The sequence below is a fragment of the Trichosurus vulpecula genome, chromosome 9 (genome assembly GCF_011100635.1).
Source record: "Trichosurus vulpecula isolate mTriVul1 chromosome 9, mTriVul1.pri, whole genome shotgun sequence".
NCBI classification, from domain to species: domain Eukaryota; kingdom Metazoa; phylum Chordata; class Mammalia; order Diprotodontia; family Phalangeridae; genus Trichosurus; species Trichosurus vulpecula.
This window is the reverse complement of record NC_050581.1, coordinates 148,419,980-148,492,068: the sequence shown is the minus strand read 5'-3', so window position 1 is coordinate 148,492,068 and position 72,089 is coordinate 148,419,980.

Below are 72,089 nucleotides of genomic sequence, written 5' to 3'. Positions count from 1 at the left end.
ACAGAGGAAACGTTGGATAAAGGAAGACTATGGGGTCCTTAAGATTTTTTCCAGCTCTTCCCATGTTCAATTCAACAAGCATTAATTCAGCAGTTATAATAGAGGGCTATGCTACTACTACAAACATGAAAAACTATACACTTCCTAACCCCAAGGAGGTTACATTCTGGGGACTGGGTGAAGATGTTTAAAGAAAAACAAAATAAAATGAAGATAATTTGAGGGAAGAGAGCTCACTGATAACAGGTATTTTTTTAAAAATGGGATCAAGGAAGGCTTCCTAAAGAAGGTGGCACCTAAACTGAGCTTTGGAGCAGCTAGCTGGCACAGTGGGTAGAGAGCCAGGCCTGGAGTCAGGATGACTTGAGTTCAAATCCAGCCTCAGAACCTTACTAGCTATGTGACCTTGGGTGAATCACTTAACATCCGATTGTCTCAGTTTCCTCAGATGTAAAATGAGCTGGAGAAGGAAATGGCAAACGACTCCAGTATCTTTGCCAAGAAAACCCCAAATAGGGTTATGAAGAATCAGACATGACTGAAAAACGACTGACCAACAAAAGCTGAGCTTTGAAGGAAGCTAGGCATATGCAGAGGCAGAGGTGAGAAGGATGTGCATTTTAGGCAGGTGGGGTGGCCTGTGCAAAGACATGGGGGCTGGAAAAGGAAGGCTAACCTCAGGCAAAAAGCAAGTAAGCCACTTCAGCCAAAATGGAAGACTTATGAAGGGTTATAATATAATTCAGGAGAGGCAGTATGGACCCAGGCTATTTAGAGTTTCTATCTTGTCCTAGAAGCAGCAGGAAGACATTAAATAAAGATGCTTGATTTAGGCAGTAACACAGGCAAGCCTTTGCTTTTAGGAAGATTATTTTTAAAAGTTATATGGAAGATAAAGAAATTTGCAAAAAAAAAATGTAAAATCACTTCTCACTAAGATTTGTTGTTTTGAAAAAGTTACTTTTCATTCAAAATATTAGTTAACATGTAATTTCTGTTATTTTCAAATGAGTTAATATTTTACAAATTTGTTTTAATTACTAGTATAGTAAATATGAAAAGAAACAAACAAAAGCTCTTTGGAGTCCTTAATAATTTTTAGTCATGTGTAGGAATTTTTAGACCAAAAAGTTTGAGAACTGCTGAGCTAGGGAGAAGACTATCTGATTCCCTGCTGTCCAGGGGTTCTTTACACCTGCAGGCCTCACTCAGCCCAGTGAGCCTCAGGCACCATAAGAGGTCTATGAACCCATATGACCACCAAGCATTGACAATCTTCTCTTTCTCTAGCCCCAATAAAGCATGCAGTGTTAGAGTAGGCAAACTCTGCATCTACAATTTCATATTAATTATGAAGTTATTAATTAACTATGAATTTGGATTGACAAACTCAGTTTACTTAACATTGTTACTGAATTCATGGCAGTTGTTTGTCATTGAGTATTTTTTCCCATCAATGCATATCCACCACCCTATGCAGGTCCTCAAAACTTTTTTATGTTCAAAAGGTCTTCATACTCAAAATATTTGGGGATACTGCTCTAATCACTGCCCCACCCCACACACCCTTCCTTGCCTGGCAGATGAGGAAACTGAGATCTAGGGAATGAAACAGACTTGCTCATATTTACAGAGCAAGCTGGTAACAAAGCTAATATTGTCTAAAGTCTCCTGACTCCTAGTCCAGTTCTTTCCCCTGTATCCTAACGTTAATATTTTATTTTAATTGTAGGGGAAACTGAGATAACTTTCTTCTATCTCCCTGGCAGAGGGAAAGGAGCAAACTCAGTGGGCTGGGGAGGCAGGGGTTCTAATCTGGAGAGAGGGAGGGTGGGCTGTTGTCATCCATGAATGGAGAGCCCACACCAGGAACATCATGGATCTTTGGGAGAAAAAAAAAAGTAGAATTGTCTGTGTATTTAACACAGAAGACCAGAGTTCAAATTCCAACTCTACCTTTTATCACCTATGGGACTTTGAATAACTTGTTTAACTTCTTGGGCTGATCAAATCTACAAAAAGAGGGGGTTAGATTAGAGGTCCTTTCAGCTCTAAATCTATCAACCGGTGAACAAGCATTATTAAAGAGGGAAAGGAAAGTGAATAAGAACTTATATAGTGTGCTGGGCACTGCGCTAAGTGCTTTATAAAAATCTCATTTGATCATCACAACCATCATGAGCGGTAGGTACTACTACTGTCCCTATTTTACAGTTGAGGAAACTGAGGCAGATAGTGTGAAATGACTTTACCCAGGGTGACATAACTAAGTCTGAGGCAAAGCAAAACAGTCCATGACCACCAGAAGCTTACATTCTAGAGAGCGGAGACAACGTGGAGACAGAGAGAGAGAGAGAGAGAGAGAGAGAGAGAGAGAGAAAGACTGGATTTTATAATTCTATGTCCTCCCCTACGTTTTAGGTTCCTCAAAGAACATGGATTAGTTTTTATTTTCTCAGTGTATAAACAACACCAAGAATAGGGCTTCATACAAGGTAGGAATGACAAGATAGGTAGATACATAGATAGATACAGATAGATACACAGATACACAGATCAATATACAGATAATACATGGATACACAGATACATAGATTGATACATAGACACATGGATACATAGATACACGGATACATAGATCGATACACTAATACATGGATACACAGATAGATACATAGATTGATACATAGACACATGGATACATAGATACATGGATACATAGATACACGGATACATAGATCGATACACTAATACATGGATACACAGATAGATACATAGATTGATACATAGATACATGGATACATAGATACATGGATACATAGATACACGGATACATAGATCGATACACTACTACACGGATACACAGATAGATACATAGATTGATACATGGATACATAGATACATGGATACATAGATACATGGATACATAGATCGATACACTAATACATGGATACACAGATAGATACATAGATTGATACATAGACACATGGATACATAGATACATGGATACATAGATACACGGATACATAGATCGATACACTAATACATGGATACACAGATAGATACATAGATTGATACATAGACACATGGATACATAGATACATGGATACATAGATACACGGATACATAGATCGATACACTACTACACGGATACACAGATAGATACATAGATTGATACATGGATACATAGATACATGGATACATAGATACATGGATACATAGATACATGGATACATAGATCGATACACTAATACATGGATACACAGATAGATACATAGATTGATACATGGATACATAGATACATGGATACATAGATACATGGATACATAGATACATGGATACATAGATACACGGATACATAGATCGATACACTACTACACGGATACACAGATAAGTAGGTGAGAAATATACAGAAAAATTGAATTGAAATTAATAGCTCTATGGCCTGCTTAGACAATTCTCTTTCTGCGCACTGGTCTTTAGCTTTCTCTCCTGTAAAATGGAGTTGGATGAGGCCTCTGCAGCCTCTCCCAGCTCCAAGATGGAGCAGAGTATACGTGTTCAGTAAATGTAGCTCACTTATTGATTATTCGGGGGCTAACAGGAGGTATGGCTAGGGCAGAGGAGGGGATGACCCATCCAGCTATGCATTGCTTGAGCACAAGGCCTGGGAGCAATGTGCTCAACAGCTGCCTGGCTGGACACATCTAGACTGTTCCCAAGGCCAATAAATACAAGTCGTTTACTCACTACTAACAAGTCCCTCAGGACATCTCTTCCCAATGCCAAGGGCCATTCCCTTCCTCATTAAGTTGCCGTCAGTGAAACCTGTTCCCCAACAGGTAGACACTGCCCCCAGCGGGAAGTTCCCAGTTACAGGCCCTTGAGTCTTAGGCTAACTGGTCAGCCAGCTTCTCTTCTCCCTCTCCCCACCCCCTCAACCATAGAAAGCCTCACTGGGTGACCTTCATACCCTCTGGGCTCAGCTCAGAACTGAGCCCCATAAAACTCAAGGCTCTCATAATTACAGAAAAGAATATCAGTACTAGATAGGGCATGAGTACATTTTATGTCAAGAGCTAGAAACTTAGGACTTAAAATGCCAGGGGTGGGAAGAATTTCAGAAAACAGAATGTCGTAGCTAAAAGAGCCTGAAAACCCAGCCTGTCAAAGATAGAGGGGACCTTGGAACAAAGAGGCTTAGAACCAAAAGGGCACTTAGACTATGGAATGCTAGAACTGGAAGGACTTAGAAAATGGGCTGCCCTTCAAATGATCATCTGGTTCAACTTTATCATTTGAGAGAGGAGGAAAGGAAGGTGTGAAGGCAGAGGCATGACAACTAGTCTCAGGATCACTGAGGCAGGGCTAGCATTCCCAGGTCAGTGTTCTTTCCACTATACTAGGTTGCCCTCCTCCTCATCCAAGGACATCCACTCTGGAACACAGTAGGTCCTTAATAATTGCTTATTGAATTGAAAAGCAGTCTACCCCTTCCCAGGGGTGCCCAGGACTTGGAAAGAGACCTCAGAGCCCATCTAGGCCAACTGTTTCATTTTAGTGTTGAGGTAACTGAAGCCTAGGGAGATGAAATGATGACTTCCTAAGGTCATGCTCATCTTAAGCACAGAAGTAGGTTCTCGGTCTATATAACCAATGGCCTTTCCACCCTAATACTCATCAGCCACAGGGAGCAATGTGGTATATTGGGAAAACCATAGTCAGGGATTCAGAAACTCTGAGTTCCAGGTTCAGTTACACCTCTGTCTTGTTGTATGTGACTTGAAGGAAGTCATCTTTTCCTGAGTGAGTCTTAGTTCTTTGTTGGGATGATGGCTACAACCCGAGAGCTGGGAAAAGTAGCCCCACATGGAGCTGCAGACAGAACACTGAATTTAGCACAGTATCTGACATATAGTAGGTGCTTAACAAATGTTGCTTGTATTGAATTTAGAGTCAGAGGACTTGGATTCTAATCCTAGCCCTATAGCTCCCAATGGGCAGCATGATGTAGAGCCCAGAGCACTGAACTTAGCCGGGAAGACTTTAGTTTCAAATCCTGCTTCAGACTTGAGCTGTGTTACCCTAGGGAAGTAACTTAACCTCTCTGTGCTTCAAGTTTCCTCATTTGTAAAATGAGGGGAGATGGATTTTAAGGTCTCCCCCAGCTCCAAACCTGTGATGCTATGACCTCATTGATCCCTTTAGTGTCCTCACCTGTGAAATGACCGCTGAGGGCCCCTTCCAAATCTAGATGCCATTGACAGGGGATGGCAAAGCTCTCTACAGGTGAAGATTTGTAGCCCAGCCTCCCTTCCCCTTTAATAGAAAAAAAAGGCAATTAGGCAACAGCAAGCAGGCACCTGGAAATTCCCAAAACTCAGGACCATAGAAAAGGCATCACAAAATGTCCTTTGTGTAGGCCATAGGTGATGCCCCATGGCTCCAAAGGAGGTGCCTTCAAGAGCTAACCAGAAACCATAGAGCAGCCCCAGAAAAAGGGAAAGCACCTGGTGAGAGTCTGTTTGCATAAAAACTTTCCAAAAGCACTTTCACAGCTCAGTCTGGTCTCCACTAAAAAGGGAGGTGAGCAAGGCAGCTGTTACACTAGCCCAAGTACTAACACCCACACTTTGCAGGGAAGGAGACTGAGACCAGAGAGGTCACCCAATTACAGTGTTTGAGCTGGAAGGAATAGTGGGAATTATCCATTTTACCTCCATTTTACAGATGAGAAAATGGAGACCCAGAGAAGGGAAAGGACTTGGCTAGCCCCCTGGCCCTTTTGTGATCCTTTTTTAGCCCTGCCAAGGTTTTTTTTTCTAACTGCAGGGAATGAGAGAATCCTATATCCCCTACCAGTTAAAATAAGGTTGTCCCCTGATTCTGGTGAGCTGAGAGAGCCAGAGGCCCTGGGTTCTAGTCCTGCCTAAAAGTGTGACCTCAGGCAAGCCACGTCCTAACTCTGGGCTTAATTTCTTCCTCTTTAAAATGAAAACCTAATGAATTTGAGGGCAGAAAGAAGGGTTCCCACAAACCCCAAAGTACCCTTTTCTTATGGTCATCGAGAACTTGAACAAAATGGATGCCCATCAGTTGGGAAATGGCCAAATGTGTCGTACCACAAGATCGTAACAGAATAGAACAGTGTAGTACGAAAAGGTGTACGGGAAAAATTGGGGGAAAAGATGGGAAAGCTTTGAGGAACTAATGAAGAGTGAAGTAAGCAGAACTAGGAACACAGCAGATACAATCATTAGAAATGACAATTAGACAATGACAAAAGAAATTGAATTCATCTACAGGATTGCAATGACCAGTCAGTACCTCCGTCACTTCCCAGCAGAAGTGAGGGACCATGGGTACAGAACACTGCAGATGCTGGCAAACTGAGTTGGTATGTTCATTTTTGCTGAAATGCAGACTTTGTTATAGGGGTCAGCTCTCTGAGCAGGGGGAGAAAGGGCTGTATGAATCATGAAATAAAGGTCATGGAAAAACTAAAGGTCACAGTTTTTTTTTAAAGCTAATGAGAGGTTATACTTCTGCACAATGCTTGACACTTAATAAATGCTTGTTGACCAATTTAATTCTTCTTAGCACTACTGTCCTAGATGCCAAGGTCTGGGTGCTAGGCCTAGCTTTGCCACTTACCATCTGAGTGGCCTTACATAAGTGCCCCTCCTGACCTCCCCTCCCCCCCAGTAAAGCAGAAATTACCCTGCCATTGCCACAGAGTTAACCTTTGGAGCAGAATCCTTCTGTTCAGGTTTTGTTACCTGTCCTCAGCTTTTCAGAGGAAACTGCATGCCCCTAAGGGGTTGGGTCTCTCCACCACACTTGCTGTTCCTGTTGAAAATACCAGGCCTTGATGGCCAGGAGCTCAGATGCTCTTCTCACTGGATCTGCTGGCTATACTTAGTCTTTCTCTACTCAAGGAAATCTTTGAAATTTGGGGGCCCAAGTTAAATTTATACCTGCATACATATATATTATAATATGTGTGTGTAAGATTACATATTACAGAATATATATATATATACTATGTGCCATATATCCTATGTGTAATATGCATATATATACATGTGTATATAAATGTTTACATGTAAATAATTTATGTATAAATAGAAATTTAACTCAGGCCCCCCCAAACCAAAAAGATACATGTGTAGTATGGATATAGCTGTATAGATTTATGTATATGTATGCATATGTGTGTATATATATATATATATATACATATATTATATTTGCTAATCTCTTGAGCCACACCAAAAGCCTCTAAATTCCTTGGCTTATTTCAGGCAGGAAATGAAAGTCAAGACTGATTACTGATATGAAAACTAAAGAAAACCAGGAAATGTCCACCAAGCATCTGAAAAGCAGAAACTGATAAAAGCCTTAGAAGCTGGTGGTTGGTGCTGGTTAAAGGCCACTCCTCCCTCACCATCTGTTCTACTTTGAATTGCAAAGGAGGAGAAAGAAAGGAGAAAACTAGGTCTAAATGGCCAGGATCTCATTCAGTTCAAAAGCAAGTCAAAGTTGTGACTTTCCTCTAGCAACTGGGAGGGGAGAGATTTCCAAAAGCCTCAGTTCAAGTTATACTAACTATTGCTAACAGTTATACAGAGCCCACCGTGTGCCAAGCACATCTCATGTTGTCCACAACCTTGGGAGGTAGGTGCTATTATTATCCTCATTTTACAGATGGGGAAACTGCGGCAGAGAGGTTAAAGTGACTTGCCCAGGGTCATACAGCTATTAAGTATCTGAAGCCAGATTTGAATTTAGGTCTTTTTCACTCCAGACCTAGTGATGTATCCACTGTGCCAGCTTCATTAGCTTAATAAGGGAGGGAGGGAGGGAAGGAGGGAAGGAAGGAAGGGAGGGAGGAAGGAAGGGAGGGAGGAAGGGAGGGAGGGAGGGAGGAAGGAAGGGAGGGAGGAAGGAAGGGAGGGAGGAAGGGAGGGAGGGAGGGAAGGAGGGAAGGGGGAAGGGGGAAAGGGAAGGAAGGTAGGGAAGGAAAGGAAGAAGGGAGGGAGGGACTTGTTAAGCTTTAATACCTTAAAACTGCACTGCACTGAGACTTTTGGACTGGTATGTAATTAATAGGAATTTCCATGAAGAGCTTGATTGATACTTAACAAAGAAATGTGCTAGGCCTCTAAGGGAGATATAGATAAGCTAGCTCCTGCCCTCAGTAAGTTTACATTCTAAGCCCCATACTCCAAGATACTTCCCAATTTTAACATTCCACGATTTTCCCAATTTGTAAAATGAGCATTATTATACTAGAGCTGCCTACCAAAGACAGTCATAGTAGGAATCAAAATAAAAAAGGTATTCAAAGCACTTGGGCTATATAAATATAAATGAGCTATTATTAGGCTAAGATACCTTCAGGCCTTGCTAGTCTTCCCTTGCCTAGCCCAAAGGGTAGTGGTAACTAGAGGCTGAAGGGGAATAATCACTGAGATCCTGAGATGTAGAAAAAAGACCTTAAGTCTTTCACCAATCTCCCCCCACCCCCCACCTGATGAGTGGGCTCAGCCCCCTGGGGTGACTGAATGGGAACATTCTTCTGGAGCCCACTCTCTCTGTGGGTGCAGATATTTCTGGCCTGCTACAGACTGACCCTGGGGTTCAATCTTATTTATAATCCCAACTTTTTGTGGCAGCCTCCACAAGACACATTGTACTGTCACAGTGGGGAATCAGAGGCTGCTGTTCCTGCAAGGACTAAGTAGGGGGACCAGTACTAGGCTTTAAAAATCTTGGCTGGGCTTTTTGAGATCTAGGTACAGGCTACATGCAGCTAAAATAAGGGAAAAGGGGTGGGGGTGGGGGACAGGATGATGTCATTTCTGCCGGGGCATTCTTTGTAAATGCATGAACCTATAAAACTAACATTTTTATAGAAATTTAAATTTTGCAAAGGTCTTGACACATAATTACCTCATCTGCGCCACATAAAAACCCTAAGGTAGGTACCACAGGTATTTTTATTGTCCTCATTTTATAGGTCAGGAAACTGAGACCTGGAGAAGGCTTATCTGGGATTTGACCTCTGACTCCTCTTTCCACTCCACCACACTTTCTCCATTTTCTGTTAGCCTGCATGCTCATCAGCCCCCAAGACCCCAGAAGGAAATAGTAGTAAAATGAGAGAAGGTTAAGCCTCAAAGAGGCCTGACCTAATTATTCCAAACTCAGCTCTTTTTGTGGTAGCAAAGAATTGGAAATTGAGGGAATGCTCTTCAACTGGGGAATGACTGAATAAGTTGTGGTATATGAATGTAATGGAATACTATTGCGCTATGAGAAATGACGAGCAAGTGGATTTCAGAAAAACTGGACTTACATGAAGTGATGCTGAGTGAAGTGAGCAGAACCAGGAGAACACTGTAGATAGTAATGGCAACATTTTACAATGATCAACTATGAATGGCTTAGCTCTTCTCAGCAGCATAAAGATCCAAGGAAATTCCAAAAGACTCATGATGGAAAATGCTATCCATATCCAGAGAAAGAACTATGGTGTCTGAATGTAGATCGAAGCAGACTATTTTCACTTTTTTGTTGTTGTTTTGTCACTATTCGCTTTTGTTCTGTTTCTTCTTTCACAATGTGACTAATGCGCAAATATGTTTACATGATTGCACATGCAAAACCTATTTCAGATTGTCATGGAGAGGGGGGAAGGAGAAAAATTTGGAACTCAAAACCTTATAAAAATGAATGTTGAAAACAATCTCTACATGTAATTGGAAAAAATAAAGCACTATTTATAAAAGACGAAGATGAAAAAGAAGAAGAAGAAGAAGAAGAAGAAGAAGAAGAAGAAGAAGAAGAAGAAGAAGAAGAAGAAGAAGAAGAAGAAGAAAAAGAAGAAGAAGAAGAAGAAGAAAAGAAAGAAGGTGAAGGAGGAGAAGGAGAAGGAGAAGGAGAAGGAGAAGGAGAAGGAGAAGGAGAAGGAGAAGGAGAAGGAGAAGGAGAAGGAGAAGGAGAAGGAGAAGGAGAAGGAGAAGGAGAAGGAGAAGGAGAAGGAGGAAAAGAACCTTTTTTAAATACTTCCAAGATCTGTTAGTGGAACCTGTGGCCTCAAGGCATCTGTGTCCCTCTGGGTTCTCAAGTGCAGCCCTTTGATTGAATACAAACCTCACAAGACAAATCCCCTTAATAAAAGGATTTGTTCTATAAAATTTGGCCTCAGTCAAAAGGCTGCACCCAAGGACCTAGAAGGCCACATGTGGCCTCAAGGCCACAGTTTCCCCACCCCTGTTCTAGTCCAACAGTTATCTTACAGGTAAGGGAACTGAGTCATTTGTCTTATGTCATCATAGAAGCAGGCCTAAGTCTCCAGCAGAATCTTAGCCCCAGGACTTTTCTTCACAAAGGCCAAAGAGTTTGGATATTGGAATGTCATGTATGTTGATTAAATTTATAGTATTTTTTAAATGAAGGACAAAGAAGGACTGTCTATAAAGCAATGCAATTTTTTTTTACAAAATTCAGAAATTTACAAGGTAACTGGAGATTGGCCAAGTGTTTATCTAGTAGAAATATATAAAGGACCTGCTTCAACAGACCCAGAAGAACGATTTGTCACTAGCTTCTCAAATGCACAGAAACAGGTGCTTCTAAAGTGCTCCAAGGATCTTTGTTCAAATAATTCAGGCCTTCCTCTCTCATACTATGACAGGTCTTAGCCAATAGCCCTCTCTTTACAGAGAGCGGAAAGGGCTCACCTCTAACCTGACCCAGAACGAGTGCAAGCAGAATCAGTAAGTCTTCAGTATAGTGAAAATCTTTCAGTTCCCCTCTTTCTACCAGTCCCGTGGTGTAAGCATTGCCAGAGTTAAGCAGCTTGGGAAATGGTGGCACTCAGAAGCCTCAGAAGCTGATGGCGAATCAGCAGCCACTGGGCTCTACCCTTGCCTCTTACTGACTCAGAGCAAAACTCTGGGTAAGTCATATTTTCTAGATTGACTTGGTTCCCCTTTTGTGAAATGAGGCCTGAGCCACTTACAGTGTACAGTGTAGGGGAAGAAGAGGGGGAGGGGAAAGGGAAGATGGGAGATGGGGGCAGGGCACAAAACCTATCGCAAGGGATGCCAAAACATTTGGGTTCAGGGATAAAGTGGAATATTTTAGGAAGAACTAAATGAATAAACACAGAACCCAGATTTGGGAGATTTGGGTTCAAGTTCCAGCTGTGTAACTTCACTTATTCCCTCCTCTGTGGAAAAAAAAACTTGAGGGTTCACCTTCTCTAGGTCATCTCCCTAAAGTTCCCTCCCAGCCTTTACACTGTATAAAGCCTCGGCATCTAAATAGAATTATAGTTCCGTTTCTGGCAACTTCCCCTTTAAGAAACCAAGGGTTATGTCTCACTCAGTTCTAGAAAACAAACACTCTGATTCTCTATGTAGAAACTGGAAGTATAAAGGGCTCCACTGAACCCTTGACTTTGGATGCCTGGAACGCCTTGCAAACGTCCACCATCCAAAAGAACAATTCCATATATTTCCAAATTTCTTCTCTCTTTTCCCCCCACCCAATGAGGAAATATTCAGTGAAGGAAATTTAGGTAAGAGGAATTGGTTGGGCTGATTGGACTAGATATATCTCCATGGTTCCTCCCATACTGTTCTCAAGTTCTAGGTTTCTAGGGTTGGGAGAAAATAGCAAGTATTGGGACACCACAGATAATCATTCTATATCAGGGCATCAACCTTCTTGTCATGGTTAGGGAGGGTGTGTTTGGTTTATTACTACAGCTATGCCCCACTTCTTCAGCTGTCAGACTTGTGGTAACCTTCATCTGGAATAGGGATTCCAGATGGAATTCCAAAAACCTGGAAGCAGGGAAGCCTCAGAACGTCTGAAATAGTCCCAAAGTTCATCAGTTGTGGCAGATTCCCTGAGGCCTTCACTGAGCTAATTTATTCTTACTTCATACGCAATTCACACAAGTCAAATCAGTTTGGTAATGTATGGTGCCTTTTTCCATTTGAATGTAAACTCCTTGATGGCAGGGAATGTAATGCTTGCTTATATTGGTATTTCTCAGAGTTTAGCACGTCTATACAGTGAATTGAAAAATTCTCAAAGGAGGATGGGGGAAGATGCATCCCAGAAGAGAAATAGGGGACAATCTTTCATGGAATGAAGAGGAAAAAGAATTATAAAAATTGGTCTGGGGCATTTTGTATAGGGGCAAATTGCTTCCCATCTACACCCCAACAGGCACTGAAGGAATTATTCATTGTATTTTGGCCCAGTGCATTCCTTAATTTTCCTAATGAAGTTCCCTAGACATGAAGAAAAGATTCCATAATGTTTGGTATCCTGTATTTGTTGTCGTCGTTTGTCCTTCATTCTTAAAGAGAACCATGATATCAGGAAGGCCATATTGTAACTTGCAAGTGAATTGGATTTAAGTGAGGGAGGGCCGTGCAAAGTCAGCAGCCTCACTCTTTCCTCCAGAGCCATCTGGGTCCAGTGGCCAGATATAGATCAGCATGACTGGAGATGGTCCCGAATGCAGTGGGAGACCTTGGCCTTTTTAAGCTAGTCTTTCTCAGGTCTTATTTTGTCTGAGGCAACACCCATTCAGTGATTAAAGTCAGACAAGAATGAGGCAAAGAGTGGACTCTTTGACCTAGTGCAAAAAAAAATCAATCTTGATGTTATATTTAAGAAGTCAGGGAAGTGAGTAATTCATTAGAAAGAACTCTTATTCGAAATGGTTAAAATTTAAACAATGCTGGCATTTGAGGGAGAATTCACTTCTGTGGGCCAGCTCCCTCTGGAGCAATGTCAGATAAATGAGATGCCCCTGGATATGCTTTGATTTCCAAAATGAGTTTTTGGCCAAGAGATCTTGGATCTCATTGGTCAGCTCCCCCTCCGCCCGTCTTACCTTATCTTTTCCATTTCCATTTCCAAAAGTCTAGAAATAAATGGCACTTTCCTCAATGATGGTAAGTCTGATCCCCCCCAATCCACTGAGAGGGAGAAACAGGCCCAGAAAGGAAAAGTGACTTGTCCCCCACTTTCTAATGCTGGGTGACATAGGAGTATCATAAGCTAAGCAGTTAAACTAAGAAGAGCTCAATATAGTCCAAACCTGGGTAAACTGGACTCATAGCTAATTTTGTCAGGTGACAGCTGCTCTAGAGGGATGGTGTTCAGCATGCTAAGCCCACATAGATGGTAGCTCCAGCTAGGTAGAAAGAGAAAATCTCACCTTTAAAATCAATGGCAGGCAGTGCATGAATCTCAAACTCCACATGCCCAAATGGAGTTTCTTACCCCCACCTTCTCCACTGCCATTAAACCTGCTCTTCCTCCTCCCTCTGTTCCTCACTTTGGAGATGCCTTTGGCTCTCCCTCTCCCTCCCCTCCCACATGGCATCCAATCCCTAAACCTGGACATCATCTTTTGCTCTCATCACTGGCTGCATTCCTGCCAAGCCTTACGGGACTGAACCTGACACAGGGAACTCTTTATACCAACACAGGTTGGCACCATTGCTACACTTTATAAATTGGTTGCCTAGAGCACCAAGAAGTGACTTGCTCTGGACCACAGAGCCAATATGCATCAAAAGGTGGGGTGGGTCTTGGTGCAGAGGCTAACTAGCTCATATCCATTTTATACTGCAAACATCTTCCCAAAGAACCCTTAAAGTCCAATTTGAATGTTGTTTGATTGAACCTCCATGATGCCATCCTCCTTCCTCTACATTCCTATTGCTACCACCCTAGTACAGGGCTTCATCAGTATCCCCTCCCCTGGACAATATGGTACCATAACCTTCAAACAGCTCTTTCCTCCCACCTCAAGTCTGTCTCTTGCCTTTCATGATATTACCAGAATAATCTTCCATGGCTCCCCATTGCTGGCTGAGTAAAGTTCAAGCTCTCCTGCCTAGCACTCAAGGCCCTCTGCCAACTGAGACCATCCCAACTTTCTATACTACTCTGCCTTTACTCCTCCATTCCTGTTTTTTTGGTCTGTCTTTTCATTTCTCATCTCCACACTTGTTGTGTCAGCTGCTCCTTATGCCTGGAGTTAGCCAGCTGTCCTTCCTCTTGACCTGCTGAATTCCTATCTAACTTTGAGAGTTCAACTTAAAATTCCACCTTCTCCAGGAAGCCTTCTCTGATCTTCTCCCCACCAAGTGTCATAGCTTTTCTCCCCACAAAGAACTTTTGGGGCACCTCTATATTTATCATATAATACCGGATATTCTAATTATCTTTATTTTGGTCTGATCCTCCCCTACTAGCCCAGGAGGTTACAGTCCCTGTCTTACCAGTGGCCTGCTCCAGTACCCAGGACGGTAGTAGCTTAATACATGTTTGCCAATTAGATTTGAATTACAACGGTGCCCTCAGATTTGGAGACCTCCCAGGGGCCACTTTTCAATAAGTATTTATTGTACCCCTTTGTTGGCCTCCTCTGGGTAGGGATGGGAAGGGGCACAAAAGCAGATCAAGAAGGCCCAGGAAGTTAGTTGTGAGGAAGATGTGTCACTGACGCCCTGCCCTCAAGACCAAATGCCACACTTCTTGTTGCCCTTAACTTCACCATCATATACAAAAACCACAAAAATGCAGCCTGATTAATCTCTCATGAATGATGTTTTTCACAGATGGGGCACCATTGCCCAAAGGGTAAAATCTAAACTCCCTTCACTTGACACCCAAGGCATTCCTTTTGGAATCTGGTGGCCCCACTCCCCCCCTCTCACCTCATCTCTCAATTCTCCCCTGTACTCCAAAGCCTAGACTCCACCCTTGACTAACCTCATTTGCCCCTCAAACACACCTTGTATCTTCCTATATCCCTGCTTCTTCTCACAATGGTCCCTTCTGCCCAGGAGATTCTTACCACCCCTGAAACCCAAGCTCATGGCCGCTTCCCCTGTGATGCCTTTTTATGACCAACAAAGCCCATATCAATCTCTTTTCAAGAGCCCAAGTTGGAATTCTTGAGGCCCAGTTTCTACTTTTCCCTCTGTAACTACCTGATGTGCAGGCTTGGGTTAAGTCACTTCCCACATGGAGATTTAGTTATTTAGGGTCACACGCAGCTGGTATCTATGACAAGATTTGAATCCAGGTCTTCCTGATCTGAACTAGAATTCTTATCCACTGCACCATCTAGAGCCTTTGAATATAGGACATTGCTGGAAGGGGACTTGGAAACTACCTAATCCAACCCCCTTATTTCATAGAGAGAGCATCTGAGGCTCCAGAATGAAGAAATGACTTACCAAGGGCACAAAACAGCTGAAAGAATCACTTTGGAAGACCTGACTGATCAAATCCTGCCTCAGGAGACCACTTAAAGATGTGACACCCTCAGTAAACTTTAGCCTCTTTGTGAGCCTCAGTTTCTTCATCTGTAAAGTGGGAATAATAGCACCTACCTTTAGACTTAAGTAAGATTATGTTTACAAACCTGAAAGTACAATATTAATGATAGCTATTATATTATCATTATTTTCATAAGGTCCTTTATAGCTCTGACATTTTATATTTTAACATTCTATATTCTAAGGTTCTGTTGACATCTAATGGTCTACATTATGAAGTCCCTTCCCACTCTAGCCTATTCAGTTCTAAGGTCCCTTCCAGCTCTCATAATAATACATGCTCCTAGGACCCCCTCCCCCCAGCTCCCACACTTGCCCAGGTCTAAGGTCCCTTCCTGCTCACATGTCCTATTCTAAGGTCCCTTATCAATCTCATATAATACATACCCCAAGGGCCTCTCCAGTTTCCACACTGTCCCTGTTCTAAGGTCTCTTCTAGCTCTCATATTCTAGGATTCTATGACTAAAGCTGAAGATGTTGGCTAGCTGAGAGATACATGCCTCTGAGGACGCTGGCTCCTCGTTCCTGTGGACCTTGAGAAGCCAATCTCCTGGTCCCTTCCTTATATGGACTCCTGTGGGGAGGTGTGACTTCTCAAACAGCTTGACTCAGGAAAGGGGGACCTGGGGCGGGGAGAGAAGGGAGAGGAGGAGGGGAGTAGAAGGCCAGGAGAGAGGCCCTGGCCAGAAGCCTGCAATGTCACTAACACGGGGATTAAGCAACCCCTTGGCACTCAGGGCATTGACTGGCTGAGCCAGAGAGGGGAGAGGCAAGTTACAAAGCCCTGTCAAGGCCCAAACTTTGAAGAAGAAAAATTGATTTGGGTTTAAACGCTGCCCTGATTAACAAATGGGGCAGACTGGCACCATAGTTGCCAACATTGTCCTGGCTTATTTTTTCCACTCCAGACACCGACATGTGGAACCAAACACTGGAGGGAGGCTGTTCTCAATGGAATTTTCCTCATGTCCCTCTTACCTGGTGCCTCAATGACTTAAATGTGGGTGGGTTTTGCCGGTTGTTGGTGTGTGTGTGTGTGTGTGTGTGTGTGTGTGTGTGTGTGAGTAAGAATACCTCACTGGGAATAAACACCTAATTCAGAAGCCCTACAGTCCTCTGAGCCCACAGGAGACAGTTACGTCTCTGGGATTTTCCCAATGTGGCTACTGCATAAGTTATACACAAGTAAATTCCAGGTGGGAACCCTATGAGGTCTGTTCAGCATAAGACCCAGAGAAACTCCAAAGCCCCCACCCCATGGAACCAGAGCGTCAGAGCAGAACAAATCCTTCCCAACTTATAGCATCTACTATGTGCTGGGCACTTTACTTATATTATCTCATTAATTCACACAACAACCCTGGGATGGAGGAGCTGTTATTTCCCCATTTTACAGTTGAGAAACTCAGGCAGACAGAGGTTAAGTGACTTGCCCAGGGTCACACAGCTGAAAGTGTCAGAAGGCAGATTTGAACTCCAGTGTTCCTTGATTCCAGGCTCAGTGCTCTATACATTGTGCCACCTAGCTGCCTCAAGCAAAATTAATGAACTCCAACCAGGAGCTAGATGGCACGGTGGATAAGTGCTGGGCCTTGGAGTCAGAAGACCTGAAAAGTGCCTGGCACATAGTAGGTACTATAAAAATGTTAGCTATTATGACCACATGTAGAAAGATCATTTGGTGTGGGTGGGGGTGGTGGGGGTGGCGATAGGGGTAATCCGCCCTGTCATTGCATTGGTACAGGGGATTTCCAGTGTGGAAGCTCCCTCTACCGATGTAGATCAACAATTGCTCTGCAAGTTATTAGGGTTTGAGAGAGTTAGCTGGGGCACTGGGTAATTGACTTGCCCAGGGTCATACATATATCAGCATGGCTCAAACCCAGGGCTTCCTGACTGAGGGCAGCTCTCTATCCACTAACTACACTAAAGAAGGGACTTTAGAGATTATTTAATCCTATCCCCCCATTACACAGATGAGAAAACTGAGGCTAGAATGACTTGCCTCCTCTGTAACACAGACTATAACAACACTTGTCCTACCTCACAATTGTTATACGGAATGTACCCTACAAATCACTACATAAATGTGAATTTTTGATCACCACTATCAGGATAATCATCATCAAACAAAGGTGACAAGAATGAAAGACTAATAATAAATCAGTAGCTAACATTTGCATATAAACTTTGAAGGTCTCCCAAGTACTTTGTGAACATTATGAGACTTGATCCTCCTAACAGTCCTGTGAGACAGAAGGGCTATTCTATACCCATTTTACAGACAAGGAAACTGAGGCTGAGTGATTAAATGGCTCGCATGGTAGAAGTCAAATTCACTTATTCTCATTTCAAAGCGACAAGAGATCTTAGGGATCACCTCATCTGATTTCTCTATTTTTCATACGAGGAAACGGAAGCCTGAATAAATTAGATGTTTTGTCCGAGGGCACACGGGCAATAAATAACAGAGCTGGGATCTGAACCCAGGTCGTCTGGACAGAAATGGAACACTATCCACTAAACCATGCTGCCCTCTTGCCAACATTCTTTCCAGTCTTCAAATTGGTACAGAACATAGTAGGATATGGAGAAAAAAAGGAGTCTCCAACTTGCCAATCTTCAATCCCCAACCACTACAGGGAAACAGTGAATCTCAAGCTCTTTCAAGGGAGAAGGGATTCCTCATTCTGCCCCCATGCTTCTAGAACCTCATTTGACAGACCATCCCCCACCCCAAGTGGCTGGTCCAAGGTCACACAGCTAACTCTAAAAAAAGCATAATTTAGTAGCAACAGCCTAATGACAATGAGGTGATCCAGCAAGAGCTGGAAAAGAACCTAAAGGTCATCAAATCCATCTTCCTCATTTTACAGATGAAGAAACTGAGGCCCGGAGTCACACAGGTACTGAGTCTCTAAAGGAGGATTCAAACTTGGTCTTTCTGAACCCCCCAGTTTAGCACTCTAACCCCTTATACCATGGAGTCTCTAAAAGCCAAGATCATGAATGAGACTTAAAACCACTAGATTTAGAAATGGGAGACAGCCCCCCGCCCCCTTTTGGATCTTACTCTGCTCCTTCTCATCCTTTCTACTAACCAGAATGTAGGACCTCTGACTCCTGGTTGAGTGTTTCCCTCACAAACACTGTTAGGCTTCAAGGAGAAAGAAAAGGGAGAACCTTAGATCCCCTACTCCAAGCCCATTGCTTTACAGAAGAAACTGTGGACCAAATCAGAAAAGTTACTTAACATCACTCAGGTAAATAAGGAAGAGAATTTGAACCCAGGACCTTAACATCAAGCTTAACCCTATTTTCCAAACTACTGGTGTTAGCCAGCATGTCTCCCCATACCAACCCAAAGGCCCCTCTCCCTGACCTCATAGGAAAAAAAAACATACCCAACCTGAGAAACTGTAAGATCCTCTCTCCTGAAATTCACCAGCCTAGATCTACCTACCTATAATGGGCACATAGTAGGTACTATAAAAATGTTAGCTATTATGATCATATGTACAAAGATCATTTGGAGTGGGTGAGTGTGGTGGGGGTGGGAGTAATCCTCCCTGTCATTGCATTGCTACAGGGGATTCCCAGTGTGGAAGCTCCCTTTTTCCTCCTCCTTTTTCCTTTCTTCACTTCCATTCTCCCTTCCATTCCCTCTCACTTCCAATCAAGACAACAATCTTGAATGACTAACATGTTGGTGCTCACTCACCCGACCTCCCTTCTGGAATGCTCTCCTGGAGGTAGGGAAGCACAAACCAGCAGATTCCGGGGCATTTCTTAATCAAAAGCTCAACGCAGCTTGACACCAGCCCTGTCTTCACTGCACTCAAGGAATGAACCAATTACTTCCCAGTGACTCACCTTCCCTCAACTCAGAACTTCCTTGGGGCTCTGTCTAGTAGAGGGCTTGACTTTGGAGAGGCGAAATCAGAAACATACCTGCTATGGGCTCTCCAAGGTTGGAATGCAGGCTGACTCAGTTTTCTTGGAGGAAAGTCTCAGAATGTCTCCTAAATTTTAATCACCTGAAGGGAGAATTAATTCCCAATTGGCCATCAACAAGAGCTGGAAGCCTGATTTTATTAGACCCAGAGAAAGTGAACTCAATGAGAAGGGGGAATAATGTCTCTATAGAATCACTTCAAGAGTACAAGCCATGGTTTCCAAGGTAACACTGAGGCCTATGATTTCACAGGGGTCAGAGGTCAGTTCCATAGGCAGCCAAGAGTGTTATTCATTAAGGGTACCAATCTCCAGGTTGTTTCAACATTAGCCATAGTTAAAGCATAGAGAAACTGAGGAGTAGGTGTTAAAGAACTTTACTCCAAGCCACAGGGCATAAGGAGTCTGTGAGGCTCTAACCCTTAAAAGAGTTCAAACCATGGAATCATAAAGCACCTTATTAATAGACTTTTATGAGGTCTGTGTGACTCTTCTGTGTATAAAAGGAGCTGGATACTGGGTGTCCTGGAGAACCCTCACTAACTGGGAACTGGTCCTGAGGGATCTGACCAGGGCCAGGACTTCATCTTCATAGGTAATAAAGGCTGGGTTTCCAGGGTAAAATTGCTTACAGAATCAGCATATATATTATAGAACAGCTTGCTATGGGCTAGGGCCCAGGCTGTGGATGATACAGAAGGAGATCAATGGTCCCTGCCATCAGCAAGCTTACACTTCGAGATTGGAAGACAAGACTCACATTGGTGAAAAGTAGAGATGTTCCAGGTCCTTGAGAACATTAATGGCCCTGTGTGAACTTGGTCAGATCACTGAGCCTCTGGAAGCTTCTGTATTTTTTACCTACAAAATGAATCTCTATTGTCCTTTCCACAGCTAAACCAATAATCCTGATAAGAAATTAAATTAAATGGTATAGGCTAAGGCATTAAAGAAACAGTGAGGGGAGTTAGTGAAGGTTAGAACGGTCTAGCGATCATGTATGAATTCCTGGTTTTATAAACGAGAAAATGACTTGTCTCCCCCACCCCAGTCAAAGAACAGTTCAAATCTGAACTGAGGTCCTTGGGGCTCAGTTCTGTGGCCCATCTCGTCACAAAAGCCTCCACAGAGGAGACAAGATCTGAACTGAGTCTTGAGATTCCATACTGGATAAGGAGACATACAAAGAGTAAAGACACCCAGGAGGAACCAGTGGGAAAATGGATACCCTGATTACCGGAGGGGAGGCTGGACCAGGAAACTGCATTTAAAGAGCAGAGAGAGAAAAGGTTAGAGAGAAAAAGTGAAGTCAGACCCTGGGAGGCCTTTCAAGAAAGGCAGGAGTTTATATTTGATACAGAGAAAAAACTGTTTTCCATCACTTTCGAACCTCCATCTACATGTAAACATTTGAACTTGCAGTATAAGCAGAAGCCGGCCCAGCTGAGAGGAAGGCTTTGAGATGCTCATGAAAAATCACCTCTTCTATTCATCAGAACATAACTTCTCCCAGGCAACATCTTTTTAGCCTCATACCAATTACAATAATATGTGCATGGATACTCACGAGAGCCGGAAGGACCTTGGAGAGTCAAGGCCAATCCCCACATACTGGGGTAAACTGAGGCTGAGAGATTGGAAGTGACTTTTCCAAGGTCAGAGAACAGCCTTCTGGCATGACCTGGGCCTAGAACTCAGGTTGAATGACTGACTTCCCCTCCTGGGATCTTTTTGCGTGCTACGACATGGATTAATGAAAGGGTCTTGTCTATGATTCCCCAAATAATGGGCAAGATGCAACTGACCATGTGAACGTAACCATAAGATTATAGGATTTAGAGAAGAAGGGGCTCTTGGAGCTAATGATAATAATATTAATAACCACAACAATAACTAACATTTATATAGGCCTTACTGTGTATCAGGCTCTATACTAAACACCTGCCAGGTATAATCTCGTCTGATGCTCACAACAACCCTGGGAGGTGAGTATTATTATCATCTCCATTTTACAGATGAGCAAACTGAAGCAAACGGATATTAAGTGGTTTTAATAAGCGTCTAAGATGGGATCTGAACTTGGGTCTTCGTGTCTCTATACACACCCAATGAACTCATTCCACTATCCCAACATTTTTATGACCTTTAAAATGACCTGTATCATTGTTATGACCTTTAAAAAATCTTCAGGGCAGCTAAGTGGTACAGTGGATAGAGTACCAGCCCTGAAGTCAGAAGGACCTGAATTCAAATCTAGCCTTACTTACTAGCTGCAAGATCCTGGGCAAGTCACTTAACCCTGATTGCCTCAACAACAACAACAAAAAATCTCTACAAGCAAGGCAGAGATCACTTCAGGGTCTTATTCTCAATTGCATAGTTTTTCTAACTAGAATATCTGCCCCTTCCTAGTTGGGACTCCAAAGCTGCCTGTCTACGAGTGAAAAAGGAACCAAGGAACCATCAGTGGTCCCTTTCTGCCTCCCTTTGCCTCATCTCTCATGGTGAGATTCAGTCCCAGGGTCACTTTCCTCCCTCTTGTTGTGACCTTTCAATAAAGTGACAAGTCTCTGTGAAGCCCAGAAAATAATCAGATTACTTGTCTGCGTCACATGTTGTCATAAGGAGCTCTGTCTGGCAGTCTCAAAATTCTCTCACTCCTTATGGACAAAGGAGACAAACAGGATTTAGGCCATTACTATAAATGGCTACCAAATCTGTAATATTTTTTCTATCATTCTGGGGAGGGTGAAAATAGGGAGGGCATTCATTGAAACAATTTCTATCTTTGCCAGACTGGTTTCCTTTTAGCTATTTAAATGGCCCAAGTACCATGTCAACTATTTGTTTATGAATCACATTTCCTGTCAAATAATTATAGTAAGGATGTCAGTTGACAGTGTCAACAAATATTTAGTTAAGTACCCACAATTTGTGAGGTTCTGGGAATGCAGAGATAAAAATGAAATTGATCTGGCCCTCAAGGAACTTGCTCCTCCATACTGGGAGGACATACATTGAGAACAAAAGTTAATCAAATACAAAGCATGTGGCACTTCCAAAGCTTTCAGAATGCTCTACAGGCAAGACTTTGAAAACTGGGTGGGCTGTTCTCTTTCCTCCATTCTCAACATTTTAGTTATTCTCCAGGTGAGTCTGTGCAAAGAGGATGAAATCACATTAAGGACAAGTTTCCTCACAGATTCACAGATTTAGAGCTGGGAGGGATGCTTTGAGAGAGCATCTAGCCCAACTGCCTAATTTTACAGATATGGAAAATGAGACCTAGGGAGGTTAAGTGATTGATCTAAGGTCATAAAGTCAGCAAGGTTGGATTTGAACACAAGTCCTCTTTTCTTGAAAAAATACTGTACCCCTCTCACTTAGTCTCCATCGAGAATTCTCCAACTACTATACTTTGAGAGTGGTTGCTTAGTTCATATGCTTCTTCTGGTCCTGAGCAGAAACCAATCTAGAGAGTACTTTCTCCAAGCTCCCTAAATCCCCCAAGGGAGGTGGGTTCCTCTTCAGGACTTAGGTTTCCCCCAGGAAGATCATTAACCTCCTATGGAATAATATAATTTATAGAGTACTTTGAAATTTACAAAGTGCTTTACACAGATCATCTCACTTGACCTATTAGAAAAAAAGAGCTATTGATGAAAGGAACCATGTTTTGGCCTTTCATTGTATTCCTAGCACTTCCTGGTACATAGTGAATCCTTAATAAATGCTTATTGACTAACTGATCATCACAACCGTCCTGTGAAGTAGGTGCTATTATTCGTGCCCATTTTACAGATAAGGAAGCTAAGGCTGACAGAGGTCAAGCCCACAATGCCATTTAGCTGCCTCACAGAACACATCCTTCCTTTACAGGGGAGCAAGAGCATAAATATAGCTTAAGTTGTTGTGGTCAGGAAAGAGGCTGTTTAATTCTCAACTCTCAGATGTTCAGGGGTACTTTTTTTAAATCCCCTTTGTGATGAAGAACCCCAGTGAGGGATCTCCAAACCATCATGACTTGAAAGACTGGAAAACTTTTTTAAACTTTACAAATGGTTAAAGACTCTACTAAAAAGAATCCTTCCCATACAGCAGAACCCTAAGAATGGAAGCTCCCATCCCAACTCCACACTCCACAAAACCATGCCCCAGAGATCAGCTGTGTCCTGGTCAGACCATCTGCTTGCTGAGATGACTAATAAACTTTTGCAAAACAGTAGCTAATCCAGGGCTTCTCTCTGTTGCATTGGAAACAAGCAGGCTGGAAGAACTTAACAGCATCGGGAAGCAACAGAAAATTCCAAGAAAGATTATGAGATAAAGAACATTTGGGTCCGAATTTAACATCTATCTGTGAACAACAGGATCTGTTCAAGCATAGACCAATCTCTGATTTTCCAAAGAATTCTACGCTCTTCCATTTGACTGTGAATTTAAGTGTTAAAGACCTCACTGAATACCTGTGACCAGTGGTGTCAACCAAGAACAATTCACTCTTGGGAGACATTTCTCACCCAAGAATCATGAACCTCAGAGGTCATTCTGTCCAAACACCTCATTTCACAGATGGGGAAAAGGAGGCCCAAAGAGGGAGACTTATCACTTAGGTAGCAAAAGATGCCAAGCCAGATCCTCCTATTTGAAATCTGGTGCTCTTTCCAGGACCACACAAGGCTCATCCTCCTGTCTTCTCAGAGAAGTTAAAGTGAAGTCATTTATTCGTCTAAGTTCCAAAGTGCCTCAGAACTGATCCTGAGAACCAGCATCGATATAATCCAAAATGTCACCCAACACAAGGCAGCAAAGAGTGATGGGAAGAATACTGGGCTAGGAGTTAGAACTGGATCCTTCTAGCTTTGACACCAACTAGCAATGTGTGACTTGGGGTTAGTTGCCCACTTTCTCTACAGCCTTGGTTTCCACTTCTTCCTGGGGTACCCTAGCTGCTGCTTAACCCCCACGTCACTTGGTATTTCTCAACTGCTGAATGAACTAACCATTTCTACCTAGAGTCAATTGTGTCCCCCATGGCACTCTGGGACCACTTTGCTCTTCCCCAACCCAGATGAGCAAAGGTCAGAATGCCCCCTCTACCAGCACACAAATGTATTCAAGGCTGGAGTTTCCTCTGCACTTCTAATGCCCACTACCCTACCCTCTACTGCTTATATCATAGCTGCATATATTCTTCATTATAGGTGTTTGAGAGACCAAGACCTCCACAGTTTCCACAGACTCCAAGAACCCTCTGTCGCCAAGGGAGGTGTTGACTACTCATTCGTCCCTCAGAGGGTATCAGGCACATGGAAATTCCTTCTTCTTTATGTCTTACCTCTAGCATTCTGATAGATTCCTCCAATGTAACCAGGAGGCATCTGATATTTGTGGGAATAACATCCAAGGGCCATGGCAGTTCAGTCCCTAAGGATCCCAAGCCCACTTGGGTCACTGCAATAAAGTGCACGAGCAGAACAGAGACATGGTGGAAAGAGGGACTCAATTGGTGAATGACCACTGACCTAGCAATTTTCCAGGTAAGGAAATGGGGTTTGAGGTTCAAATGTTTCAGCCACACTTTGCTTGAGGAAAAGTGTAGTGTGGGGAAGGAAAAGTCGCTACATTGTTTAAACAAAGATTTCTTCTTCCACAAAGCCCTCCTGAAGCATACCTAACCAGTGGGCTCTTTCCTTCCCATAAAATCCTATAGCTCTTCTTGTCTGTATCCCTCGATGGACAGTCCCTCACACACTGCCTTAAGATATCTCCAGCATTCTCAACTCATTTCCCAACCTCCTCGCCAGCACTAAGGACAGCACTTTGTACAAAGTAGAAGTGTAATGTGCTTGTCAGTTAGAACTGAAATCCTTTCTTCTGTTAGTCTGTCAGCTCTCAAATAGGCAAAGGCCAAATGATCCAAGTCCTACTGAATCATAGGCCAACATAAGGCCATGCACACACAGAGAGGAGCCAGTTCTGGTCAGGAAGGGTCAGTCTCTAGAATGGGTTCAAGACCTTCCCCACCACAGCTTCCTACCCTTCAGAGAAGCCTCAGATGGCAGAGCTGGAAGGATTCCTCCCAGGGGTTCTTAAATTTTGTTGTGGCACAGACCCTTTCAGCAGGCTGGTGAAGCTTCAGTAACCCCTTCTCAGAAGAACATTTTTAAATGCATAAAACACATTCGATTACAAAAGAAATCAACTCTATCCAAATGCAGTTATCGAAACGGAAGAAAAGGTCACAGAGCTCCCCCATTAAGAACCCCTGCTCTAATTCAACTTCTCATTTTACAAAGGAGGAAACAGAGGATCCCAAAACAGATGTTACCAACTCAAAGCTACTCACTAAGTAGATAGGTAGAGCCAAGATTTGAAGCCTCTTGCCCTGAATCCCAGTTGAGGGCTCCTCTGCAATTGTACCACAGTATACCCTCCTCCCCAAATTGGGGGAATCAATGCGCACTTATTAATAATATTCAGAGCTTTAAGCATGAGGAGCAACACAATTACAGAGTTCAAGAAACACAGTATATTGTTTGCGAGTATATACTTTTTTAAAAATGATTTTTCCTGAAACACATTTACATATCTATCTATCTATCTATATATATATATATATATATATATATATATATATACACACACACAGAAAATATGAGTGATATCTGACAGGTAGGTGGTACGGCAGATAGAGTTCTGAGCCTAGAGTCAGCAAGGATTGAGTTCAAATCTGGCCTCAGACACTTAAAGCTGTGTGGTCCTGAGCAAGTCATTTAACTTGTTTGACCAGATTCCTCATCTGTAAAAGGGGTTAATAATAGCACTTACCTCCCAGGGTTGTTGTGAGGATAACATGAGATAAAATTTGTAAAGTGTTTTGCAGAATTTAAAGCACTACATAAATATTGTTGTAGCATTATTATAATCAAGATATTTTTATATTCATATAGGATTATTATTACTAAGATAATGAAGATAAGATTATTAAGATGTGAAGCCCTTAGCCTAGTGGCTCCTGGCACAGCTGTATATAAATGCTCTCCACCACCCCCCATTCCTGAATGTTCTTGATTTCATGAAGAAAGAAGATCCTCACCTACCAAAGGCCTGTGGGGAATCCCTGGTATGGGGCAGGGGGGCAGGTGTAACCTGTGAGGGGAAGCCCCTTCACACTGGCACTTAGAACCGGACTCTCCAGTAACTAAAATTCCTGCCAAGGTCGTATCATTCTCTAGTACATTCACTGAAGTCTATTCTATGATAAATAGCCCAAGATGGCAGCATGTTTCAGCTGAGGAGGCTGTGGGGTCTGGTGCGATGTGGTGTGGTGTGGTGTAATATGGTGAGAAAAGCAGGTAGGATCCCTAGGCTCTTAGCTCTAGAGTTGGAAGAGAACTCAGAGAATGTCGAGTCCAGGGATTTTAAGCCTTATTTTTGTCATGGACTCCTTGGGCAGTTTCTGGGGAAGCCTATGGACTCCTCAGAATTATGTTTTTAAATGTATAAAACAAAATACAAAGAATTACAAAGGAAACCAATTATATTGAAACAGTTATTGGAAGGAGGAAGAAAGGAAGGAAGGAAGGAAGGGAGAGAGACAGAGAGACAGAAAGAGAGAGAATGAATGCTCAAGCACCCCAGGTTAAAAAGCCTTTATCTAGTCCATTTCCCTCATTTTACGTCAGAGGAAACTGAGGCCCAGAGTGTTTAAATGACTTCACTAGGATCACACAGCTATTAAATGTCTAAGACAGGATTTGAAGCTAGGTCTTCTTGACTCTCAGTCAGCAGTCTTCCACTAGGCCTGGCCCCAACATAGTGTGACCTTAGGCAAGTCATTTCCCTCAGTTTCTTCAGCTATAAAGATGGAGAGAATGACTTTCACTGCCTACCTCATAGTCATTAGGGCAGCAATTACAAACTGCAGTTCAGTTAGATAGATGAAAACTATTTGTTTATTATTAACTATTTGGAGTCTGCCAGGGGGCTTTTAAGTGATGAGCATTCTTTTTAAAAAAAATAATAAAAATGCATTACACACAGGATGCTTTTTATTCACAGGCATTAAGAAGCAGGTCTTCTTTGGCAGATGGACAAAAGAGATGGAGGACAGGAAAGCACTGAGTTCTCCCTCAGGCAGGAGGAACTTTTGCATGGCGGAGGCCCCTCACACCCCATGCCTCGGGAAGAGATCAGAGCCCCACCTCTTTTAGTCACCATAGCAACCCTAAAGACAAATCATGAGATGCGGGGATGGAGATGAAGAACCAAGAAGAAAAGAAAAGGTTAAGTGCATCAAGTTTTGACTTCAGTCCAAGGAGTTCCACCAGGGAACCGTTCCATATCCCATTTCCTACCAAGTCTAGCCTCACGGGGCCACTCTGTTGCTCTGGGGCCAGACTTAGAAAGGTTTTCACCCATTTACAGAGTCCTCAATGATTTACAATGTGCTTAACATACCTTGTCTCATATGAGCCTCACAACAAACCCTGTGAGATAGGGTGTCTAGGCATTATTATCCCCATTTCACAGTTGGAGACCCAGAGGCTTTGAGAAATTGTTTACTTGCCCTAATGACACACAGTTAATAAGTGACAAAGCCACAAAGTCTTTGAAGGCATAAGCATCGATTTTAGGGAAAATTCACTTAAGTCAAGCAGCTCTTGACAGAGCCAAGATTTGAACCCGGATAAGAGCTAAGCAACAATTACTGGGAAAACTGACAGCTCCCACCTATCTCCTGGTCACTGCTCCTAACGTGCAACCCAGGCAATAGAGAAGAGTATAGGTATGCACAGAAAGACCACCAATAGGCTACCTTTTGCCATGGCACAAAATACGGACTGCAGGCAACAAGAAAAGATCAGATGCTAATAAATAATACATCTAACAAGAGAAAATCAGCAGCATAACTACAGACAGTAGGGGCCTCAAGTTGGCACCTCAGGGATCCACAGAAGGTCCCGGAAGCAGCCAACTCAACAGAAGCTCACAGTCTAACATGCCCCTGAAGACTTGCCGACCTTCAGTACTTCTAGGAACTCCAGAGAGAAATCAAAAGACAGGAGATTCTGATCAGCCCTGCTCTTCAGAACCTGTTTCTCTTAGGGAAGCAAGAGGGCAGGAACAGGAAGGAGGAAAATGGCAAAGGTAAGGAAGGCAATTCAAAGCCAAGAGGGCACGAGATGGAAGAGAAACTGAGGGACATGAATTAATCAGTAGAGGAAAGGGTCAAAGGGAACCGGATTACACTGTCCAGGTATTCACATAGATGAAGGGGAGAGCAGGCACTGATCAAAAGACAGGTGGACAAGAAGCAATGTTTTGAAGCTAGAGATAAGAAGAGGGAGAGGAAGAGGTAGGGAGAGAGGGAGGGAGGAAGAGGTAGGGAGAGAGAGGGAGGGAGGGAAGGAGGGAGGGAGGGAGAGAGAGAGAGAGAGAGAGAGAGAGAGAGAGAGAGAGAGAGAGAGAGAGAAGGAGGGAGACAGAGACAGAAAGAGAAGGGAGGGAGGGGGAGGGGCAGAGAGAGGAGGGACAGAGAGGGAGAGAGAGAGAGACAGAGAGACAGAAAGGGAAGGGAAAGAGGGAGAGAGGGAGGAGGGACAGAGAGGGAGAGGGAGAGAGACTGAAGGCACAGTAGGAAAGTTGTTCAGAGTTCAGCCACTGAAGGAAAACCAGCCAAGAAGCTCTTACTGTGGGCACTGTAAGAAGATAATAAATGAATTCAGAGAAATGACCTAATACTAGTTATCCAAAACCCGAGAGACGTTTTAGCTCATACTAGGTTGTTCCTGGTAATCTTAGTAATAATAGCATCTCTTGGAAGGTAAGCTACTTTGGGACTCATAAGCAGGATGGAAGATGGGCTTTTACTGTTGGAAAACCCTCAGTATTTAATAGCTCACTGGAGTAAGACCTGAAGGGGTTAGCTCTCTAGTACTGAATGTATGCTGCGGCCCCCCCCACCCCCCCACCATGGGTGAGGATTCTTTTAGTGTCCTGGTCTTTGTATCCCCAGCACTTAGAAGACTGGCTTGACACCTAGATGATGCTTAGATAGATGTCTCTGGTTTGGGTTCTAAGACCTAGTCATCAGATGATCACTACAGTATCAGGATGAGCTGGTTTACAGAGATGACAGATGCTAGAAACTAGGTGGATATTAGCATGCATTTTAGCCCAAAAGAGTAAGACAAGGCAAAGCCCCTATATCAAGGACTGAGCGTTTCTGTAGCCACTCCACCCCTTATTTCATTTTAAGTTCAATTTTTAAAAAATCCAAGGTAACTACATAGCCATAAAACTTTGTACCTGCAATGAAGTCGTATGAGATTATCTAATCTCATCCTATAATTTTTGAACTAAATAACATGAGGCTCCCAAAAAACAAGAAATTCACTCAAGAAGACAAAGCAAGCTAATGAGAGGCTATAAATCACAGGATTTTAAAGCTCAAAAGGACCCTCAAGATCACCCAGCTCTACTTCTTCATTTTATGGGAGGAAATTAAAGTTCAGAGAGAAGTGATTTACCCAAGGTCACACAGCTAGTAAATAGCAAAGCCAAGATAAGAGCCTAAGTCTTGTTTTATTGTAATTCTGGTGCTTTTTCCATGATACCACTCAACATCCTACATTATACTTTACCCAAGTGAAGGAAATAACCAAATAAAAGCTAACGAACTCTAGTTTGCTCCATGACAAATGGGTATGTATACTCACAAGGTTAACTCTTCCAAGAACCAATGATAAATCCACTAGCCAATCAAAACATATGACCCCTTCTCATTTAGGGTGGGAAGAGGTTGTTTCTTCATGGGAGGGTCTGGCACAAATGGAAAATAATTCACTGTAGGAGTCATAGTTGTCTTAAAGTGATATTAGTTCTCTCCTGCTAAAATCATCATCCTTCAAGGCTTACCTAAGGAGCCACCTCTTCCATGAGGCCTTCCCTGATCCTTCCAACTAAATGCAATCTCTCCCTTATGTTTCTCTGACAGCTTGTCTGGATTCTTGTTTTATTTGGCCTTATCACATTCTACTTTTCATTATATGTACTTGTGCTCATCCTATATACCCTCCTAGTAGATGGTTAACTCCTTGAAGGCAGAGACTATGTTGTCTTTCATCTTTGTATTCCCCAAGACCTAGTACACAATAGGCACATAATAAATGCTTGTTAAATTCAGCTGCTAAGACAGCCCCTCATAAATGGCTCCACTTCAGCACTATCACCTAAGGAATACTCTTTTAGTAGGTATTACCAGAGGGTTTATGATATGATGTCAAGAACACTAAATGTAGAATGAGAAGTAGAGTAGGATATGGGTTTGAACCCTGGCTCTGCCACTTACTGGTTGCTTGACTCTGGGCCTCAGAAATGAAAGGCTTAGACTATAACCTTTGAGGTTCTTTCTAGTTTCTCAGTCTCTTTTCCCTCTCCTCTTTTTCTCCTCATCTCTAATAGTATGGACCTTTAAAAAGACAAAAGGGTGTCAGATAGGAAGGGAAGATCTGATAACTGTAGGATGTGACACAACTCCCCAAATTTCACAACTTTGGTGTCTTTCCTACAACATCAGGGAAGGTTGCTGTGAAACCTTCAGCATGTTCAGTTTGGAGAGTAGGAGCTCCTGGGTTTGGGGACCCACATTGCTGTGAGGTGCTGTTCTGACAGTCACCAGAACGAACTCCTGCCTTTCTGGGAGTTCACAGAGCTAAGCAGCTTCTCTCTTCTGAAAGCTTACACCCCTGAGACTTGGGAATTTCTGAAAGCCTTATTTCCTTCACCTTATCCTCCCTTTTACAGACACACACACACACACACACACACACACACACACACACACACTCCTAACTACCTACCTGCTGGGAATAGCTTGCCACCCTATAGATACATCCGATCTGACCCTGTCCCTTCTTTCCAGAAGATAGGAAAATTAAGGCCGACTCAGCGCTTGTTTTACACCTCTCCTATGTATTACTTTAAAAAAAAATCAGAGATTTCACAGAAGGGGAAAGAAGCATATCTCCCCTCCCCAACTGCAGCTTCTCCACACCCTGCGCTTCATTTGCTTCAGTTAAACACCTTTGTGTCAAACACATTGAAACTTCACTTAGACTTTTGAAATGGGTCATACAAGCATAAATAAAAACAAATTTAAAGAGAATAAATACAAATAAATAAATAAATGCTTGTTGAATTGGAATAGACTGGGATGGATTTTCTCCCCAAGGGGCTAATGCTTGTATACCTCACCTCCTAGAGCTGGTTTTATCTGTAGAGTTGACACTCACCTTAATTATCCCAAGTACAAGATGGCTAAGTTTTTCTGGATAGCAGATAGGACTAGAAAGTCATGTGACTATTAAAAAAACTAAATGCCCTAGATCTTACAACAGGGCCACATTAATGGTACCTCCTCCCTCCCCCACCCCACCTTAAAGGAATCCACGTACTGCTTGCTTTTGCTCAAAGCTTGTTTAGAATTCCCCTTTTGAAAACAATGTCCCAGAATCTATGGTTACAAGCGTGGGTGTATCACAGGAAAATTTTTAAGGATATATTTGGGCTAGATGGGCCCCTCAGGTCCCTTTCAAACCTGAGATATTGTGATTATTCAGAATCTCTGTCCCTTGATGGTGTTGCTGTTTCAATTGTGTTTGACTCTTCATGACCACATTTGGGGTTTTCTTGGCAAAGATACTGGAGTAGTTTGTCATCTCCTTCTCCAGCTCATTTTATAGATAGGGAAATAGCCAAAAAGAGTTAGGTGACTTGTCCAGGGTCACACAGCTAGTAAGTGGCTGAGGTCAGATTCAAAATCTATAGGAGATATTGGAGTGAAAAGATGCATGTTCAAACCCTGCTTTTGCCATTTAACACCTGTGTATCATCAGGAATATCACAACCACTCTGGGCATGATCTCCTCAACTAGAAAAGGAGAGCATCGGGCCCCTTCCAGCTTAAAGTAGATGATCTTCTGGCTGGGTGATCTCTAAGGTCCCAACTAGCTCTCATGTCTACACTCTACAATGCTTGTTTGGACCTGGGCTCCCTTCTAACCCAGGAGAGAAAAGAAATGCCCTGAAGAAAAAAACAGCTCGGTTGCTTTGGCTTCCACAAAACTACTAGCTGAAGAAGTAAGGGCTGAGGGGTCTGTTAGCACAACCTTCTTTTATCTAAAACCAGAAAGCAACAACATTCCAGTTCCACAATATTAAACACGCTTGTCACAACTGAGCTATTTTCTTCTTGCTACATATTAACCAGTGGAGCTGCTACTCCAATATCATATAACTGTAATACAAGGATGAAAGCTCTTGGGGGGAGAAGGGGGAGAGAAATCATTACATACAAATGCATGGATTTGGGGAATCTAGACTGTCGGGAACACCAGTAGCCTTTTCCAAGTCAACAAAAGAATTCAGGTTTAGACGCTGTGCCAAAAAGGTCCAGGGCCACAACAACACAGATATTTTCTACCCTGTTACCAAGAAAAGTGCATTTCCACTGATGGGAACTTACTAAGTGTTTATTTAATGCAGAGAGAGACCAAAGCAGATGCTAACTGTTGAAATTAGGATTAAATTGGAGGCCAGCCATTTAAAGAAAAGGTGGAACTATGTCACAAGTCTGAAGGATACGCTTCATCTCTTCTCACTTAAACCTAAAAATACACAGTGCTGGGTGGACTCAATCTCCTAATTCAAGAAACATCTACCATAGGTTTCATTATTCTCATAGAATTTCAGAGCTTGAAAAGACCTTGTAGCATAGAATGTCAGAGTCAAGTCAAATCAATAAGCATTTATCAATTGTTGATTCATTTCAGTCCTATCTGACTCTCTGTGACCCTATTTGGGATTTCCTTGGCAAAGATACTAGAGTGGTTTGCCATTTCCTTCTCCAGCTCATTTTACAGATGAGGAAACTGAGGCAAGTGACTTCCCCAGAGTCAACACACCTAGGAAGGTTCTGAGGCTGGATTTGAACTATGGTCCTCCTGTCTCCAGGGCCAGAGCTCTATCCACTGCACCACCTAGCTGCCCCAAGCATTTATTAAGCACCTACTGTGTTCCCAGACACCATGCCAAGTGCTAGGGATATGAAGAAAGGCCAAACACAATTCCTGCTCTGGTGGTGCTCAACATGCACCAACTCTATATAAACAAAACATATACATGAAATGCTGAAGGTAATTCTCAGGGGAAAGGTGTGATCATTGAGGAAGGTGGTGCAGCAAATTGAGTATTTAAGTTACTTGGCAAATCTATGGTAAGACACTAACCCATCATTCTTTATAGTTACAGTTGCCCGGAAAGTTGAAGGAAAACTAGGGTCAGATGGTCTAAGTTACCTTCAATGGTAGTCTACACAATCCAGATTTCCTACAAAACCTACTACTCTGCATTGTGTGGACAAAGGTTCAAGCAAATGGCTGTCTCAATGCCCAGAACATTTTGTCATCATCTGGGAAGGGGTAAGAAATAATCATTTTACCTTTGAACAAACAAGGAAAAGTCCTGTCTCAAACTTGCAAAAAGTTATACAAAAGCCAAAGAAAAAATAGAACTTACATTTAGAAGTCTCTTCAGAATGGGTATTTTTCTTTTTCTTCCTATTGCAAGAGAGGAAACAGAAAGAAGAAATAGGAGAGAAAAAAAAAGATGCTGTCAGGATAATTCTACACATGTGATATGTGTCATCACCAGCCATGTGATCTACCCCTTTTTCTGTACAATGTGTTCACACTAAGAAACTTACCAGGATCCTGGGAATTAGTGCCCACAGAAACTGGGCAATGTACGTAAGTCATCCTCCTGTCTTATGGGCTGCAGACTGTCCCAGAAGTTGAGCCAAGACTTGGAAAGCAGGCTAATTACAGCAAAAAAAAAAATGTTCTTGCTGGGACCAAAATGAAATACTGAGGCAGCCCTTACTTGCAATATTAGATGAGGAAGGGAGTCTTTAATTGCTTTCAAATTTGTGAACTCACAGTTTCTGGACTCCATCCTCCCCAGAGACGACCCAGGGCCTGCTACCAGGCCCTGAGCATGCAAAGAATCATTCCTAAATCAACTGACTAGCTTTAATAAGGACTTACCTACTAGGTGCTAGGTACTGTGCTAAGCGCTCAGAATACAAAGAAAGGGAAAAGATAGTCCCTGCCCTCAAGAAGCTTATAGTCCAAAGGAGGGAAGGAGGGAGGGGCAGTGTTAGGATACTCAATTTCACCTCATTCCCAATCGCCTATCTTACCAGAACTGGTCTTAACTAAGCAGACTAGTTAGCCACTTCCTCAAGTGTGGAATTCCAAATTTGGAATTCCATTCCAAAAAAGCCAGACAGGATCCCCCTTCCCAAAATACCCACTGACTATCATTCCACACATGGCACACTTCCATGGGAGTAAAGAGGTCTTTTATTTTGTTATTGGGTGGGTCTTGGTCTCCCTATCATGCCCAAGGAAGTGCTGTAGCCATTTCAGGCCTGACTCTACTGATGACAGGCACAGGAGTTTGGACCTGGTGTTTCTGACCTGGGCCAGTTTGCTCCTTCTCCGAGCAGTTTGGTCCTATCCCACCCACCCCCATCCATCCATGCCCCATTTTGGGACCAGACTTAGTACAGCCACCAGATGAACTCTAGTTCTACAGAAGCTCAAAACTACTGACTTTAAATGGTCTCCCAGCCTCAGTCTCCCCCAGTAGCAGCATTTACCTACCCAACCATTTCAATGCATCTTAAAAGCTTTCTCAGTATTTAAAGTCTCCTAGGAAAACATTTTGGCTAGATTTGTGAATTTACCAGTAAACTCCTAAAGCACATGAGCAGCATCTTTTGTGCAAATTTGAGCACTGCCAAGGACATTGAGAGGTTAAGAGATTTGTCCAGGGTCTCACAGCCAATAAGTCTCAGAGACAGGATTTGACCTCCATTTTTCCTAACTCAAAAGTCAACTTCCTATCCATTACACCATATTGTTCCCAGAGAAAAATGTAATTTAAATAAATTATTGTTGGATAAAATAATTAGGGCTGAAAGGAACCTTACAGATGTAATAATCCAATTTCTAACCCCTCCTCTAGCCTCCCACCGTTTCAGATATGAAAGAGCTGAGGCCTAGACCAAGAAGCATCCTGACTAGACTCACACAGCTAGTGAGCAGCAGAGCTGGGGCTAGAGACCAGGTCTCCTGACTCTCAGCCCAAGCCTCTTCCTAGTATATCACACCACCTTTGAAGAAATCATACCAACAGGCCTTTATTGACCACCACCTTAGCAAGGGAGAGAAAGAATGGAGTACAAACTGAGAAAGTAAGAGTAGGAAAGGGTGAAGAATAAAGAGGAATGAGAAGGGGGGTGGGGGAAGAGAGTTAGGAACGGAACCTCACCAACTTCCCTAGCTTAGCTTCCGGCCTTATTGACATCTGTCTGCTTCCTCCTCTCCAAGCCACAGAGAACAAAACATGAGCCCTTTTGGCCCAAGACCCATGCACTTCCCCACAAGAGACTCAAAAAGGCAGGGTCCCCAGGCGCTTTAGACAACCAAGACACCCAACTGCTACCTGGGCCCTGTCATTCAGGGAACCTATGATCCCTGGCAGAACTCACCCTACAATGTCCAAATACCATTTTGGGTCACATCCCTAGAGGTCATTGACATGCTGATACCGGCTACTTGGCAAATAGCCCAGTCAAAGTGTATGGTTGATTCAAGATGCCAGAGGCTGAAAGTGGCTTTGAAACCTGGCTTACCCTACAAGCAACTTACCATGCATCTATATTTTCACAGGCAGCGTGATTGCTGTGTCGGTAGAGAAAGCACACTGAGCTTGGACCCAGAAAACCCGAGTCAGCATCCCAGCTTCAGTACTGACTAGATGAGTGAAAACTGGACAAGTCAGTCTACCTCTGGGAGGCTGAGTTTCCCCTTGTAAAATGAGATAAATATTAATGTTGACACTGTTTACATCAAGGTGGTTGTGAGAAAAGTGCTTTCTAAAGAAGACCTGGAGAGCTATGTAAGTATGAATTATTGTTGTGAGGCTCAAATAGGATAAAAAATAGAACACTCAGCAAACTTTAAGACATTCTTAGAAAGGTACAGACATGATGTATGTCTAGACCATTACCTCCTTGAGGGTGAGAACACTTGTTATTTAAGCTTTGTATCTATTTCTAGTCCAACATAGTACTCTGTACATAGAAGGCATTTAATAAGTGTCAGCCAATTTATATCTGGATTAGGAATCAAGAAACTATGTCCTAGTTAAAACAGACCCTCTAACTAGTGTTATGACCTTGGCCAAGTTACTTCATTTCTCTGATGCAAAATGAGGGGACCGGACCAGATGACTGTGAATGAGTTCCCCTGTGCCTCTGAGGTCCCTGACTTCAGGCATAATGTATAATATAATCATTAGGAATCTCCTTTCCCTCCTTCCCCCATTACACTTCCAGTATGTCCAAATATTTAGCCCTTCCTCCTGGCTTTGAAAAGAATGGCATGTGTAAAAAGGCAGGCCACCAGAGGTAACTACAACTGTTTTAACCTAGGTCCTGGATATGGGAATACTATCATGGGACTTCTAGGGCATTTTTTCCTCCAAATGACTCTCCAATTGGGTCAGGCACATCACTGTGATTTTCTGCCACACTTCTGCAGTTGATCTAAATTATGCAGGGTCTGGGTTAACTCAACTGCCTCTGTTCTTTATTCTCAGTTATGACTCATGGCTGATTCTCTGATTGTGGATGAACCTGAGGGCTCTCTTCTCTTCTCTATCTAAACTTACTTTCATTGATCTCATCAGCTTCCATGGATTACAACTGTCCTCTCAATGCATGATCCCCTTTCTTGAGTTCTCATCCTGAAATACCAAGTCCTTGCTGGACACCCCTTATGGGTGTCTCCAACTCGACATGGCCAAAATTAAACTCATTAAGCTTTTCCCCCTTAGGCTCACTCATTTTCCTAAATTCCCTGTTTCCATCAAGGCCACATCACCATCCTTGCAATCATGCCTTTCAAAAACTTAGAGCCATCCACAACTCATCCCTCTCCCTCATCTTTCCCCATCTAATAAGTGGGCAAGTTTTCTCTTCATCCATATGACTACCACCATAGTTCAGACCTTCATCATTGCTCACATGGCCTCGAGAAATAACCTAATTGGTCCAGTTTCTCTCTCTTCTTCAATCTACATAGCTGCAGGATAGATACTCCTGTCATCCCCCAAGTTATCCCTGCCCCACACCACCCCCCCAAAAAAATCTTCAGTAGCTCCAAAATTGCCTCCAGGATAAAATACAAATTCATTTCCCTGACATTTAAAGCACCAAGCTTTCTTTCCAGACTGACCACCCCACCCCACCCCACCTCATCCCACCACACCCCTCCCCACCCCACCCCTATGCCTAGGATGCTCTTTCCTCTTGCTCTTGGAATTCCTAGCTCCCTCCAAAGCTTGGTAGCTGCCTTCTTTGGAAGGGCTTTCCTGATTCTCTAAATTATTCCTGTTTTTCTCACCCCACCCCAACTGACCTGGAGTCAGAAGTCTCAAGTTCAAATTCAGTCTTAGACACTAACTAGCTGTGTGACCCTGGGCAAGTTGCTTGACCTCTGTTTGCCTCAGTTTCCTCATCTGTAAAATGAGGAAAATAATTACCTACCTCCCAGGGTTGATGTGCAGATCAAATGAGATAATATTTAAAAAAACTTAAAGCATTACATAAATGCCAACTATTTACATATATGTCATATCCCCCGTAGAAGTAAGCTCACATAAGTCAGAGACTTTTTGTCTTTCTATCCATAGAGCCATGCATAGGATCTTACACACAGGGAGCATTTAATACATGTTTAATGATCAAACCAAACAGGACTGGAATGAATTGGAAGTTGGCTCCCTGTGGACAGCAGCTCCCCCAGAAAGGAGATGACAAACACCATCCCCACACACTCCACACCTCAAATCCAGAATCCTCCCATGCTTGTGGCCAGCCAGAGGTCAACTCCAACATCTCCCTGCCTTTGATTTACATCTGATTTGGCCTCCTTTAAAAGTCTTTTTAAGACTTCCAGCTGTACTATGTAAATTTCTCAATGGGAAGATGCTTTCCAACTCCCTCTCCTCTCTCCAGACAGCCAAGACAAAGAGAAAGGGGCAGGACCAGAGAGTTATAGATCATAAATGTAATGAAATTCTGTCTCTGTTGATGTTGTCATTCGGTGGGAGTGTGGAGGTGGGGTGGAGTGGGGTGGGGGAGAATGAACGGCTTCCCCTCCCTCCAAAAAAATATAAATCATGCTTGGCCTTCCATCCAAAACTAAAAACCTGTAGATTTAAGAAATAAAAATCATAATGAAATACTCATTACTCAGCAATATTGCCACAGTGGGGGGTTTCTAACTCTGATGGAACACAATTATAAAGAACGAAGCCCTGGGTATACAGTTAGAGATTGGTAATGATATAATAGGACATAGGATCATCACCGGGGAGCTGCAAGGTGTCACAGCGGCCACATCATCCAATTGCTCTCATTTGACAGACGGAGAAACTGAGACTCACGAAGATGAAGTGACTTGCCAGAAAGCACACATGTTGTAAACATTGGAAGGGGAATGTAAGCCCAGATCCTCAACTCTGGAGGCTCAGTGCCCTACCACTGTAAGACAAGCAGACATGGATGTTGTCTCTCTTTCTCTCTGAGTCCCCATATTTGCACTTTAGAAAAAGCTTGGTGAGGGAGGCAGGGCAGATGAGGAAGAAACTGAGACCCATAGGGGCCCCAAGTATGCACTCCAGTCCATCTTGGGTCACAAGATTTAGAGCTAAAAAGAGAACCATAAGATCACTGGGTATAATCCCCACCATGTTTCCATTTTTCAGATGAGGAAAACTAAGGTCCAAAAAGGTCAATGACTCAACCAGAATCACAGAAGTAGTCAACACTAGAGCCAAATTTGAACCCAGGTCTCAACTCCAAATCCAGTTCTCTTTATACTACCCCACCATGCTCCTTACACCTCAATGCCTCTCTCAAGAGGACATTAACAAACAAAAAAGCAAACAAAATAAAAAACATGTTCTCTATTTTGTGCCAGTTACCAAGGCAGCCCTGTAAAGGGTATCCACTTTAATCTCTGATGCTTATTTCCATATTCAAGCATTTGGTTCAATCAAACTGATGCCACAATTTTACTCATATATTTGGTAAGTTCAAAGAAACAAATTACTTTCTGTGCAGAACAATGAACCTGGTCCTGAAGTCCCTGCGTTCTGAACTTCAAAGTATGAGTGGGAGCAGCCTGGTACAGCTTCAAAGGCTGTCAACCTTTCTAATACTCGAATGCTCATACCTTACTCTGTCTTTCTGCATTTTCAGAGAAGCTAGCTGTGCATATAGAATGACTTTTCTTAGATCTGATGTGTTTAAAGCATTTCCCGAACCTTAGACTGGCCTTTGTGGAATATAACCTTGATCTGCACCCCACTAAAATACCTGTAGGTCAGTGTTAAAAACAAATCACTTCAGCAGTCTTTGATCTTAAATTGTGGTCTATTCCTATGATCTTGGGAATATTGAAACCTGAAATTTTTTTTTTAAAGAACAAATTGCAGATTTACGAATTTTTCTATGGCATCATTTTATCTCCTACATAGAAAATACCATTGCTTGAAGAAAATTTCTCTGATCCTCCCACAGCCTCCCTGTCCATCCCCTCCCCTACCCCAAAACCAAATGTCCTCCCTATGATCTCTTACAACAGCTTAGCAGGACTAAAGAAACAGAATAGTATATTGCAAAGAATATTAAAAATAAGTCAGGAAAAAAAAGATTCAAGTACTGGCTCAGCCTTCAATATATTGGTATGCAATCTTCTCTGAGGAAGACACTTCCCTTCGTAGGTCCTTAGTTTCCCCATTTGAAAGCTGAAGTGACCTTCTGGGTTTATCTATGAAATGACCACTATTAATTTTATGAAAATTCTATATTCTCCTCTGTAATTGTTTCTTATTAATATCTTATTTCTTGTCCTACATTTACATTTTGTAAAAAAAAAAAGTCCTTGAAGGCAGGGTGCATTGCATCTGCACCCCCACAAGACCTTGTATATAATTAGTGATTATTTTTTTTTAATAATTGAATCAGGTTTTTTGTTTTGTTTTGTTTTAAGAATGAAACTAGCTCCTGAGAGTGACTGCCCTCTTCCAAACATGGCTTGTGTCAAGCCTTAGTGTGACCTATAATACACTAATTTTTCCTTCAAAGAAATCATGTTTAGGTAAAAGTAGCCTGATTGGATTTAGTGGTAAGGAACCTTGGAGACTAGTTACATTTTAGGAAACTGAGGTCCAAGAATAGACATTTTGGAGATTAGTTACATTTGATGAGAAAACTAAAGCTCATGTAGATTCTCAGGCTTAACATCAAAGGGACAGTGGGTGGTAAAATTAGGATTCAAATCTAGGTCTTTGGATTCCAAAGACAATCCTCTTACGCCTGCACTGCAATGCCTTTAATCAAGTTGATACATAGTCAAATTGCACTTATACCAGGCTAGGCTACAAAAACCGATTCTATACCTAATCTTACTTAAACAAGAGATTTAGTACAGGTATCATTATCTCTATTTTATAGATGAAAATACAGAGGCATAGTTTGAACCCAAGTCTTTCTGACCCGAAGTCCAGTACTCTGACCATGACAAGATGCTCCAAGATACTGCAGGTGGTACAGGCACTCAGAGCAGCCATGCTCCGGCCTCCACTGGTCATTTTCACAGAATGCTAAAATAACGGCTGTCCAATAGTTGCCTTAGGTCTGATCTGGGATGGAAGGAGAGCTCAGAACAAGAGATGTCTCACTCATGTCAACAACTGGCAGGCTGGGAAGAGAATTACTGCAGTTCTTAGGTGGGGAATTTAAGGAACAAGACTATTGTCCCGCATCAGACTCCCCTTAGACAATTCTGTTGTCTATGGATTTATTTTTCCTGAAACTTGACTCAAGCTGGGGCCACAGGTTATGAGAGACTTACAAGGAGCCCTGTAAGAAACCAGTAAGATTTCTGTCATGTTTGAGGTCTGTCATTACCAAGACTGGGACACTCTGATAGAAGTCCGGACCTGCGGCAGGCGTGTGGGCCTTCGTTACAAGATAAGGAAGGGAGGCTTCTTAGCATTGGCCCTGGCACTTTCATAAAGTCTTCCTTTCTTCCAAGTGGCACTGAACCTTGGACTCCTATGAAGTCCCCAGAAAAGGCCTCATGTTTCATTCCAGACATTGACCAGGGTTCAAGAGGCAAAAATCTCAAGATCTTGTATTCACTTTTAAGCTCCCCAACTCTTTTGTTTGTTTGTTTAAAGTGAGACTAGAAGGCAGGTCAAATGTGTCCTGGCTTTGGGGAAGTGAGAAAAGAACCTGCTGTTTATTTATGCATTTGTTTATTTTTAATAATAGCTCCCACACATATCTGCCTAGTTAGTTCCCTAAAAAAGTCACCATCAAATCTAATAAGACCAATAAATCATATACCTTTTTCTAAGCTGCAAGGTCTCTCAGAGGTCAGCCAACCCAACCCTCTCATTTTTTCAGATAAGAAGAAGGGTGATGACTTGTTCAAAGTCACCTGGTTATTGATAGAGCTGGGTTTAGAATTCAGGTCTACAGATTGCCAATGTAAGCTTCCTCCCATTTTTTTCAAGGCCTATTCTTATTCATGATTATTTACAAAAAGGGTTCCACTACGGTATTGTCAGTGATACTGGGTGGGAAGAGGGACCCCATGGACAACAGAATACCAGTTCTTAGCAAAGATACTGGAGGAGGTTCTCCATGTCCTTCTTGAATGGATTAAGGCAAACAGAAGTTAAGTGACTTGCCCAAGGTCACACAGCTAGTATCTGAGGCTGGGTTTCAACCCAGATCTTCCTGACTCCAGGCCCACCATTTATTTACTGTACCACCTAGCTGCCCCTTAGTAGAGGCACTATCAAGTCCTCATACCAATGCAGGTCAGCAACTTCTTGGTCACTTAGTGGTCTTGGAGAGCTTCCTAGGGCACTGTGCCCAAGGTCATACAGGCCAATAGGCATCAGAAGCAGGATTTTACCCCAAGTCTTCCTGTCCTCAAGGCTGGCTTTCTACCCATTGGACTATAGTGCCTCTTATGTTCTAATTAAAAATGAATATGAATGTTATCAATTTAAAATAGCCCATACCCACAATGATGGGCTGAGTCAAAGAGGTATCAAGGCACTGTCTAGATCGAGAGTCAAATTTCTCCCCACAGGTGACCCTATAGCTCTGCTTTGCTCAGGCGTCAGGCCTCCTGGGTTCTAGTCTCTGCCCCGGCTCAGCATAACCTTGGGGTGATGCAACAGTTTGAACAATCGAACATTTCCAGGTCAATCCTGATCAGCAAATCGGATTATGAGAGGCCAATCCGATTTGGTCATCTCAGCTGGGCTATTTTAGTCATTCAGACTAGGGCCTCCTAAGCTCAGTCATTCTGTAGCACACCTGTAAATCCTGAACCTGTCAAGGAGAAGATGTAATGAATGAGAGAGAGAGAGGAAAACAGCTGTTAGGAGCACCATGCCTCCTTTGGGGTCAAACATTAATAGAATCCCTCCAGGTCACTTATTGACTTAGAGAACCATAAATTAACATTATCTATATTATATTGTGTTTTGTATTTATTTTGTTATTAAACATTTCCCAATGATATTTTAATCTGCTTCGCCCTTTAGCTGAGAGTTTGACACCTTTGCTTCTGATCACAGGAGCTCAAAGGGATCTTGGAGGTCACTGAGGCCAACCCCCTTATCTTATAGGTAGAGACCAAGGTGAAGAGAATGAAATGACTTGCACAAGGTGACACAGTTAGGAAGTGGCAGGGTCAATACTGAACCCAGCACATCTACCCTCAGATACAGTTATCTTTCCACTATGCAATGCTTCATTGTGGGTACTCCACAAATCCTTGTTGACTGAAAGGATTGGTTGAATTGGCAGCTCATTATGCCCTGTGCTATTTCTTCTCATGTACAAAATAAAGACCCAAAATAAAGTCAAAGTTGGTGTCTAGGTCATTTTAGCTTCCCATGGGCAAATGAATGGAAGCTCACTGAGGGCAAGGCAAGGATCCTCTCTTTTATCTTTGTATTTTTCCCTGGTTCCAAGCATGACACCTTGCACATGGTAGGCATTTCATAAATGTTTATTGAATTTAATTACTGCTTTTATGGTCTGGGGCAAGTTGTTGATGAGTGGTTTCAGTCATGTCTGACTTTCCATGACCCCATTTGGGGTTTTCTTGGCAAAGATACTGGAGTGGTTTGCCATTTCTTTCTCCAACTTATTTTACAAATGAGGAAACTGAGGCAAATAGGGTGAAGTGACTTGCCTAGAGTAACACAGCTAATATGTATCTGAGGCTGGATTTGGACTCATAAAGATGAGTCTTCCTGATTCCAAGCCAGTGCTCTATCTACTATGCCAAGTTACTGTATTTTATTTATTATACTATGTATGTATACATGTATAATGTATATATAAATATATATACACAAATACACACAATATTGTACTTTATTTCCCAGTTTCCTCCTCTGTAAAATTAGTGGTTGGACTCAGTGGCCTCTAAGAATCTCTCCAACTCCAGATCTGTGACCCTACGAATTGAACTACAGCGAATGACCTTGCTTTAATCTAGCTAGGTCCAAATTGGTACAAATAATGAATCTTGCAAAGTGGTCGTATTATTCAGATTCACACCGTATATTGCCATTGGGCTTGAAACACATAATCCTAACTTCACATAGTGAGAATTCAAACACATGAACCCAGCACCAGATTCATTATTTTTACTAATGAGGGACTGACTGTACTTTAAAGGTCCTGTCTTACTGGGAAAGGAGAGGAAGGAGAGACAAGGAGGTGTAGAATGTGACTCTTCTGTACCTGGGCTGATCCTAGCCTAACAGATACCTGAGTCTACTACTAAGTCTGTATTCCAAGTCTTTCCAGCTTGCTAAGTTCTGCTAGAGTTTGAGTTCCATAGGCACAGCCTTTGACAGCTCATGGTCATTCCATCCAATAAAGAGCCATTGAGGGAAGTCCTCAGTGGAGGTCCTGCAGTGATCAATCCAATGATCACTGATAGAAAAAAATAGCAACCCCAAAGAATCAAGGCCTTCTAAATTGTCAATGAAAGATGTTGAATTTAATCCAAAATGGTGTCCCATTCTAATTCTTTGAAAACTTGGAAGCCACATAATTGATGCAGGAAGTCTTTAGGCTGAAACACATTCCTTACCATCAGAAAACTCATACTGGAAAAAAGCCTAATAAATGTAATGGATGTTGGAAGGCTCTCAATTGCTTCTAAGATAGAATACATGCTCCTTAGCTTAGCATTTAATGTCTTTCCTCTTGTGCTCTACTCCCCTTCATGCACTATCCATTTCAGCCAAACCAAGAGATTTGCTCTTTGTTGAACTTGACCTTCCATTTCCTGCTCCCAAGTCTTTATATATCTATATCAGATTATCTATCTATCTATCTATATCTATATATCTATATGTATGTCTGTATCTATACATATCTATCTATATCTATATCTATCTATCTATCTAGGCCAAACCATCTTGCCATCTTGGAATGCATTACCAGCTCACCACTAAGAATTCCCAGCTTCCTTTGAGGTTTACCTTACAAGTCACCTATGGAAACCCTTTCCTGATTCCCCCCCAGCTGGTGGTGATCATTCCCTTGTCACAATTTCCTTGTGTTTCTCTTACACCTTATATGGCTGTTGTGTCCCTGCAGTAGAATGTGGATGCTCCTGGAGTCAAAGACCTTCAAATGTTATCAGCATCATATCCCCAGTGCCTCTAACAAGAGAGGTATTTAATTAATGATTGCTGAAGGCAGGTGGAGACATAAACTCTATTAACCAGAAGGCTGGATGAGCCAAAACCCCCATTCCCTGAGCATGCCCGTGAAGTGACTTTAGTGTTTCTTAAGAAATTTACAAGTATGTGGGGGTTTCATAAACTAAACAGTAGCACTAAGTGAAAACAGAAGCATTGAATGTTAGAGCTAGAAGGGATTTTCTAATCTAGCTTCCCTCATTTGGAGGAAATGAGATTTAAGAGAGGGGAAGTGACTTGCCAGAAATCACCAAGGCAGCTACGGTGGGGGTGGGGGGGTGGGGGTGGGGCTGTCCTAGCACCCATGCCAACTTATTCCCGGGGCTCTACTCTTTCCTTTTCCTCAACCAAGGTACAAACATATACCAGCCTGGCACGGACCAGCAATCAATCTTCCAAAGAGCAGCCACAGCAACAGATAGGCTGGGGGAAATAAAAGGTCCTACTTCCGGGTGGCCATAATTCACCTTAGGTACTTTAGCCTTGTAACTCCTGGCTAAAATCAAAGGGGACTGGGGAAGTTAATTAACTCTGCCACTCTTAAATTGCATGTTTGGAGCCTGCCCCAGGGTAGAAAAGACTTCGGGGGAGGTCTGGTAGAGGCTCATTATCATATTGCGGGCCTCCTACAAAGGACAATGGGAAGGCAATGCCAGCTCCCACTAAGGGCATGTGCCAGCCTGGCCATTTTTCTCATTAATCTGGAAATCCACACCTGGAACCCTCCTTGAGTCCTGAACAGAACAGACAAAAATAAAGGCTTTCGCAAAGAAGAGTTGACAAACATCGCTGAGTCAGCTGTAGCCGGAAAGAGCTGTTTTCACTGTTGACCGTCTTCGGAGGGAAGTGACAGAAACTTGAGCTTTGCCAGTGTTGGCAGATTCAGAGGCCAGCCGGAGCACCCCCAGAAAGCCTCCACTGACTCAGCCAAGAGATACTTTCTGTTTGTTGGGACTCTTTTTTTTCCTCTAGAGATGGGCTCACCTGAGGAACTCCACACCATACACACACTCCCCCAAGTGTGACATCAGTTTTTAAGTGGCAGTTGAGAAACAGTACAATTTGTGGAAGAAGCAATGGGGCCCTCCAGAGGCCTCTCAGCCTTTGACCCCTCCTTTTATACAAGGTTTGGGCCAATTGAAATTGCCAGGTCACCTGGAGCAGAAAAGAATGGAGCCTGAGAGTATCTTGCCATGACTGCCAATGAAGGAACTCTATCTGGAAATGAGGAAAATCCAGGAAGGAACTCTTAATAAAACTGGCCTCTTAAGTTGTAGCTTTCCACTGTCTACCTGCCTGACCTTGGCCAAGAGACTCTTTCCCTACTTCCCCATAAGAGCCTATAAGAGGCTTAATTTCCTAAGCTGTTAAAAAAAAGGGGGGGGTGAGACAACTGGGTACCATGGAGCAATCAGTAGCTCTAAAGTTGGAGGACGGGCCATTGGTTCAAATCCTACTTCTTGACATTAATTACCTGTGTGACTATGGGCAAATCATTGATCTCCACCTACCTGTGTCCTCATCTGTAAAATGAGGGGGTTGGAGTAGATAAGACTCTGAAGTCCCTTCGGATCCTAGTTCTAAAATTCTATGACTAGGTGTTCTATAGGTTCCTACCAGCTCAGACATTCTATGCTCCTAACGATTTTACCTATTTTGCAGTTATGTGATTTTTTTTATTCCTAAAAGGAAACCCCAATTCAGCTCTTACATCCTGACTGCTAGAATTAGCTAGCATAGTTCCACTAAAAGAGTACTGGAAATAGTGTCGGAAGGTCTGGACTTGAGTTTGGGCTCTTTGATTTACTAGCTGGGTGACCATGGACAGATCAGTTCCATTCTCTGAGGTCATCGATAAAAATGAGACTAATTAGTACCACAGCTAGATGGCAAAGTGGGTAGAGTGCCAGGCTTGGAGTCATGAGTACAAATCTGGCTTCAGATACTTTCTAGCTGCATGACCCTGGGCAAGTCATTTCCCTGTTTACCTCAGTTTCCTCATCTGTAAAATGAGCTGAAGAAGGAAATGGCAAACCACTCCAGTATCTTGGCCAAGAAAATCCTCAAAGGGGTCACCAAGAATCGGATATGACTGAACAACAACTGTCTCTCAAATACAGGTTAATGTGGCCATATGATGTGGTACTAGGAAGCACTGACCTGAGAGTTAGGAAATCTGACTGCCACTAATAAATTACATTACTTTGGGAAAATTATTTCCCTTTCTAGGCCTCAGTTTCTCCATCTATAAATTAAGAGCACTGAACCAGATGACCTTTACTACTCTAACTTCCCATAAAATAGAATCACTACCACCAGGCTCCCCACCCCAAATCTCTAGCTCTACCCTATTAGGCTCCTTAGGATGCACTGGAAAAAAGCATAGATTTTCAAGCCAGAGGTCATGAGTTTGAATCCTGGAGGTATGAGTAACTTAGACTTTTTGGGCCAGTTTCCTAATATGAAGGCCTTGAACTTAATGGCCTTCCTGGTCACTTCCAGCTCCAGATCTTTGATCTTCTGGACATCAGTAGGTTCCTTTACACTTTGCCTCCAATACCTCTCTGTCCCTGTTTCCTCATTTGTAAAACTAAGGGGTTGGATTGTCCCTTCCACCTCCCCAAAGCAAAAAATTCTAATATTTAATAAAATCGCACTTCAGAAAGTCCCTTGCTGTTCTTTTCAAAATGTTAATAGTACTTTCCTTTCTATAACTCCTCCTCTTCCCAGTTGGTCTTAAAACTAGAGATTTTTTGCCTCTATGGATAAACTTCTGGGAGCATGAAAGAGCGGCAATGGCCAGGCTCTCCATGACATTGGCTTTTCTGTGTATCAGCTATCCTATAGTAAAATTCTATTTCCAGTTCCAGTCTGCAGCTATAACCAGAGAAAGCACTAACTCTCAGCCCCTTAAGGCCAGGGTCCTGCTGTTCTTCCCAGATCTGTCTAATTCACTCTCCTGTCTCAATAGACTCTAATAAAATTCCTTTATTCCCACCATCACCCACCAACCTCCTCCCTCACTTCTCTTAATGCCAAAGGAAGGCACTGGTTGCTAGGAGCTAGCTAGCCATGTTCCTCTCACAAAAATAAACTCCTCCTCCCCTGAGTTTCTCTAAAAGATCACCTTCCTAGTCACCATCCTTTGGGAGAATCCTTCTCCCAGAGTTTAATTTGCAGACACACATTGCCAAAAGTTGTCCAGCTTAATGAATTCCAAATCTAGAAATACAAATCTGACAACGGATCACAACCCCGGTGTATACCTGGAAACCCTGACACCCCCGGTGTCTTGGGAGGTTTAATAAGCTGATGGGCAACGGGGCACACACACACTAACACAAACCTTAAACTAGCAGAAATCACAACTAGAGTGGACAGATGGGCACAGGGCCTGCAGGCTGGCATCGTTGGGTTTTTTTTCCCCTGATCCTTTTCCCATGATGCTTGTGAAGCAGTTGGAGATGTCCACCTTGCCAAAGGGACTCTACTGGTACTACCAAAATAGCGCTTAAACCCGGGTGTCACCTCCCTGCTCCCTCCTCCTCTTCTGCCCATTTCATTAATGCCTTCCTCCGGGGCAGCTGAGATAAAAGGCCATTGAGATCCTCCTCCCTCTTTTTCTGACAACTGAAATCTCTCCAATGCTCAGATAGGTTGGTCCAAGCCCTTTTTCTACATTTAAGGACTGAAGTGTGACTTCCTTAATTCTGTCACCCAGCACCCAGGCTGTTATTTGGGAAAAGAGACATCTAGGCTTAAACACGGACTACCATTTCACCTTGAGAAACACAGGTGGGAAGGAGGAGGGAGCAGAAAGGAGGAGGGAAGAAAGGGGAAAGGGGTGTTGTCTCCAAGGAGCGACAGCCTCTTTTTACCTTCCCCAAAAGATAAAACGATTATAGGTGAGTGGAGAGAGAGAGAGAGAGAGAGAGAGAGAGAGGGACAGAGAGACAGAGAGAGAGAGAGAGACAGAGAGAGAGAGAGAGAGAGAGAGAGAGAGAGCGCTCTGATTTGGGTAATTCATCTGCTACACACAGAAAGATAACTCCTTCCCACCTCCCTCTCCTGGCACTCGAACCAGCTCTCCCTCCGATCCCTGGGGTCACAGACCTTGATTCTGGTCATCATCCCCAACATGTATGGATGCACCCATGTGTCGGGGTGAGGGGGTGGGGAGAGGGAGGTGCGGGCGCTAAGCCAGGCTCGCCGGTAAGAGCAGCCAGTGCTTCCGAGGCTCCCGGCTCGGTGCTCGGAGATGCTTCCCTCCAGCACCAGCTATCTCCCCCTCCCCGCCAGCAGAGATGCGGGCAGGCAGAGCCGCCACTAAAGCCCCCCGTAAGAAGACTGCGGGCTTCCTAGCTAAAAAAGAGCGAACCGAAGAGCCGTATTGGGGACGGGGAGGGAGCCCCTCTGTACCAGAGCTAGAGATCAGCCTCCCCGCTCACCCACATATACCTCCCCGCCCCCCCACCCCCCAGCATCAGAAGGCATTTTTTTTTAAATTGCAATTTGCCAGGCAAACAAAAACACACACCACTCCCAGCTCCCCTCCCTTCTCGTCCTCCCCTCCTCTCGACACCGCTTCCACCCCCAAACCTAAATGCAGCCGAGCCTAGGCAGGGGGGAGGGGAAATCAGGACCCATCAAGGCTGCGGGTGCCAGGGGGAAGGGGGTTATCCTCCATCAAAGGTGATGTGAAGAGGAGAGTGACGAAAAGGGGCTGCGGCGGACCGGAGAGAGGGGAGGTGTGCTGGAGGCGGCGGGGGGCAGCGGAGGCGAATACCGGCGCCCAGGGCGCAAAGCGAGCCCGGCCAGCCGCAGTACCTAACGGTATGGCGAGCCGAGCCAGAGGAAGGAGCCTGACCGGGCTGCAGCGTGGCCTGGCCGTGGCCATGGAGGGATGAGGAGCCGAGCCGGGTGGGCAGCTCTGCACCTCGGTCAGGGTCACAAAGCACGCTTCCGCGCACGCCGGGGCGCACACAGCTATTGTCTGGTTCTGCTGATTTTCCTTCCAAGCCGCCCGGGGAATAAAAGCCGTCTGTCCTGGGCTAGCTCCCGGGGTCGCCCCACTCTCACGCTAGCTCCCCATGGCCCCTCTCTGAGCCCACAGTGCTCCAAGCCTACCTTCCTTCGGCTCGTCTTCCCCGCGCCCGGGTTCCAGCAGCCGCTACAATGCTACCTGCTGCTGCAGCCGCTGCTGTTGCCGTAGTTGGTGCTGCCGCTGCTGCTGCCGCTGTCGCTGCCTCCGTCGCCGCTGCTGCTGCCGCCGCTGCTTTTGTCAAGGAACCGGCGTCTGAGAGCGCTAGGAGCCTGGAGCGTGCGTCCTGCTCCGCGTCGCAGTCCAACTAGCCCGGCTGCGAGGGAGGAAACGGTAATTTATAAGCGGTTTCTTCCTGACCTCTCGTGTCTGTTGTCTAATGAGGGAGCATTTAGCATCACCCATCCTGCTGGGTGGAAAAATACCAGCTCGGCCTCTTCTTTGGGGAAGGGGCGGGGAATGTGCTGGGGGGGGGTGGGGGGAGAGGGAGGGAGGGAGGGGCCAGGGTTCGGGCAACCCTCCCAGGCACACACGCGCGCACACAAGCACACACATAGGCGCAGGCACATACACACACACACACGCACACACACAGACTGCGATTGCTAGCTGCTTGCTCATACACATACACGCGCGCGCGCACACGCACACACACACACACACACACACACACACACACACACACACACCACCACAACCACCACCACCACCGAGAGAAAAGCGGGCAGACGAAGGGAGCTGACTAGGAGGTAGCTTTTGCGGTGAGCTCCAGGAAGGGACTGCGACCAGGACTCCCTCCCCGGGGGCAGGCTAGCCTAGCCCAGCCCTACCCGAGGAAGCAGTGGGGAAGAAGGGTCCGAGACAGCTGTGGGCCTAACAAGCCGTCGCTCCAATGTCTCTCTGTGTCAATAATATTTCTGTGTCGGTCAGTCTTTCATTCTCTGCCTCTCCCTTATTCATTGTCCTTTCTTTCCATCTCTCATTTTAACTCTCTCATTGTATCCCTCATTCTGTCTCTATCTCCCTCTCAATTTTCTCTGTCTCTCCCTCATTCTTTGTCTTTTCTTTTTTGCATCATTCTAGTTCTCGTTCTGTCTCTGTCTCATTGTTCTCTCTCTCTCTCTCTCTCTCTCTCTCTCTCTCTCTCTCTCTCTCTCTCTCTCTCTCCCTCCCTCCCTTCTGCAGTTCTGATACGGTCTGTCTTGGGAATTGTGTCCCCTAAGACAATAAAAGGAAAAACACACACACACACACACACACACAAGCTTTCCTTAAATGCATTAAGTAAGGTAGGGAACCCCTTTTTCAAATGGAAAAACGTACTGAGCATCCATTACCCACAAATTGGGAACATAATTTGAATTGAGTGATTAAAAGGACAAAGTCCAAGATCACCCAACTCCCACATGGCAGCATCCTGTCCAGGAAGGTCCAAGGCTGAAAACTTGGAGAACTAACCTAGAACTAGCTAATTATCATTGGTACGGCCTTAGGCAAGTAACTGAAAATTTTCCACCCACATCTGTAAAACTGAGATCTTTTGGAGCCAGAAGGGGCCTCAGAGGCTCAGGGAAGTTCAATGCCTTGTCCATAGGCACCCTGATAGTAAACACTAGAGGTGGGAACTCAGGTCCCCAGATTCCAGCTTCAGTGTTCTTTCCATCTTACCATGCTATCCAACCTGGCCTACCTTGCAGTGAGGGTTTGAGGGAAAATTGCTGCATTTTGCATTTCAGAGTGGTAGGACATGGGTTCAAATTCTGGCTATGCACTTGATACCCGTGAGATACTTGTCAAATCACTTACCTCTCTGGGCCTTAGTTTCCTAAGATAAAAAATCAAGATGTCAAACTAAGCAACCCCTATGATTCTCTTTCCATCTCTAAGATCTATGAAGCTATGAAATGAGATACTTGAATGATAAAGAACTTTGTAAAATAACAAACATGGCATAAATACAAGATGTCACGCCCAAGAAAATGAAGGTCCCAATCTTTCTCTCCTTTTTACTTTCTTTCTTTCTAGCCCAGCTTCCATCCCTCCAGTAGAGGGAGTAGGTCATATGTAAATCCTGATTAGGATTGGAATGAGAAAGAGAGATCCTATCAAGGAACCATTAAGATCCTTCAAGGATGCCACATAGCTGTCCATTTTTTTTTCCTTTTCTCTCTGGGATCTAAGAAGGCTCAAAGACATCCAGGGAGCCTAGACTGGGCCAAGGAAAGGCAGCAGAGATCCCAGACTCTGCTCTGTCTCCTACCCTCACTGGACTAATGAATGCTTTGGTATACTGGACCAGAGCTTCACAGGTCCTAAGGTGAGGTGGAGTCTGGGGGAGAGGGAGGGGCAACAAAAGAGACAAAAGAGTCAGAGAAATAGGAGGGAAACTAAGGAAGCCCAGAGAGGAGTTTCAGAAAAAGTGAATGAACAGTGTAAAATCTGACAGAAAAGTGGTGCAAAGTCAGGACCATCTGATCTGATAGAAAGAAAGCCACGGTGATGCTTAGTGCAGAAATTTCATTGAGAATAGACATTCTCAAAAAAATAAGATTCACCATCATTTTAATTTTTTTAATAATATCGTTTCCTCAATTACACGTGAAAACAGTTTTTAACTTTTGGGTTTCTTTCAAGTTTTGCATTCCAAATTCTGTACCTCCCTCCCTCCCCTCCCCCTATCATTTTAATCATATCAATATATTAAGAAGAAAAATTAATAGGTAAGTAGAATACACAAAGCAGAATCGGGAGACCAGCTTCTGCCAAGTAATTAGATGTCTGATCTTGAAAAAGTCACTTCCTTTCTTCTGCGTAAAGTGTACTCACCTGTAAACAAGTGGGTTGAATTAAGTGATCTCTAAGACCCTTTCAACTTCAATGTAACACATTCTCAGGTAGTTCTCCAGCTCCATGTTCGAAGGCCTCTAACAGCTCAGATAGCCTAAGGTCCTTTCCACTCCTAACATTCTATGTTTTGATATTATTTTCTAAGATCCCTTCTGACTCTGATTTCCTCTAACTCTGTGCTTCTGGCAATGAAAAACTACAACAATCAACAAACTTGCATTAAATGTCTACTGTGTGCCAGACCCTGGTCTGGGGTATAAATGAAAAGTAAGACAGCCCCTACTATCCAGGAGGGACTTCGTAAGTTTCCACATTTTAGACTTTAACAATCACATCCTTAACTTAATGGATTCATTGATTAGGATCTCTAAGGCAGCTGCCAGCTTTAGAAAAATGGATTCAGGGCTTTAAACAGGCCCTTCTGGCTCTGCCAACTAAGGTCATGTTTTATTCAATCAGTGGCTAAGTACCTGCTATCTTCTTTGTGCCCATCTCCTGTATATGGTTTTGGAGGGGAGTCAAGAGCAGAAAACGCAGGCCTTGCAGTTGTTAGAGACTTATACATTGGTATATGACAGCTTGTAATCAAGACACTTACCAACAACTACTGCAGTCCAGACAGAAAGTGTTATGGGAAGCAGTTCAGGGAATTAAATGAAGGCTGGCTGAGTCAGAGGAGGGTTTATGGAGGGATGACTGGAGCTTCCCCGTAGCCTCGCTAAGATATGGAGGCAGGAACAAGCATAGCACGTTTGGGAGATCAGGAGACCACTTAGCAAACAGCACCAGCACCTGCCCTCACAGGCTTCCCTCTGCAACAACACCCCTGGCTTAGCTAGGTTTCCTTCCCTCCCCCAATACCCATGGCCTGGACAAAAGAGGGGGGATATTATCCTTCTTGGGCTGGGATGAGGGGGCTTGGACAACACCTAAGTTGGCCTTCTGTCCCCCTTAAGATACCCATATGATCAAAGGGCTAGAGCTGAAAACAGGAGCCAGGAGACTTGAAGTGGGACTGAGTGGAACAAAGTCAACTTTTCTGAGAGAAGACAAAGAATATGGAAGGGTTTATCTTGGAGAGAGAAACAAACAAAAAAAACCCCATATTGTTTAATATTCAGGACTTTAGGCTTCCTCCTCTTCTTCCTCCTCCTCCTCCTGAATTTTCTGTGTATCCCGAGTAAGAAAGGACAACCTAGGACCAACACAAATATCATAGAATCATGAAATTTTCAAATCATAAAATCTCTTTTGAAAGTGACCTCAGAGCTTATCTTGTTCCTCCTCCCACCTCATACTAAGAATCTTTTTTAGGACATGCCTGACAGATACATGGGTTTCCAATCTCTACTTGAATACATTCAATGATGGAAAGTTCCCTATTGCCCAAAGGCAGCCCATTCCAATGCTGGATAAATCTTAATTGTGAGAAATTAGCTTAGATGGAGCCAAAATCTTCCCAGTGCTACCCTGTGGGGCCACGTAGATTAAATATACTCTGTCTTCCACATGACAGGCTTTCAAGTATTTGAAGGCCGCTATCATGTTCCCTCCTCCCTAAGTCTTCTATTCTCCAGACTAAACACCCCCAGCGCCTTGTGTAACATGGTTTCCAGACCCTTCACCACCCTTGGTCACGCTCCTCTGGATCTGCTCCAGCTTGTCAATAGGCTTCTTTAAAGGTATCTCCCAGAACTACACCCATTATTCCTGGTATGGTCAGATTTCAGGATCTCAAATTCAGTTCTTTTGTGAACAGCAAATCACAAACGCCCACCCCTGCACCAATGGAGAATGTTAATGCTGGAGACACAGACCCACATGTGATATTAGATTATAAGCTTCCCGTGAGATTGTAAGCGCCTTGAGGACAGGGACTGTTTTTTGCCTGTTTTTGTATCCCCATCACTTGGCACAGTGCCTGGCTCATAGTGGGTGCTTAATAAATATTGATTTATATGTGAACATGCACAAGCATCCAAGTCCATGAACATATCATCATCCATTCAATATATGTGTGTGTAAGCCACAGAAACACTTAAACAGAACGCTTGTATTCAAGAACCAACACACTTATGCAGACACATGTACTATAAGCACAGATGTACACATGCAAAAATATACACACACATATATTAAAATACCTACAACTATTGACCTGCAAAAACACACACACAGAAGTGTTCATTCCCCAGTCAGTTCCATGAACTACAGTTCCATGAGTTACCCATTCCAAAGATTATATATAGAAAAGGGATGAGGCAGTACTAGTGGGAGGAAATCAGTGAAGATAGATACTTGAGTATTCAGGCTAAATGACTGAATTAAAAAGCACTTTTTAAATGCTTGTTGGTGTTGTTGAGTCATGTTTGACTCTTCACGGGTGAACCCCATTTGGAGCTTTCTTGACAAGGATACTGTAGTGGTGTTGTCATTTCCTTCTCCAGCTCATTTTACAGATGAAGAAACTGAGGCACACAGGGCAAAGTGACTTGCCCAGGGTCACACAGCTAGTAAGTATCTGAGGCCAGATTTGAACTCAGGTATTTCTGATTCTGGGTCCTATGTTCTATCCCAGGTGTAAGGAACCTGCAGCCTCAAGGTTACATGTGGACTTCTAGGTCCTCAAGTGCTGACCATTGACTGAATCCAAACTTCACAGAACAAATCCCTTAATAAAAGCATTTGTTCTGTAAAACTTGCACTCAGTCAAAAGGCTGCACCCAAAGATCTAGAAGGCTACATGTGGCCTCAAGGCCATAGGTTTCCCACCCCTGGGAGTCTATCCACTGCGGCCCATAGCTGCCCATATTAAATGTTTATTATGTGTCAATTACCTTGCTAAGTGCTCAGGATACAAATACAAAATCAAAGATAGCCCCTGCTTATGAGGAATTTACTTCCCAATGGGAAAGTAGAAGGGGATATGGGGGTCATGGTAGAGTTGGGAAGAATGTAGGTGGATGGGTAAAATAAAGAGACTGATTGGATAATGTAGTGGTAAGACTTATGGATTTTTCATTCAGAAGACCTGAGTTCAATTTTTTTATTCCATGTGCTTCCTCTCGAACCTTGAGTAATTTATTTTCCTTCTTTGGGTCTCAGTTTCTTCTTCTGTAAAATGAGGGGGATGGGTTGGACTAGATGATTTCTCAAATCCTTTGTAGCTCCAAAAAAATCCTAAGGGAAGGGGGGTGGAGGGAGAGAGGTGGGGAGGGAGGGAGAGGGAGAGAGAAAGGGAGGGGTGGGAAGGGGAGAGAGAGAGAGAGCGAGAGAGAGAAAGAGAGAGAGAGAGAGAGAGAGAGAGAGAAGAAGAAGAAGAAGAAGAAGAAGAAGAAGAAGAGAGGGGAGAGGGAGAGAGGGAGGGGGAGCTGGAAAGGGAGGGAAAAGGGGGAGAGAGAGGCAGAGGGAGGAAGAGAGAGGGAAAGAAAGAGGGAGAGAGGGAGGGAGGAAGGAAGGGGAAGAGAAAGTGAGAACATTCTGAATGTGAAATGTGAATGGGAGCTACTTTCTCACTTTTCCAGATTGGTGATAAGATCAATAACCTTCCATGTCCCCACCCTTCAGTGGGATGAGCTGGCCCTACAGGTCTTCCCATTTGGGTTTCTGAAGTGCAGGGGGAGACCAGACAGTAGCCTTCTCGAGTTAAATGCTGCATGATACCCAACAGGCCTTTAATCAATGTTCATTGATTGGCTGATTGACAGTATCTCACAGAGCACGCTCACATCCCACCTTCTTCATGGAGTTCTCCAGTTGCTGGCCTCTCTTCTGAGGCCCTACAGATCTTAGAATTAAGAGAACGCTGAGCCACCTGACTGTAAGCTCTCTTGGTGGTGGCAATTCTGCCTGCCCTTGATGAGTCTCCAGTCTAACGCTTAGTTGGGTGTTTAGCAGTTACTCCAAAAGGGATGAGGAGGTGGGGGAAGCAGTCAATTGACCCTAGAAACCCTGGTCCATAGGGTGGTTGGAAACAACTCTATCCTTGGAGGAAGGGAATTTGGGCTCTAGTTCTAAGTCTTTCACTGAGAAACACCTGAGCAAATGACTTCACCTCTCTGGATCTCAGTTTCTTCCTGTATCAAATGAAAGGATTGGTCGAGGTGAATGGGAAGGCTTCTTCAGACTCTAAACCGTCTCTGATGCTATGCTTCTGGATTTGCTGCCTTTCCATCACTGGAGAAAAGCTGGAGGTCTACTTTCACAAGGCTCCAAAATATCGTTTGTCCTTTCCCCTTTTCATTCCAGGACTGAGCCTTTCAAGGGAGTTACTTTTTTTAAAAAATTTGGTTATTTTTTTCCCTCCCCAAACAAAACAATTCAAAATATTTCTAGCACTCAGACAATAAACAAAGACCACAGAGGCAAATGCAGTGACAATTTTGTTCCCACTTATGGCCTGATCCTGGAGCCCTCAGCCCTGATTGGATCTCCAAAAGGCGTGTCTTTTGAGAGGGGAGAATTGGGAGAGCAGTGAACTGTGCCTGTACCTAGGATTGTATGGTCTTAGAATGTCAGGGCTGGAAGGATCCTTGGAATGTAGAAAGTTAGAGCTGGAGGGAGCCTGGGAACACAGACTGTAAGGATATAGATCATTGGAGCTGGAAGAAACCTGAGAGATCAATTAGTCATCTCTAAGTTCAAACTTTTCATTTTGCAGATGAGAAAACTGAGGCCCCAAAGAAATGAAGTCATTCACCCTAGATCACACAGCCAGATAGTGGCAGAACTATGCCTAGCTCTCAGCTCTCCTGACTCCAAGTTCAGTGTTATTTTTACCAGCCTTCCACCCCTGCTGCTTCCACATCTCAGGGACCCAAGCTCAACCACTGATCCTTTCTCTGTCCTAGTTCTTGGGGAGAAAGGGAGGTGTCTATCCTGGGACCCATGGGTGTGCTGGAAAATATTCAACCAACAGCTAGCTCTCTAGGAAAAAAGCAGGGGGGGGGAGTTTAATATATATTATTAACATATTCTCCCTCAGTTTTTAAAGTCTAGACAATCAACAAAACAATAAACCAAGCCTTGATTTGTAGCATTTGTCAATTTCCAAGGTGTAGATTCTCACAATGATAATTTCAGACTATCACTTCTCTGAGTCAGTTGGCTCCAGAACACCTTGACCAATCCCCAGCCTTTGTAGGGCTAGCTCTAATTATGTGTGGCATATGTATGTGACTCCGTGGTATGATATGAAGGCTTTGGAAAACCCAGCCTGTGCTCAGAGGAGTCTACACGAGCACCTGGGGCTTCTGATTTCCAGATTACCTTATACAATATGTTTGGGCCGTATCTATAGTACCAAAATGGCAGAGGGAGCTAAGGTGTGAACACCATTTTGGCTTCCTTCCCAGTGTTCTATAGGGTAAGAAGAAGCAAATTTAGAAACAGGAACTGGGCTCAAAAATCAGCTCTTTTACCCCCTGTGTGACTTTGGCAAAGTCACTTAAGAGGGACTCAGTTTCCTTTTTTTTTTTGGTTGGACACAATGATCTCCAGAGAAACTTCCAGCTCTAACCTTCTGTGTTTTGACCCACTCTGGGCTATCATTGTGTTCTCTAAGGTTCCTGTGGTTCTAGAGGAGCAGTGTGCTATAGTGGGAGGAACATTAGATCTGAGGTGAAGGTATATGAGTTCAAATCCCACCTCTTACTTTTTTACAATATTCTTGCTGGGTGACTAGGGTCAGTTAATACTATGACAAAGCCAGGCAGTGCATAAAGGATCTAGAATCAGGACAAGACAGTCTCAGCCACTTACTAGTTCAGTGACCCTAGCCAAGTCACTTTACCTTTCTTAGCCTCAGTAAAATAGGAATCATAATAGTTCCTACCTTCCAGGGTTATTGTGAGGATCAAGTGAGACAATATTTGTAAAGTGCTTTGTAAACTTGAAAGCACTAAATAAATGCTTGCCACCACCACTACTACTACTGCTACTACTGTTATTAATTGGATTACAGATTCAGAGCTGGAAAGGACCTAAGAGGTCCTCTAATCCTAACCACTCAATTTATAGATGGAGAAACTGAGGCCCAGAGAGTTATTTACTTTATTTATTTGCTTTAGTATTTGGTATTTTCTCACCTGTCAAAGACAGATAATAATACAATTTTTCACAGAGTTAGGGATGGAGTTGAAAGGGAACACTCTATAAACCTTAAAAGTGATATAGAAATTTAAGCTTTTATTAAATACATATGCATGTATACACATCTGCATATATATGTATATATATATATATACATATATATGTATATACTAGATTGAACAGTTAGGTGGTACAGTGGATAGAGCACCAGGTCTGGGGAGAAAACCACCAAGGAATCAGAAAGACCTGAGTTCAAATTGGGCTTCAGATACTTATTAGGTGTGTCACCCTGGGCAAGTCATTTAACCCTATTTGCTTCAGTTTCTTCATCTGTAAAATGAGCTAGAGAAGAAAATGGCAAACCACTCTAGCATCTTTGCCAAGAAAACCACAAATGGGGTCCCAAAGAGTTGGATACGACTAAAATGACTGAACAACAACAACAAAAAAACTGGGTCTCTGTCATACATGTAGCCCTGTGATAGGTCCTGGAGAATATAATGTTACTATGCAATGCAGTTACTCCTTCCACATCTTGACTTTCCCCATCATGGTTTCTATATATTGCAGATTAGCAAGAGAAATTAAATGGGGATTTTGGGGGAGTTTTGTGGAAGCCGAAGATGACATGCAAAGGCCATCAGACAACACAGAAAAAGTTTAAAAACTCAGAAGTACATAAAATATATGTATCGATTGTATAATATCAACCCAAATTTTATGATAAGGTATTTTAAACACCCCATAAAAGAAAAAGGAAAAGAAAAAATTCAGACTTCTTCTCTGGTACAAAGAAAGAGCCAAAATATTTTGTGAGTATTTTTCAGATCACAGGGGCACCGTGCCCATAGCTCCCTCGATGTGGAAGGGATAACTGTATAAAATGAGTGCTCCCTAAGTGGCACAAGTGATCACTCTGAGCTCTGAGTGATCTGGGAGGCTACCTGGAAGAGGCGCCATTGAGTAAATTGTAGTCTAGACTCCCCAGGAATTCAGAGAAGCAGAAGATCAGTGAGGGTCAGAATGGTTTGTGGGAGGCTTCATGGAGGAATTGGCAGTTAAGCTGACCTTTTAGCTGATTTCATCCTTCTGCTCTCATTTAAGAGATATAGAAAAACAGGGGGCATGCTTGATGTGTTCGGGGTCACACAAGTGATCAGAAGCCCAGAAACTAGAACCTGGTTGTGATGACTTAAGCTCTGGGCTCTTGGCATTAATTTCATAGAATTTTAGAATCAGAGGGGACCATGAATCTTCTAAGACATACACATGCTTGGCTACACAAAATATGCATCATCTTTGGGCATGCCTCCATTTGCTGAAGCACAGATGAGGGTAAACAGAATGGGCTAAAAAACAGACTTGCAACTTTTAGAAAGTCAGCCCTGTCAGGCCTAGGACCACTCCTGTTGTCTCCTTTTCTCACCCCATCCAGGGACCCAGTGCAGCTTTCCAAGATGTTTTATTGCCTATAAAATGAAGATAATCATATACATAATCTTCCTAAGACACAAGTCAATCTCTTATTCCCTATGTTCATGAATCTTCTGTGGCTCACTATAGCCCTTCAGAAACACCTTAGCTAGGAATTTAAAGTCCTTCACAGTATGCCTCCAGACTACCTTTCCAGACTCATCTCACATAATTTCTATTCGCCATTCCACCCAATTGGCATACTTTCTATTCCTGAGCTTAGCTTTCCACCTTCTACCCCACCTACCTGAAATGCACTTCCCCATCCCTTCCAGTTTTTGGAATTCTAATTGTACTTTAAGGTAGTACAACCACATCCCACTGGAAGAATGTCTCATCTCCATTTACTTGTTAGCATTACCTCCCTCCTCAGATTATCTCATACATATCTGTATAAGTGTCTGGTTCCCTCTACAGAAGTAGGAAGGAAATTTTAAAAAAATTAATATTCTATTTTTTCCCAATTACATGTAAAAACAACTTTGAGCCTTCATTTTTTTTATAATTTCAAGTTCCAAATTCTCTACCACCCTCCCCTCCTCCCTCATTGAGAAGGCAAGCAATTTGATAAAGGTTGTGCACATACAGTCATGCTAAACATATTTCCGTATTAGTCATGTTGTGAAAGAAAACACTGACCAAAAAAAGAAAGAAAAAGAAAGTAAAAGCAAATATACTTTGATCTTCATTCAGCTCCCATCAGTTCTTTCTCTGGAGGTGAATAGCATTTTTCATCATAGGTCCTTCAGAATTGTTTTGGATCTTTGTATTGCTAAGAATAGGTAAGTCATTCACAATTGTTCATCATACAATATACCTGTTACTGTATATGCTGTTCTTCTGGTTCTTCTCATTTCACTTTGCATCAGTTCATGCAAGTCTTTCTGTTTTTTTTTTTTTTTCTGAAAGCAACCTGCTTATCATTTCTTATACTATGATAGAATTCCATCACAATCAAAGACCACATCTTGTTCAACCATTTCCTAGTTGATGGGTATCTCCTCAATTTCCAATTCTTTGATACCACAAAAATATTTTTGAATACATAGGTCATTTCCTTCTTTTTTAATCACTTTGGGTTACTGACCTAGTAGTGATACTGCTGGTTCAAAGGGTATACACAGTCTTACAGCAATTTGGGCATAGTTCCAAATTGTTCTCCACAATTGTTGGATCAGTTCACAATTCCACTAACAGTGTATTAGTGTCCCAATTTTCCCAACATCGCCTCCAACATTTCTCATTTTCCTTTTCTGCCATATTAGCCAATCTGAGAGGTATGAGGTGGTACCTCAGAGTTATTTTAATTTGCATTTCTCTAATCAATGGTGATGTAGAATATTTTTTTCATATGACTATAGATAGCTTTGATTTCTTTATCTGAAAACTGCTTGTTCATGTCCTTTATGAATTTATCATTTATCAGTTGGGGAATGACTCATATTATTATAAATTTGACTCATTTGAGAGATGACACCTTTATCAGAGAAATTTGCTGTAAAACCTTTGTCCCCCAGTTTTCTGCTTTCCTTCTAATCTTGACTGCATTGGGTTTGTTCATGCAAAACCCTTTTAACTTGGTGTAATCAAAATTATCCATTTTACATCCTGTAATGATCTCTATCTCTTGTTTGTTAATGAATTCTTCCCTTATCCACAGATCTGACAGGTAAATTGCTCCACACTACTCTAATTTGCTTATGATATCACTTTTTATGTCTAAATCATGTTCCCATTTGACCTTATTTTAGTACACAATGTAAAATGTTGGTTTCTACCTAGTCTCTGCCAAACTGCTTTCTATTTTTCCCAGCAGTTTTTTGTCAAATAGTGAGTTCTTATCCCCAAAGTCTGGATCTTTGCGTTTATCAAACACTAGATTACTATGGTCAATTACTGCCGTGTATTGTGTACCTAATCTATTTCACTGATCTACCATTCTATTTCTTAGCCAGTAGATTGTTTCGATGGTTACTACTTTGTAATACAGTTTGAGACGTGTCACAATATTTTTTTCATATGTTCCCTTGATATTTTCTTGACTTTTTGTTCTTCCAGATGAATTCTGTTATTATTTTTTCTAGCTCTACAAAATAAGTTTTGGTAGTTTCACTGGTATGGCACTGAATAAGTATAATAATTTAGGTAGAATTTCATTTTTATTATATTGACTCAGCCTACCCATGAGCAATTAATATTTTTCTAATTGTTTAGATCTGTCTGTGTGTGAAATAAATTGTTTTGTAATTGTGTTTGTATAGTTTTGGGGTTTGTCTTGGCAGATAGATTCTCAAGTATTTTGTATTGTCTACAAATATTTTAAGTGGAATTTCTCTTTGCTGCAGGGCTTTGTTGGTAATGTATAGAAATGCTGATGATTTATGTGGGTTTATTTTATATGCTGTGACTTTGCTAAAGTAGTTAGTTACTTCAACTGGCTTTTGAGTGGTTTCTCTGGGATTCTCCCAGTATACTATTATATCGTCTGCAAAGAGCGATAGTTTAGTTTCCTCATTGCCTATTCTATTTTTCTTCATTTTGTCTTTGTATCCTCAGTGCCTACCATAGGGCTTTGCACATAGTAGGTGCTTAGTTACTGTATGTTGACTGATTGATTGACTGATGTACCTCACTGGATGGTTGGGGGACAACTACTCTGCATATCGTTAAATCCCACGTAAGCACGATTTATTACGATCATTCTTTCTAAGCCCTTCTCCGTGGTGTTGTTTATAGAAAGAGTGGCCAGGAGGCAGGAGTTATGAGTTCTAGTTTCAGCTTTGCTACTAATTATGTGACCTCAGGCGATAATAATAATGAGGTTAATTAGGATGAGAATAATTAGGGTTGACATTGACATAGTGTGTCTCAAAATACGCTTTTTGTATATTGTCTCATCTAAACCCTACAGCAACCCTGTGAGGTGGGGACTTTTCAGCTATGGAAACAGAGCCGTTTGTCTGGGTTCCATAGTACAAGTCTCAGAAGGAATTGGAGCCCAACAGGTTTTGTGACTTCAAGTTGCCCTACTCTGCTCATGACATCACTCTGCCTTCCCTCCAGGCCTGAGTTCCCCTCTATTGTACAATGGCAGAGTTGGATGAGCTGACTTCTAACTTGAAAGAGTTCTCTGGACCTCCCCCTCTTCTGAGAAGGCACCCTGTTACAGTCACTGTCCCTGAAGACTGTTCACCCTCAGGAATTTTTCCCTAGGCTCCAGTCTAAATTCTTATCCCATTACTCCTAGCTACAGAGTCTGCTTGGAGGTTTTGGTTCTTATTTGCTTTCGGGTTGATCTCAGCTAAGTCCCATGCCATTTGCTCACTGCCTCAGTTTTCCTCGCCCATAAAAGGGCACCACGAGGAGGCTGTGCCCAGCACTCAGACAAGGCCCAGAGATGCTTCAGTGTTTCTCCAGTGCCCCCCAGGCTGTCAGGAATCATACACCACCCCTCCTTCCAACCCTTTCTCCTAGATATTTCGGACCAGAGGCGAGTTTGCTCTGTTATCGGCCCTTTCCTTAGTCATCGCTCAAACCAGCAGGTCAGATTTAGTTCCTTTAATCTTGCCTCATAAATCATTTCCCAGGTTTCCCCAAAGCATGTTTATGGCTCCTCTCAGCAATCACTCTGTAGGTAGGCAGGGGAGCCCCATTTTCCTAATAATAAAATCCTCAGCCTGGGGCAGAATGTGAGGCAGGTTTCACTGCAAGGTCAGCTAGAAGGGAGAACATACCTGAGGGAAGTAAGAAAATCTTGAGCAAACATGGGATTAACAGTAGAAGGGACCTTAGAGGCCGTGATTAAAGTGCAACTCTCTCATTTTACAAAGAAACTGAAGGAATTGGACTAGGCAACGAGGAAACAAAACTATCGCTCTTTGCATATGTTATGATGGGATACTTTGAGAAGCCTAGAGAATCAACTGAAAAGCTACTTGAAGGAATTCACAACTCAAGCAAAGTTGTGGGATATCAAATAAACCCATGTGAATCATCAGCATTTCTATATATTACCAACCAAACTGAGTCAGGCAGATGTGAAGAGACTTGTCCAGAGCCTTACAGCTCCTAAGTCCGAGGTTGGATTTGAACCTGCTCTTCCTGACTCCAAGACCAATATCTTGTCTGCTACACCTTGTTGCTTCGTCTTTCTGCTTCACTTCTTACTGAGCTCTACAGAAGGAGGATGGACACAGAATGACCATATGTGTGCTCTTAGAGACCTTAAATTCTAATAAATGGGCTTTCAAGGAATAAGCCCAAATGGCTGGCCATTTTTCTCCTATTTCTAAGGAATACTAAAAGTTCATATTTGAAAAGAACTTTTCTAATAGGGTTTTGAGAACTGACTGTCATCCTGGGATGTGTAGTTCAGAGGAAAAAGCATTCCCCTCTAAGGCTTAAGAACAATTTGGGATTGCTAAGATCTTTGATCATGAAAGTAAAATGGAGTCATGCCCCAGAATTCTGAAAGGGATGCACAATTGAAACAGATTGAAAAGACAGAATAAATTTATCAGGAACTGAGCAGCAATATCAGCCGTGGGGGGACAACCTCCCCAGCCCTGCACAGGATTTAATGAGTAGAACTGGCAAGAATTGGTATCTCAGCAGCAACCAGAGAAAGGAGAAAGTGAAAGAAAGGCCTTGGACTTCTCCTAGTGGCAAATCAGAGCACAAGGCTAAGACTGAAGTTACCAGTTGTATTTACCTCTTCAAGAGCTAAGGGAAGTTCCCTGAAAAAGGGAAGCTCTTCCCCCAAATTCCCCACCACTTACTTGCTTGTCTAGCAACAGACATTTTAATATATTCTGCTTACTTCTTCCACCCAAACATTTTCTATATCCTGATTTTTGCCTCAGATGAAAATAATCCAGTTGACTCCTAATTTAAGTTAGAGCAGAGAGCTAAACTTTTGCCTGCATGTTAAGAATTTTCATACCCAGGGCTCTAAGCAAATATGACTGTACTACTAACTTGTAATTTGGTAGTATGTGAGCGACCATTCTATTCCTCATAAGCTAATTGTTAGAACGTAGTGGGTACTTCTGATTAAATCTGCAGAGAAAAAGTAGATAGGGGAAAGAGGGTGGTAATGAGACTCCAAGGGCCAACTGTACTTGACACAGATGTACCCACAACCACAAATATTACACTTTCAATTAGTACAACCAACATGTATTGAACACCTTATACAGGCAGTGTCTTCTGTAAGCACTACAAATACAAAGATAAAACATGAAACAACTCCTACTCTCCATCTATCAATCAACCAACAAGCATCGATTGAGCACAAGGGTTACAGAGGCACAGATTAAACAATCTCTGCCCTCATGGAGATAAGTCTCACTGGAGGGATGCACACGTACCCATAAGTCATAAAGTCATTTAAGGAGGGCGTAAACAGCAACAACTGGGAGGTGAGGCGAATCAGAGAACAAGAAGTGGATATCTCTATTGTGTTCTCCCCATGCCACATCACATGTGCGTCACAACCACATCCTTTGTGAGGTTAATTTCTGTGGCTTTTACTGCTGCCATTTTGCAGATAAGAACACTGGGATCAGTCATTAAGTGACTTGCCCATGGCCACTTATGTAATAGAACTTGAACCCAGATCCTTCCCTTTAAAAGTGGCATAAGCTGCCTTGAGACGTAATAGATTACCCTCCCTTCCCTTCCCCTCCCTGAAGAATTCACTAGAGTTCTTCAGTGGATGACTGCCTATCAGCTAAGTTATACTGATGCTTCCTTTCAGTATACGTTGCTCTAGATGGCCATTGGTGTCCCTTCCAACTCTCAGATCCTGTTATACCAAAAGCAGCAAATGCATCTACTCTATACTGCTGCCTCTCAAGAGAAGGTTTCATCTATAATTAAAAAGAACAGCTAGCATTTTATGGTGCCCACTGTATGCCAGGAGCTTTACAAATATTGTCTCATTCGATCCTCATAACAATTCTGGGAGGTAGGTACTACTATAGTCTCCATTTTACAGATGAAGAAACTGAGGCAGACAGTGGCTAAGTAATTTGCCTGAGACCATACAGCTAGTAAGTATCTGAGGTAGGGTTTGAACTGCCCAGAACTCTATCCACTGGACCGATTAGCTATAGCTCTAGAGCAGGTGACTAAACTGAGCCTTAAAACTAAGAATCCCAAGGAAAGGTGCTCAAAGCTTTATTAGTCCCATTTTACAGATGAAGAAAATAGGGCTGAGAGAGAGGAACTTTTCCAGGATCACACAGGTGGTAGAATTTGCAATAGGCTATATTCAGGAATGGAGCTGGAATTCAAACCTAGGTCCTCTGATTCTCTTAGTCAGTGCTTACTTCACTGCAGCCATAAAGATGGGGTTACAGAAGAGATGGTGAGATTTCCTTCCCTAGGGAAGTATCGAAAAGGGCTAGAATGGAAGAAGCCTTTGATGTTTACTTCAGTCTTCTCTCCCCCTAGGGAAAATTCTCCCTTCTGTTCCCCTCTGCCCATGGGACCTTGAAAAAGTCACTTCAATTCTCTGTCTCAGTTTCCTCATTTGCAAAATTTAGATGTTTGCTTTTGCAACTGAATCTAGGGGTAGGCAAGGCAAGTAGCTGCCTAGAGTGCAAAAATGTAGGGTGGAAAGAGGGGGAAGGTGGGTTCAACCAAACAATGAGCTTTAATATTGCTTTTTTTATATAAATTTACATCCGTAAATTGTCAAGTGTACACACTGAACAAAGCCTGACTCTGATGTCTCATCATTCCGTGGAGGTGACCTGAATCTTGAAAGACATGTCGGTAGACCATGGGGTTTTGAGAAATGACCATCAAGGTGTTGTGTACCTGATACCTAAAGACTAGCTGAGACCCATTCCAAAGCAGCCCATTACCAGACTGGCTGCAACGTGATGAATTATTCAGCCACAGCCACCCTCGAAAGACTGTTTACTAAGTTATGGAGGGGTTGCAATCTGCATCCTTGGGGGAGGACCCACCCTGGAGAACTGACAAATCTTCCAAGTATCAGAGTCCCAAATTATGAAGATGCACATTTTTAAAGGCACAAAACTCTTCTCTCAGTGGTCTATAGGTGTTTTATTTTATGATCAATCAGCTTGCATGTGCTCCAGTGAAGGCTGAACACTAACACAGCAGGAATGAATGTTTTGTCCAGGCTCTGGTTGAACTAGAAAACTCTGCCTAAGGAGGCAGTGTGCCACAGTGGAGAGGGTGCTGCCTCCAGAAGCAAAGGCAGCTGCTGTTGAGTCGTTTCAGTCATGTCTGACTCTTTGTAACTCCTTTTGGGGTTTTCTTGGCAGAGATACTAGAGTGGTTTTCCATTCCTTTTCCAGCTCACATTACAGATGAGGAAACTGAGGCAAACAGGGTAAAGTGACTTGCCCATGGTCACACAGCTAGTAAGTGTGTGAGGGAGGATTTGAACTCAGAGAGATGAGTCTTCTGGCTTCCAGGCCAAGGGCTCTATCCACTGTATTACCTGGCTGCCTGAGGAGAAAAGGACTTGGATTTAAATCTTGGCTCCCTCATTACCTAGGTGTCACAGTCCTGCTGGGTTTAGTTTTGTGTGTATACTTGTCACCATTTTGCAGATCAAGACACTGAGGCTCGAAAAGTTTAGATGACGTGCCACATCTGTAAGATGAAAATAAAAATGTGTGTCCTTGGGTAAGTAATTTATCTCCCTGACCTTCAATTTCATCATCTAGGAAATGAGGAGGTTGAATCGAGTACCCCTAAGTCCTCTTCAACTGTAAATCTATAATCTGGTCATCTTTAAGATCTCTTCTAATTTTAAAATTCTCAATAGAACTCCAGTTCAGGCAGCTAGGTGGTGCAATGGATAGAACACTGACCCTAGAGTCAGGAGGACCTGAGTTCAAATTTGACCTCAGACACTTACTAGTTGTGTGACACCAGGCAAGTTACTTAACCGCAATTGCCTCCAAAAAATTAAAAATAAAACTTAAAAAAAATAGAACTTTAGTTCAACCAGGAGATTCCTCAGACACAAAGGTTTTTGTTTCCTCTTCCACCCATCCTTCAATGCATCCTGCCATCCCTAGACTTAGGTCTGCAAGTCTGAGTTTAGGTAGAGAATTATAACAAATAATCTCCTTGTTTCTTAACTTATGTACATATCTTGTAAGAGCAATGACAGATGGGTCATACAGGGGCTCCTAACTTTGATGGGTTGTCCCTGACTTTTCATAAGATCATAATTTCAGGTTGGTCTTTGCCTGAATGAGTTTAATCCCTCCTGAAGGGGGTTTTCCAGGATCCTACTTGAAAAGAGGAGGCCTCCAGACAGGTGCCTGGGGTAATCAAAGGGAAAGGGAGGGGATCCTAGAAATGTTAAATCTGTGACCTTCACATCTCTGAACCTTCTGGGTGAACTCTTGGTCTGTTACTTCTCCTGGGGAGATTCAGAAGTCCTAAGAAAGCAGGATGAGAAATAAGACATTTAGTTTTTCTTAAGAGGTAAAGAGAATGGGGAGAGGCCAAGGAAATATATACATCCTTCCCTTCAAAACACCCAGAGTTCCCATGCAAATTTATTTAGGTTTATGTCAGGGAGTGAGAGATAAGTTCCTTAGACCCACAGGGGACACAGGAAAATGAACTAGTAACACGACCAGGAAAGATGTTCTGAAAATTGGATGACTTGGTTCTCTTGCCTTTATTCTCTTCCCAGAATGCCAAGTACAGAGTTGCATGCATGGTAGGTGTTCAATAAATACTTAGGCCCAGAAAATCTTTGAAACACCAAAAAGAAATGAACACATCCCTGGGAAGGCAATCTCTCTCTTTCTCCCTCTCTCTCTGTCTTTGTCTCTCTGTCTCTGTCTCTCTCTGTCTCTGTCTCTCTCTGTCTCTCTTTCTCTCTGTGTCTCATTCCTTCTCTGTCTGTCTGTGTCTCTCTCTATCTATGTCTCTCTGTCTCTGTCTCTCTCTGTCTCTCTCTCTCTGTCTCTCTCTCTCTGTCTCTCTCTCTCTGTCTCTCTTTCTCTCTCTCTCTCTCTCTCTCTCTCTCTCTCTCTCTCTCTCTCTCTGTCTCTCTCTCTCCCTCATTTTGTTTGGGAACTGTTCACAGATGAAAGAGCCAACAGATTAGGGAGGGGAGGGAGCCTGGAATCAAATAGAGGGCGTAAACTGATCCTACATCATGAGATCTAAAAGGTTGTTTTTGTTTTTAAAAACACACCTGGCCTGCCTGGCTTTCTTTCCATCTTCCTTTTCCCTCCTTCCCATTCCTTTCTATGCCTCCCCCTCTCATCCACTCCTTTCCTCCCTAATAGTAGAATGGCTAAACAAACTGTGTTCTGGGAACTTAAGAAAATAAGATTATGCACCAAGGAATGGCAAGTGTGGGGAATTTAGGGTTAGGTGGGAAGGTGTGCATGAAATAATCAGGTTCAGAAGAGCAACTGATGCAAGGACCCCAGCCAATGATGTGAATGGAGAGATAACCAAACTGGAAACTCTCAGTAATTACAGCATGGCTCCTGGAGTCTGGAGGTCTTGGCTTCAAATCCTGCTGCAGGCATGGAATGTGTGACCCTGGACAGGTCAACTTACCTCTCTGGACATCAAGAAAATGAAGGGATTGGACTCCATGACCTCTAAGATTCCTTCCAGCTCTAAATCTTCCATCCTGTGATAATTGTTTAAATAGAGAATTGCCCCCAGAAAATAGTGAAACATGCTGTCATTCTCCCCACCCCTGTGTGCACACCCCCACCCCCACCCCATACACAGATACACAGCAGAGAGGCAAGACACTAAGGCTAAAGGGAGAATATTAGATAAGGCAGCTAGGAGGTGCAGTGTATAGCATCCTGGGCCTAGAGTCAGGAAAACCTGGGTTCAGTTCCAGCCTCAGACAAATACTAGCTGTGTGACCCTGGGCAAGTCACTTAACCCTGTTTTGCCTCAGTTCCTCATCTGTAAAATGAGCTAGAGAAGGAAACAGCAAACCATTCCGGTATCTTTGTCAAGAAAACCCCAAATGGGGTCACGATCAGTCAATTGAACAATAGAAGTTCCTATCCCTCTGACATTCTGTGGTTCTGAGAATTAAGAGTCCGGGCACACAAGCTGGGCCACATAAAGAGGTCAGCAGCCACAAGGAGACCATGACCCCTAGAATATTAGAACCTTGTGCCTTAGTCGACAAGCTCTTTATACCTTCCTGGCTAGGTCAGGAAACAGTCCCATGGTGTGGCCAACTTGAAACACGGTGATTGGTTTGACCTCAAGGCTCATCATACCAAGCAACTATAATACTTCCCCTGCAAATACCTGTGGGTGCATGTAGGTGAGGGGTGGGGAAGGGGGGCAGCTGAAGGCCGGGAGTCTACCAATTTTGCCAGGTCTTGGTGTATAATTACGGTGATGGATCTCGGCCCCCAGGAGAGAAAAGAAAAAGCCTCTTGCTCCTCTCATCAGAGAGGTGGGGAACTCAGGAAGGCTGCTCAAATGTGCTTAGGTGTGGTCCGTATGTTGACCTGTCTTCCCTCACCTTTTCTTCCAGGGGAAAGTCCACTGGGAAGGAGGTGGGAGCAGGGAGGGGACTATCATGTAAAAACAATAGACATCAGTAATTTTTTTTAAAACGATGTGTACTAGACTTCCCAGAGATTTTGGCTGGGGAGCGGGGTTGGGAGGGGGGAGCATACCACATCAGGTTATTGTGCTTCTTGGAAAAGAAAAACTTAGTGTAGTAAAGTTTGCTTTAGCAACTCTCGCCTTTATTGGAAGTGAGGGGAGCTAGCCTACGCTAGGGCACTTTATCATGTCTGTCCCTAAGTCAGTATATGACCACACTAACAGTAATAGATATTTATATAGTGCTTACTATACGCCAGGCACTGTGCTAGGCACTTGACAATGGGAGGCAGGTGTTATTATCACCATTTCCATTTTACAGATGAAGAAACTGAGGTTAAGTGACTTGTCCAGGATCATACAGCTAAGTGTCTGAGGCTGGATTTGAACTCAGTAATTCTTTCTGACTCCAGACCCAGCACTCTATCCACTAGGTGACTCAATCAAGTCACTCCCTCTCCCAGCCTTCAGGGTCCTCCTTTGTCAAATAAAGGGTTGGCTTGGATAATCCCTAAAGTTCTTTCCAATTCTCTCATTTCCTGGTTCTAGGATTTCTTTGTCTAAATCAAAAGGCCACTAGATTATGACTATGTCTATTGGCTGCAATTTAATAATTCAACAAACATTTATTATGCTAAGGTAATGACAAGCCAGAGGCAGCTAGGTGGCTCAATGGATAGAGCGCTGGGTCTGGAGTCAGGAAGACCTGAATTCAAAGCCAGCCTCAGAC